Raw genomic sequence first — 61,368 nt, 5'->3', positions numbered from 1 at the left:
ACACATGAGAGCCTCTCAATTCTTCTAGCAGTTCCTCAATAATGGGAATTGGGAACTTATCTTTAATTGTGATCGTGTTCAAAGCTCTATAGTGTACACACATTCTCCAACTTCCGTTCTTATTTCCTACCAACACCACTGGAGAAGCAAAAGGGTTGCAACTAGGTTTCACCACCTTTGATCCAATAATTATTGAGCCATTTTCTCCATGATATCTTTTTGTAAGGGGAAATGTCTATAGGTCTGGTATTGACTGCTTTAGACCCCTATTGCAGTGGAATGTGGTGGTCAAATATGCCTCTGGAAGGAGGCAGCGCCTTTGGTTAATCAAATACCTTGTTATATTCACCAAGAAGTGCCTAGATCTCAGCTGGCTCTTGCCTTTCTAAGTCCTCTATCTGTTAGCTGCTCTTTGCCCTATCCACTGAGCTAATTGCGATCATAAAAAAATGTGCACTCTTTTTACTAGCAATATGTAATGGAGCAACATCTATCACCTTCAGCTTGGGCTCAATTCCCTGTAACATTATCATCTTGTCCTCATACTCAAACTCCATAGTTAATCTTCTAAAGTTGAATTTAATATCTCCAGTATTGCCCCCTAATGTGCACAACCATTGAACCCCTAACACCATGTCACTAGTACCTAAGGGAAGAATTAGAAAATCATCTTTGAAAATTGTTCCTGGTAACAATCAATCTAATCCTTTATAGTATTGGTACACCAACATCGCATTACCATCAACTAATTTCACACTTAATGGTGGATTGGAGGTATCAACCTTCCAGTCCATTTTAGCCACCACATCACAATCAATAAAGTTGTGTGTGGATCCAGTGTCAATGAGAATGTTAAGTGCTCTTTTGTGACAATATCTGGTGTGATAACCTTTAGTGCCATTGAGGGTCTGTAAGGGTATCTCACAATGTTCTACTCCCCCAAAATCCTCCCTTACCATACCACTTCTTGTTCTACTCCCTCATCCCCATCTAGTTCCAGTAGAAACGACTGTATCTTGGCCTTGCGCACATGCCCAGGCAAATATTTGTCATTACACAAATAACACAATCATTTAGCTCTTTTCTCACTTAATTCTGCTGGAGTCAACCTTCTTATTTTATGCTTTTCATCAAATACAATTGTATTGGCTTTTGGCAGATGTATGGTGATAAGTAGGGATTTTGATTACTTATTTGCACTCTTTTACTTTCGTTTTAGCTCAAAATTGCTTAAAGGTATTCCTGAAAACTGATAAAATGTGCTTTCTTGCGGGCGTGTTGGAATATGAGTCAAAGAGATGAAAATTAACTCAAGAAAGAATAATTTTGGACAAGGACCAAAACAAAGCTAAAAGGGCAAAATACGGACAACACAATATTGAGTGCAGCCACAGAACATGAGGAAGCCTCTGACAATATTTCTATGCAAAGTGAGGACCGCAGAATTATTGTGCGGCCGCAGAAGATGAAGTTCAGAGAGATGGATTCTGGGGTCATGAAGAAGTGTGGACTGCACCATTATTGTGCGGTCGTAGAATCAAAAGTGCGGCCGCACTCAAAAATATGCGGTCCGCAGAAGTCTTGCATGTCAAAGTTAAAATTCAAGAGTGCGGCCGCACTCAGAAATGTGCAGATCGCGGAATTTAAAGAAGTGCGGCCACACCCCAGAATTGTGCGGCCGCAGAAGTCCATCTTGTCAAGATAATATCAAAGTGCGGACCACACACATAATTGTACGGCTGCAGGATCTCTGCAGGGGCAAGTTTGTCCGATAATTTCAGATGGGTATAAATAGCTCTTTTTGTCAAATTTAGGTTAAGAAGAGAACACCTGAAAATATATAGCCAATTTTTCTTTATTGTTTTGGGTAACTTTGTAATAGTTTATCATTTTAATATTAGATTTTCTTCCCTTAATCATCTATTATGAGTTTTATCTTAGTTTCTTCTTTAATTTCTTCATTTTCTATGAGTAGCTAAACCCTTAGCTAGGGTTGTGACCCAACCCTAGTATGAGTACTTAATGGGTGACTGATTTAGGACTTATTTATGATTGGGTATATGATGTTTAGCCTAGTTCTTGCTTGAATTTGAGAATTGATGGTTGCAAATATTTATTCATGCCTAGTTGACTTAATCTCTACTTGAGAAAGAGAGACTAAGTCTAAGGAATACTTGTCTAACAAGAAATTGGGGTGAACTTAAGAAAATTAATAGCCCCAGTTAAAGGGTCAAATCTAGAGATAGTAAGACCCGACTTGAGCATCTATCACTTGTTTTGTGAAATATCCATTTGGACTTGAGAAATCCAAATTGGGCAAAATCACTCAAACTAACGAGAGGTATAGAGTGAGTAATCGTGTGTGATTGCTATATTGTATCCCGACCAACCAAACATGCCCTAAAGCTCTCAATCTGTTAGGTAACCAACTACGTGAAAGTTACAACCCTAGATCTTTTATAACCTGAAAAATAACAATACCAAAAAAATATTGTCTCTTAGCTTTACAATTACAGCATTAGCATAAGATTTAAGAGTAGAAAAGAAACAACTGAATATGTGAAAGTACAATCTTGGGCATGTCATAGACTTAGACTAGATATATACCTAATACAACATAAAGCTCTCCGTGGAATCGACCTTGACTCGCGTTGGGTATTTATAATTGCATCGACCGCCTCACAATCCCAATTAGTGGTGTGAGTTTGGGCGACATCAATTTTTGGCACCGTTGTCGGGGAGCTAAAAACGGATTTAGCTATATATTTGGTTTTGTGTGTGATTTGTCTTCTTTTCCTTCCGGTTACTAACCTTTTTGTGAATCAATTGTAGGTACAAAAATATCTCTCAACAATAATCCTCTCGGAAACATGCCTTTGGGGGATGTGGACGTGGAAGATGACCCAGTTGAGGAGGTTCCTATTGAGCCTCAAGCAAATAGACGAGGCCAACTGCCTCAAGATAACATTCCCGTTCCACCCCCAAATCCACCAAGAGCGGCTCCACACCGGGTGTTGCCGAATGAAGGGTACGCAAGTGCCATAGTCCTGCCCCGTATTAGAGCGGGCAACTTTCAAATCACAAATGTTATGCTCACATTGCTTGAGAAACAGGGATTTTTCACCGGGGCTCCGAACCAAAATGCGTACAAACACTTGAAAGGATTTGTGGATACTTTCTGGGGGAGTAAAAACACCAACGTCTCCGAGGATGCTCTAAGGTTGAGGCTATTTCCCTTCTCTCTAAGGGGGAAAGCCTTGGACTGGTTGGAAAGATTGCCAAACCATTCTATCTATGCATGGGATGAATTAACGGAGAAATTTATTCCCAAGTTCTTTTCTCCTGGGCATATGGCTACTCTTAGAGACGAGATTCTAGCATTCAAACAAGAATCCAATGAGCCTTTGCACGAGATATGGGAGAGTTACCGCACTATGGTGAAAGAATGCCCGAATAATGACATGACTGAGGCTATGATTCAACAAACCTTCTACAGGGGGATCAATACTACCAATCAATGCGTGCTCAATTAACTTGCCGGTGGAAATTTCATGACAACACCATATACCGAAGCTTGTGAAATCTTAGATGAAATGGTGGATACTTTATCGGCGTGGCAAAGTAGAGCAAACGTTCCTCAAGGTGATCTAAATGTGATTCACCAACATAAAGAATTGCATGATCATGGGCAAGCAATTGCCGAGTTGACCACTACAATGAATCAATTGGCCAAAGCTCAACTTCAATAGGTTCAAAGTCCTAAGCAAGTAAATGCAATGGAAGGTATCAATATTATGGTGAACAAGCGAAGGCAAAAGGGTCAACAAGTGCAAAATCGTGTGGAACAATTTGTGCAAGATGATAGTGGGTTTGACCAAGACGAATCATACAATGAGCAAGAGGAAGAAGTGCAATATGTGAATAACTACAAAAGACAAAGGAACAACTCTCAAGGCTCGAATCAACAATAATGGCGATCTCAAGGAAATCAAGGAAATTAGAACAATCAGAACCACCAAGGCAATTGGAGTGGTGGTACCAACAATCAAGGTAATTGGAACAATAATAATAATCAAGGCAACCAAGGCAATTGGGGTGGCAACAATCAAGGATATTGGAGAGGCAACAACCAAGGGAATCGGGGGTCGGGCTTTCAAAGGCCCCTGATGTATCAACAACCAAACAACCCGCCTCTTTATCCGTCTCAAGGTTCTAGTTTTTCCAACAATGAGATGGGACGGTTTGAAAATATTTTCAAATAAATAATAGAGAAAAATGCCGACTCTGATGCTCAATTAGCCTCTCACAACACTTCAATCCGCAATTTGGAAGTTCAATTGGGGAAAATATCGCAAGCTTTAAACACTCGTCCTAAGGGGGCACTACCTAGTGATACGATGGTGAACCCGAAGGGTGGGAATAACACGGGACATTCCATGGCTGTAACAACAAGGAGTGGATAAGGTGGAGATGCAGCTACCTCAAATCAAAGATGAATTGTAGATGATGATATAGTGGTTCAAGAAGATGGGATTCCAAGGAATGTGGTTCAAGCTAATGAAGAAGTGAGAATTGATATTGATGAGAGTGTGGAGGAGACCCAAGAAGAACTGAACCCGTCTAGGGAACACGAGATTGACATACCAGAACCGGTAGTACCAAAGGCCAAGGCACCAATGCCAAGGCCTCCTCCTTCATACCCTCAAAGGCTCGCCAAGCAAAATAGTGAGAACTAATTCAATAAGTTTATTGACATGATGAAGAGCTTATCCATTAATGTTCCATTGGTTGAGGCGTTGGAACAAATACCTGGTTATGCAAAGTTCATGAAGGATTTGGTGACAAAGAAAAGATCAATGAATTGTGAGACTATCAAGATGACACATCAAGTGTGTGCTATTGTGCACTCAATGGCTCCGAAATTGGAAGATCCTGGCGCTTTCACAATCTCTTGCACTATTGGAAGCGCCAACTTTGCCAAAGCTCTATGTGATCTAGGGGCGAATATCAACTTGATGCCCTACTCGGTGTTTAAAACTTTAGGAATTGAGCAACCAAGACCCACATCTATGAGGTTACAAATGGCGAATCGTACTATGAAGAGACCATTGGGTATTATTGATGATGTGTTAGTTCATGTTGATAAGTTCATCCTCCCGGCGGACTTTTTGATTCTTGATTGCGAAGTGGACTATGAGGTGCCTATTATCTTGGGTAGACCTTTCCTTGCTACGGGGAAGGCTCTTGTTGATGTGGAAGCCGGTGAGCTCACCTTCCGGGTGGGTGATGAAAATATGGTTTTCCATGTATACAAATCTATGAGGCAACCGAATAGCAATGAAGTTTGTTCGTTTGTGGACTTAGTGACCGAGGTGATTGTTGATGATGCTAGTGCCATGATGAATGTTGATGACACTTTGGAAGCCGTATTGCTTAATCATGATGATGATGATGAGAAGGAAGGCTTTGTGGAATGTGTAAATGCATTACAAGGAATGGGGTCGTATACTTATGAACCCCGAAAATTGTCCTTAGATCTTGAGAACCGGAAGACTCCTCCAACAAAGTCCTCAATCGAGGAGCCTCCCACTTTGGAGTTAAAGCCATTGCCTTCACATCTCATGTATGAGTTTCTTGGCCCATATTCTACTTTACCTGTTATTCTTTCCTCTTGCTTGACTAACGTGCAGGTAGATTCTACTTTGGCGGTGCTTCAAAAGAGGAAGAAAGTTATAGGATGGACACTGGCGGATTCGGGGTATAAGCCCTGCCTTTTGTATGCACAAGATTATTTTGGAGGAGGATGCCAAAACCTCCATTGAACATCAAAGAAGATTAAATGAAGCAATGCAAGAGGTGGTGAAGAAGGAGATCATAAAATGGTTGGATGCCAGGGTTGTTTACCCCATTTCCAATAGCTCGTGGAACTCTCCGGTGCAATGTGTCCCAAAGAAAGGGGGCATGACTGTGGTAACAAATGACAAGAACGAGTATATCCCCACAAGAACGGTCACCGGGTGGAGAGTTTTTATTGACTATAGGAAGCTCAACAAAGTCACTCGTAAAGTTTATTTTCCGCTTCCATTTCTTGATCAAATGCTTGATAGGTTGGTCGGACGAGCTTTTTATTATTTCCTTGATGGATATTCCGGCTACAATCAAATTCTTAATGCTCCTGAGGACCAAGAGAAGACTACTTTCACTTGTACCTATGGTACTTTCGCATTCTTGCGGATGCCATTTGGGTTATGCAATGTACCAGCGACTTTTCAACGGTGTATGATGGCCATCTTCACCGACATTGTGGAGGATTTTCTTGAGGTCTTTATGGATGATTTATCCGTGGTTGGGAATTCCTTCAATTATTGCTTGAACAACTTGGATAAGGTCTTGGCAAGATGTAAGGAGACAAGCTTAGTTTTGAATTGGGAGAAATATCACTTCATGGTCGAAGAAGGCATAGTCCTCGGCCACAAAATTTCAAAGCATGGTATTGAGGTCGGCAAGGCCAAAATTGAGGTGATATCAAAAATCCCTCCCCCGACATCCGTGAAGGGAGTGAGGAGCTTCTTGGGTCATGCGGGATTCTATCGCCGGTTCATCAAGGACTTTTCTAAGGTGGTGAACCCCTTGTGTAAACTTTTGGAGAAGAATGCCAAGTTCTATTTCAACGAGGATTGTATGAAGGCATTCGAATTGCTTAAATTCAAGTTGACTACTACTCCTATTATCACCACACCAAATTGGAGCTTGCCTTTTGAGCTCATGTGTGACGAAAGTGATGTGGCGGTCAGAGCAGTTTTGGGGTAACGTATTAACAAAATCTTCCATCCGGTCTACTATGCTAGTAAGACCATGAATGATGCCTAAGTCAACTACATAGTTACCGAAAAAGAGCTCCTTCCTATTGCCTTTGCTATGGAGAAGTTCTGCCCGTGTTTGATGGGTACAAAGGTGATTGTACATACCGACCATATGGCGCTTTGATAGTTGATGAGCAAGAAAGATTCTAAAGCAAGATTAATGCGGTGGGTGTTTCTATTGCAAGAGTTTGATATAGATATTCAAGACCGCAAGGGTAGTGAAAACCAAGTGGCGGACCACTTGTCTCGTTTGGAGGAGGAGGGGAGGACACATAACGGCCTTGAGATAAATGATTCCTTCTTTGACGAGCAACTTCTAGCCATTTCAATGACTGGGATGCCATGGTTCATCGACTTAGCCAATTATCTTGTGAGTGGTATTGTACCGAATGAGTTCTCTTCAAACCAAAGGAAGAATCTTAAACGGGATTGCCTTGACTATTATTGGGATGAGACGTATCTCTTCCGGATTTGTACCGATGGTGTGATTCGACGATGTGTGTCGGAGGAGGAACAAAGGGAAATTCTTGAGGCTTGCCACTCTTCACCATATGGTGGTCACCATGGTGGAGCTAGAATGACAACAAAAGTGTTGAGTTGTGGATTCTATTGGCCTACTCTTTACAAGGACGCTAGCGATCTCATCAAGCGTTGTGATGAATGTCAAAGGGCCGGTGGGATTTCTAAGAAGAATGAGATGCCCCTCACTACCTTCTTGGAGATTGACATTTTTGATGTGTGGGGCATTGATTTCATGGGTTCGTTCCTGAGATCTTGTGGGAATACTTACATATTGATAGTTGTGGATTATGTGTCAAAGTGGGTTGAAGCCGTGGCTTTACCTAACAATGAAGCTCGAAGTGTGGTAGCATTTTTAAAAAAGAACATCTTCACGAGATTTGGTACTCCAAGGGCCATTATTAGTGATGGGGGATCGCACTTTTATAACAAAGCTTTTGATACCTTACTCACGAAGTATGGTGTCAGTCACAAAGTGTTTACTCCCTATCATCCTCAAGCAAGTGTCCAAGTTGAAGTCTCCAACTGGGAGATCAAGAGTATTTTGTCAAAGACTGTGAATGCCAACCGGATGGATTGGTCAAAGAAACTTGATGGTGCTCTTTGGGCTTATAGGACGGCCTTATAAAACACCGATTGGTATGTCTCCGTATCGGTTAGTGTTCGAGAAAGCTTGTCACCTACTGGTGGAACTTGAGCACAAGGCTATGTGGGCATTGAAGAAGCTTAATCTTGAATGGGATGTCGCCGCCAACTTAAGGATGGCACAATTGAATGAGCTTGATGAATTCTGGTACCATGCATATTCAAGTTCGTCATTATACAAGGACAAGATGAAGTACCTCCATGACAAGTACATCCGAAACAAGGAGTTTAAAGAAGGTGATCTTGTGTTATTGTTCAATACCCGATTATGGATGTTTTTGGGCAAGTTAAAGTCTAAATGGAGTGGCCCATTTGAAGTGGTGAATGTAACCCCCTGTGGTTCTTTGGACTTAAAGAAAAAATGATGAGGTATTTAGAGTTAATGGGCACCGGGTAAAATACTATCTTGGCAAGATTGATGATGGCCACATCGTGGCAGTTCTTCATGTCAAATGATTGGTAATCTGCATCGTGTCGTGACATTAAATCAGGTGCTTCTTGGGAGGCAACCCATGTGTCTTTTTCTTTTTTCTTTTTCTTTTTTATTAGATAGGCTTTATTTTGTGCTAACTAGTTTTAAAATTTATACAGGAATGGATGTGTACTTCAGGGACTGTGTCATAATTGGCTAAGTGTTGAAAAAGTGTGGACCGCACATTAATTGTGCGGACCGCACAATTCTAATGGCAGCAATATAAATCAATATGCGGCCGCACAATTCTGTGTGCGGTCGCACAACTGGAAGACCAAAATTGCAAGTTCTCTGAAGTTGGCCTATCAAAATTCATAGACAATCTGCGGTCGCGCACACAATTGTGCGGTCCGCACAAATTCTGTAGCCACACTCACTTTTGTGCGGACCGCAGAGTTGCATCAAGGTCTAGGTAAAGAGTGCGGTTTGCACTCAAAATTATGCGGCCGCACTCACCTTAGGTTTGGGGTGACTTGGTCAACCTATAAATAGAACCTCAATGCACTATTTACAGTTTACAAACTCTGAGTTCTTGAACCCTAAGCAAACATACTGCACGTTTAATTAGTTTACAATCTTCCTTCATTTCATCATTGTAGATTCTTACATGCATCCTTCATAACTGGTATGTTTATTACTTCTTTAGATTTTTCAATTTCTTTTAGTTTTTGTTCTTTTGTGGTAGAGTTATTTTTATACCTAAAATGTCAATTGTTAGTCATGTGTGCTTAAAATCATGTGGGTAATTTCATATATATTCATTGGGGCCTAGGTAGATCATTAATCATGTTTAATTGTAAAGACCATGTCTAAATTGTACAAAACTTGCAAAACACAGAGTCAGTGCCGCGTAATTTCAAATTGTGCGGCCGTACACAAATTTGTGAGGTCCGCATATCTTAAACTTAGGGCTAAAATGTTGCATGAAAAGTGCGGACCGCACTCAAAATTGTGCGGCCGCAGAAAAATGTGTGCGACCGCACTTTGGAACTTCAGAGAACCAGTGTTCTGCAATTAGGATTGTGTGACCGCACTTGAAATTGTGCGGTCCGCACTTTAGAATGTCCGACCGTACTTCAAAATTGTGCGGTCCGCACATGGCAGTCTGCGGCCGCACTCAAAATTGTGCAGTCCGCACTGCCTCTTCTGCAGTCTGTTTTCCTACAACTGTTATGCATCTGTGTACACTGTTTTGAGCTCTAACTGACTTATGTACCTCATATTGCAGACAATGGTTCGTTCATGAGGTAGAGGAGATACATCTAAAGGGAGAGGTGAACCCTCCCGAGGCCGGGGCAAAGGCACTCAAACTTTAGGGGTGCAAAAGAAAACTTTGACAAAAAAAAACCCCGGGAGAGGCAGGGCTACAGAGCCTTCTGAATCAAGCTCATATGTCCCGTATAGGGAAGCCTCCGAAGGTCACTCAATGGGAGAATAGCCTGAGGCCCAGTCTCAACCATCACACTTCCCAGGGAGATACCAACTCCGGGACGAACCCTCTACCTCAGCAAGTTCTTCTGAGGGTTCCGATGTTGGTAGCCGGGGTTCAGAGCCCTCCTCTACACCTACTGCTCCGATAATAGTGGCAAAAGATTATGATGATGATGATGATGTCTTAGGTGATGGTAGAGGAGGTGACACTCGAGTGGGCGTCCTAGAGAGGTCGAAGAAGAAGGAAGCATGGGAGGATTGGTTTGTGAGTTTGAAGGCCTTCTCAAGGTTCAGAGAGTGGTGGCCCTAGAGATTGCTCACACTTGAGCGACAATTCTTAATTAAGGATTTGGATATTCACAATCCAAATGTCCTTAGACAGTTCCGGGAGCGCCAGGGGTGGATGTGGTTCACCCAGAATGTCAAGGATGCCAAGGAGCACTTGGTACGAGAATTCTATGCCAATGTGGCACACATCAAGAAGGGTACCAAAGTTACCAAAGTGCGGAATTTAAAAGTTAGATTCGATCAGTGCACTCTAAACCAGTACTTGGGATTCGAGGAGTTAGAACCAGTCCAATACTTGGAAAAGCTCTCTAGGGGTGATGCAGTTCGCCCTTGGCTAGCATAGATATTGGCAGCTTCAGGATCACCACCACTGTGTATCACAGCGGGAGTTCCCATTGCTTGGGCCACCCTCAATTTTGAAGCAAAAGGGTGGCAAACCTTTGTGTGCAACCACTTAGACCCGAGCCGGAATGAAAATAATCTTCCCCTCCCCCGAGTAGTTTTGGTGGCATCCATCATGGCCGGGTACCCAATAAATGTGAATGTTATCATGTCGGCCAATATGTCGTTAGTGGTCCAAAGAGATGAAAGTTCCTATCCATATCCCAACACACTCACAACATACCTCACGAATGCAAGGGTGGGGCCGAGGAGTTTTGATCAAAAGGTGCGGGCTAAACAGCCCTTCTCATGGTACTCTTTGCAAGGTCCGGAAAACCCAAAGTTCAAGGGTACACCGGTGGCCAGTCTGATGAGCCAACAATGGTGGTTACAGATTCAGCTGTTGAGCCTTCTACAGCTGCCATGCCTTCTGTGAGCACGTGATTTTTGCCCGACTAAAATATTCCTATAGAAATTCACAAATAGATTTTTTCTTAATTGTTTTTAGTTTTTGTAGAATTCGTAGGATTTTTGGTTAATTGTTGCTTGCATTTAGTTACATATTTAACATTCTAAAATCATAAGAAAAATATCAAAATGGCTAAAGTATTTCGTGCATAATATTTTAGGTCTAGTTGCATTTAGGATTTAATTGCATGAGTTAATTGCATTATTAAACGAAAATCAAAAAATATATATACATATGAGTCATTTTTACATTTTTAGCTTTAAATTGCAAATTAGTAATTCTTCCTTCATTAGTCTAAATTAATTAATTATGGTAAAATAGATAACTAGGTTTATTTCTATAAATTAGATTGATTTAAGACTTAATTTAGGTTTTAATTAATTTTATTAGGATTTAAAATCAAGAAAAAAGAAAAGAAAGAAAGAAAACCCGTTTTGGTCTCAAATTTGGGCCAAAACAATTTTGGCCCAACAATTACCCGAAATCCGCCCAACCCAACACCTACAAACCCCCTCACCCGGCCCAGCCTCGTCACTTAACCGAAACGACGTCGTTTCGTTAACAGCGATCTCAGCCGTTGATCTCCTTCGATCGAACGGCCCATAACTCCCCCTCTAACCCTTATATCTGTCAGATTCCCCCCCTCCCCCCAAACCCTAGATACCCCTCTCATTTTCCTCTCCCTCTCTTTCACTCACCAAACCCTAGCCTCCCCCCAAACCCCTCGTCTCTCTCCCTCAAACTCACTCAAACCCTAGCCGCCCAGAATCCCCACGCCGGCGGCGCCACTCCAAATCCTCTCAAACTCTCACCCTATAACCCTCATACCCTCCTAATCCCTAATCCCCCATCAATTTCATCAAAAACCCCACCAAAATTAGCGAGTCTTAGATCTAAAATTCCAGAAAAACCCTAGTCTGGTTTATTTCTAAATTACTTTGGTGTTTCTGTTTATTTTAGTTCAAGACTCACATGCATCGAGTAATCTTGTTGAGAGCATTTATTTTAGGCTAGTCTCGACCCGTTTCGAAGTTACTGGAATTCGGTCCTTTCATCGATTCGCGGTTAGAGTTCATCATTTTCACTGCTCATCGGGTTGTTTCGTTTACTCATTTCTTTAGCGTTTAAATTAGTATTCTTTTTCCTCATTTGTTCCGGCTCTGTGTTTTTCTTGTTTGTTTTTGTTTTGTTGTTTTTCCTTCTTTCTTCTTTTCTGTCAGTCGGTTAATTAAACTCCGCCGTTAATCGCATGCTCAATTAGTTCAACTGATAAACTGATTTAGATTAATCAAAAGTTAAGTATTTAGTAAAATCTCTGATTTTATTTGAAATTTCAATATGGCATGTGTTATTTCATTTGTAGGCTATTTTTCTTTAAGGTCGAATCTGGGCTTGGTTTTGGGCCATTTAGGTCACAACATTTGGAACAAGCCTAAGCAGATAGTCTGTTTCTAGAAGGGACAGTTGGCATTTTTCAGTTGAAAAAAGATTCCCTCCCCTCGTCTATTCTTCCCTGAATTCACGCTGACATATTCCTTCCTCCCAACAGACCTTCTCTGATTTTAGATAGCCTATATATACACCCTTTACACAGAGACGAAGGGTGAATTTTTTTTAGACTGAGTTTTATTCCTCTCAAATACAATCGGGACTAGACATATTTTAGGGAGAATTCTTTGAAATTGAATCTTCTTCTCATTTTCTGAGATGGATTTCTTCTAGAGAACACTGGAAATTCCCAGATTTAAGGCTGTTTTTCTCTGGTTTGCTGCTGTTGTTGACTAGCTGTGTTTGAGGCTCAGCTTTAAGGCTAGGATTTTTGCTTGGTTTTCTTGGTTGCTACTCAGTTCTGCTGGTTGTTTATTTCTCTCTTGGCCTTTATTTGGCTCTTCAGCTGGTCTATCTGTTGTTAGGTATTTATCACAATTCTATACATTGGTTATGCTTCAAAAGGGATTGCTAATTTTCTCTTTGTTGACTTATCACTGTGTTTTCGATATATTGACTTAAATCCTAATGTATTTAAATAGTTTCTTATTGCTGATATTTTTTAAGGGCAGATTTAGTTCGTTCATAGTGACATGTTGCGTGTTTCAGCCTTGTATGTCTGGTTTGTTAGTTCTAAATGTTGTTTAAGTTGTTTTGCTTGGATTGACTATTTGTATTGCTTTTTCTTTTCTTCCTATTGCTGTTAATATACATTCTCAAGAAAAAATGACTTTGTTTGGATGAGACTGCCAGCAGTACCTTAGTCAAACCTGAACATGTGGGCCATTTGATTCGCCAAACAGTTTATGAAGAATAGCCCAATGGCTATATCTTCATAAGTTTGGGAGAGTAATTGGAAGCAGAAGTCCTCAGGTAGGAAGCTCAGGGTCACGTTAGGCATTATGTTGTGTAATAAAGGGCTTCATAAGCAAAGTGCCCTTGATAGCAATAGTTAAGTCTTCTGTAACATTAAGTTTGAGGGTTGCCTGCTGATGAATGATTTGTACAAGATTTGTTTTGAAAAGGTTTGTAATAATTCATGAATTCAGCTACTGTAATCAGTAGCTATGGAGTAGGTTATCTTTGTAAATTTAACCTATAATTTAGCTTTACACATGGTTTCGAAATTTGGGTGAATGATGTTCTTCTCCAGATTTCGTCTTAACAGGGACTTCATAAATGGGCCAGACTTGTAACTTGGGCCAGTTGGGAGTCCTTTGAACGAGTCTGGACCTTAGGCCGTTGGGCCTGGGGTATGGAGCCCAGTAATAGGGCCTGATCGTGTATTTGTTCAGAGCTGGTGTAGGCGAAGTGTTATTATACTAGTGTTGCAAATTCAAAATGTACTTGTGCTGTAAATTTGAATCAAGTTCGATCATTCTCTTGGTTGGCTGTCGATTATCTCATAAATTAAATTGAGTTGATAACATGTTAGTTTATAATTCCATATAATGTTTGCTTCTGGAAATTAAATGTCATCTTGAATAGTCTAAAACCCTCAGGAAAGAATGATCTGGCTCCTACAGTATATCTCCATAACGTTTGTACCTCACATGCAATCTCGAACTTTAGGATAATCAAACCATGAATATGCATAGTTTTGCTTTAGGCGCGATTAATAATAAATCATCGTGACTATGGGTACGGTTCCCGTGGCATAGTTATGATACGTAACCCCAATTCGAGTGTGCGTTTCACGTGACTCGACCACAACTTCAAACAATAATAAAAACAAGCATGTCGTAAATCGCGGGTACATTTCATGTGGCGCGGTTTGCAATGTGTGCCAAAATGACAAGTGTACGACATCGCGACTTGTTCCAAAAATAATTTCATAAATAATTAAAAGCGGTTAGAAGATAAACAATGTACCGTAAGTTTTAAATATGTAATAAATCAGATAATTAGGCCAAATTATTAATAGTTGAGTGACCGTGCTAAAACCACGGAACTCGGGAGTGCCTCACACCTTCTCCCGGGTTAACAGAATTCCTTACCCGATTTTCTGTGCTCGCGGACCATAAATAGAGTTAAATTTCCTTGATTTGGGATTTAAAATAAACCGGTGACTTGGGACACCATAAATTATTCCAAGTGGCGACTCTGATAAATAAATAATCCCATTTCGATTAATGTCACTTAAATTGGAAAAACTCCCCTATCCCCCCCTTCGGGAAAAAGGAGGTGTGACACCTTCCACAGCAGCCGGTCCTTCCACCGAGACTGCTAACATGCCACCACCTCCACCTTCTAGACCATCTACATCAATGTCAGTGCCTGCCTCTTCCACATATCCACTCACTGCGCTGCGAGTCTCCCAGACATTGGCGAGTCTCAACAACTGGATGTAAACAACTACTTCAAAGCTGTTTGACATATCCAGTGTTGTTGCATCACAGTCCTCTACCCTAGCAGCACCTCAGGTACTACCGATAGTGGAGGAAACTTTGAAGAAGATCCTGGAAAATCATAAGACTATCATGGATGCAGTGGTGGCACACGGGAGAGCTATTGAGGAGTTGGGCAAAACAGGTGAAGAAAATGTGGAAATCTCAGGAATCAAAGAAATCAGTGGAAAGATTGAGCACCGAGGTGGCCAAGCTTGTATTAGCTGGGGATATTCCCCTTGACCTTCTGATAGAGACAACACCAGTAGCACCAGCAGTTCCACCAGTACCTGAGGCATCAGTGATAGCAGCTGGCCAGTCTGAGGAGCCGGACCCCACTGCCCACACCGGTGCGGAGATGCTCTAGATGTTCAGCCACCCCATTATTCCCCGACCGGAGGACGATGAAATCCAGTTGGAGGATCCAGAGGGTGCTGATGATGCCATGCACAGTGAGACCATATAGGGAGTTCTCTTCACTCTCTATCCTTATTTTTGTTAAGCATTGAGGACAATGCTTTTTTAGGGGGTGGTCTATTTTGGATAGTTTATTATGACATTGACATTGGCCTGTAATAACTTTAATACTCTTTTTCTTTTATATTTATTCTCTCTTTCGTTATGTATATATTTCTCCCTTTCTCTTGATGTATATATTCATTTCCCTCGGTTTGTATATTCATTTGTCTTACTTTTATTAGTTTATTTTATAGTTTCTGTAGTTTGTTTTTCTTAGTAGTATAACTTTTATTTACTTTAATAGCTTCTTTTTGATTTGGTAGCTTCTTGTTATGTTTAAGTGAGCAATAAGACTTTGGTTTTCTTAAGGGATTGAGTCCGGTTTTTTTTATGTTTAGGTGAAAACAATAGTAATGAATAAAAGGGTCTCAAGCATGCTTCACTTGGTACCAACACATTTACCTACAGCCTTATGGTTAAAAACAAGTTTTTGGCAGAAAATAGCTCTAGTTATGACATTTTGACTCTTGTGTTAACTTAAGCATTCATCGAGTGGTTCAGTCAAGCCATTTGTGATTTTCAATCTTAAATAGGGTTATTGTGGGCCCTTGATTCCGTTCTCTTTAGCAATCCAGCAGCGTGAGAGATGAGATATTTAGTTGCAAGTCCAAAGTACCCGTGCTAATAGTCTAGACCTTGCCCCGAATGTTTTTCTAGGCAAAATTCTAAGTTTGGCTTGGCTTGAGAAATAATTGTAGGCTCTCCTTGATCCAAATTGAAATCTTTCATAGCTTACCAATGTGATATCCCTAGTCAACCCATTTGAGCCTAATCCTTTTTTCATTTAATAACTATGTTATAAGCATGTACTCATTTGTAATGAACCTCTCTTGGCACCCGATCTTTCCTTGGCATTCTTGAGAAACAATTGGCTAAAACATAACTTTGGGGGAGAGACGAGGAGTTTGAAAGTGATATAAAGGTACAAAGAAGAGGAAAGAAATGAAGAAAAGGGAAGGCAAAGAAAAAAGGAAAGAACAAAATGAAGAATGCCAAAAACAAAGTGAATAAAGTAAAGAGTTGAAGGGATTCAAAGAAAACAAAACAAGGATGAAAGACATGGAGTAAACAAAGAAGGAGAAAATGAATATCATGACCAAGAAAGAGTGACGTTAAGTCCCTCTAGTTCCCCCGAGAAAAAAGAAAACGACTCAAAGAGTCGACAAAGTATGAGCCAAAAAGAGAAAATGGAGTGCTTAAGGAAAGATGATATTCCAACAAATCCTACCTTAGTCCAAAAGCCTTCATTACATCCCGAAAAATCCCTACATGATTTCAAGTCGAGTGAGCTTACATTAGTGGTGATTTACATGAGGGGCAAGCATATGGTACTTAGAGCCGTACTTGTGACATTCTTTTGAGAGAGATGAACGAACTTTTCACAATCCTTGAATTGAGTGTTACATTCTAAAGTAAGATATGCTAATGGAGAGTAGAGGAGGAGGAGTTTGGGATCCACAATGACCTACATGAAAGAGCGAGCTTCTTTGATAAATAAAGTCAACTCTTGATGCTCTAGTGTCACATTAGAACTATTGTACTTAAAAAGTCAAATCATTGCATTGTTGATAATTCATAAGTGTTGTGGGTAATTGTTGGTCCCAATTGATGTGTGTTTGATTCACCTTAGGCCATATGAAATAGATCTTTTCTTGTGGAGGTGGTAATTACCTTATTTGCTTGAGGACAAGCAAAAGCTTAAGTTTGGGGGAGTTGATAAGTAGGGATTTTGGCTACTTATTTGTACTCTTTTACTTTCGTTTTAGCTCAAAACTGCTTAAAGGTATTCTCGAAAACTGATGAAATGTGCTTTCTTGCAGGAGTGTTGGAATATGAGTTAAAGAGATAAAAATCAACTCAAGAAGGAGTAATTTTGGACAAGAACCAAAACAAAGCTAAAAGGGCAAAATGTGGATCGCACAATATTGAGTGCGGCAGCAGAACATGAGGAAGCCTCTGACAAAATTTCTATGCAAAGTGCGGACCACACAATTATTGTGAGGCTGCAGAAGATGAGGTTCAGAGAGATGGATTCTAGGGTCATGAAGAAGTGTGGACCGCACCATTATTGTGCGGCCACAGAATCAAAAGTGCGGTCGCACTCAAAAATGTGCGGTCCACAGAAGTCTTGCATGTCAAAGCTAAAATTCGAGAGTGCGGCCGCACTCAGAAATGTGCGGACCGCAGAATTTGAAGAAGTGCGGCCGCACCCCAGAATTGTGCGGACGCAAAAGTCCATCTTGTCAAGCTAATATCAAAGTGCGGACCACACACATAATTGTGCGGCCGCAGAATCTCTGCAGGGGCAATTTTGTCCTATAATTTTAGCTAGGTATAAATAGTTTTTTTGTCAAATTTAGGTTAAGAAGAGCACCTGAAAATAGATAGCCGATTTTTCTTTACTGTTTTGGATAACTTTGTAATAGTTTATCATTTTAACATTAGATTTGCTTCCCTTAATCATCTATTATGAGTTTTATCTTAGTTTCTTCTTTAATTTCTTCATTTTCTATGAGTATCTAAACCCTTAGCTAGGGTTGTGACCCAACCCTAGTATGGGTACTTAATGGGTGGTTGATTTAGTGCCTATTTATGATTGGGTATATGATATTTAGCCTAGTTCTTGCTTGAATTTAAAAATTGATGGTTGCAAATATTGATTCATGCCTAATTGACTTAGTCTCTACTTGAGAAAGAGAGACTAAGTCTAAAAAAACTTGGCTAACAGGAAATTGGGGTAAACTCAAGAAAATTGATAACCCCAATTAAAGGGTCGAATCTAGAGATAGTAAGATCCAACTTGAGCATCTATCACTTGTTTTGTTAAATACCCATTTGGACTTAAGAAAGCCAAATTAGAAAAAATCACTCAAACTACCGAGAGGTATAGAGTGAGTAATCGTGTGTGATTGCTATATTGTATCCTGACCAACCAAACATTCCCTAAAGCTCTCAATCCGTAAGATAACTAATTAGGTGGAAGTTACAACCCTAGATCTTTTATAACCTGAAAAACAACAATACCAAAAAAACATTATCTCTTAGCTTTACAATTACAACATTAGCATAATATTTAGGAGTAGAAAAGAAACAACCGAATATGTGGAAGTACAATCTTGGGCACGTCATATACTTAGACTAGATATATACCTAATCCAATATAAAGCTCTCTGTGGAATCGACCCTGACTCGGTTGGGTATTTATAATTGCATCGACCGCCTCACAATCCCAATTAGTGGTATAAGTTTGGGTGACATCATATGGCAGGTGTGATATTGGTTTTGGGAATGGTATAAGGTGGTGAATTTAGGTGTGTTTTCTGGTAAGAGTATAAAAAACTAGTGGAAGAACTCTTCATGGCCTTGGATTGTTTTTTAAAAATGGACTCATATAGCCTAGCTAAGTGGTAAGCTTGGGATAGTGAGTAAGGTTTATGAATCCTAACTGCATCCCCGAGTTCTAGTTTCAACTTGGCAAGAAATACACTGATAGCATTGTCCACTAATAAGTTCAATTGAGTCATAATCCTGTTAAAATCCTCTTGAAATTCAATCACAGATCCTGTTTGCTTTAAGTTCACCAGTTCACCCATGGGATCCTCATACATAGCCCCAAAACTATCAGATAGTGAATAAATATACTCTTTCCAAGTAGGGAAGGGAATGTGTTGCCAACTTCTTATATAATCATGCTGCCATTGAATGGCTATATCATCTAAATGAAGGGCAGTTATGACCACCTTCTGATAAGTATCTACTCCATCTGCTAAAAAATATTGGTCTGCCTTATACCACCAATATTTAAACCCTGACCTACTGAACCGAGGGAACTCGAGTTTAGAATAACGAGTAAATAAACGGTGGCCCAAGTGTTGCGATCAACCACCATAAGGAGTTGAATTTGGCATAATCATTACTTGAGGAGCTGAATTTTAGGACATCCGATTATATGGTGTTTGGTACTGAGGCAAGGGATTATATTGTAGATAACTATGATATGAGAAATTATATGGGTTATGATATTGCGCGACAGGATTATAAGTGGTATGAGTTTGGTTATGGTATTAAGGAGCTGAGTTATATGGCGTTTGGTTTTGAGGGGCTGAGCTCATGTTAGCTAAATTTTGCATTGCTGACTAGCTAGGGTTTTGAATTAGGGACGGGGAATTCTGTGTATTAACTGGGTTGAGCCGGTGGTTTAGGGGATTTAGGAATATGGGTAATGATTTCTGGGGTAGTGAATTCAAGCTTGGATTACCTGCTAAGTTTGTCGGCCCCTCTGTGGGAGAGTAGATTTCGCCAACTGTGTCATCGATGACTGTTACGCCCTTGAGTTTCTCTATTCGCCGGTCAGCCACTAACAGTTCTTTAATTTCGTTAAACGATTTCTCATGGGTCGATTCCAATTGATTCTGTCGTATGGTGTTGTTGGCCAAATCAATGGCTATGCGGTCCAACCTCGTCAGTACTTCCTGCATTTCTGATGCCATTACCCATTCCCACTGTGCGAGAATCGAGCTCTGTTACCACTGATACGAGTTGTAATTGAGTGAATTAGCTAAGAAGGAAAAGAAGAAGAAACAAGCTAACTAAAGAAGAAAAATAAGATATTGTTGTATTCGATAACATTCTCACTCCTCTCTACATGCTATGTAGGTGTTGGACTCAGGTGTAAAACTCTAGACTTCAAGGGCTTACTTATAACTATACAACTTATTTAGTAACATAGACCAAACTGTAAAAAAAAAAAAAAAAAAAAATATATATATATATATATATATATATATATATATATATGGTGAATAAGGGTATTCTTCTATCCCATTCAGCTTGACCGTAACAGTCGCCTTGAATGAGCAATTCTGCACTATTAAATAAATCAGCATTGGTTTTGGCTACTTAGCAAGCTGTTTTATTTCCAGTTCTTTTTTATTAATGAGTTCTAGTTCAACTCTTTTTACCCAAAAGGAGGACAAAAGTAGAGCAGGTGGTACGACCCTACTTTACATATACATATTTTTATTTAATTTTCTTTATGCTTGTCGTAGCTTCATCCCTTGAACCAAAAGCAATATAGTATGGTTGACCAAATCAACTTATATTTTCATGCTTTGTTTAATGCTTTAATTAAAAGACCAAGTTATATAGTACTCCATATACTCATAGTGCAAAGTTTATTTGCTTCACTAGTGGTAATATTGATAATCCTAACTAAAAAGCTATCAACTCCATCTATTTGTCATTGAACACTATATATACTCATGAATACTATCTCAAATATTTCATCAAAAAAATCCATTCTTCTTACATATTAAAATTTCTTCTATAATTTTGGCAAGAAATGGCCAAATCCGTGAGCTTCTTTATGGTCATATCTCTTCTTGCTTTTGCACCAATATGTTTCTGTAGCAAGAGCAATTATTATGGTTACTTATATCCACAATTTTACGACTGGTCATGCCCACAAGCTAAAGAAATAGTCAAGTCTGTTGTTGCTAAAGCCGTAGCCAGAGAAGCCCGAATGGCTGCCTCTTTGCTCAGGCTCCATTTCCACGATTGTTTTGTTAAGGTACGTATATTCATATATTCCTGAGACTAAAGATTAATGACTTTTGGTGCTTATTGTAAGCATGTGAATCCATGAAGCTAACATTTGAACCGGATTTAAGCTATGTTGCGCGGACTCTCCAAAATGTTGTTAGTATCCATGTCAATCCTCCAAAAATACACTACTTTTGAAGGATCTGACACGCACCCGATGACATTTTCGGAGAAAAGTAAAATTGAGTTCATGTAGAATATTATTAAGTAGCAAACACGTAAGAGTTCTTTTTTTTAATAACGGTGATATCCATGTCAACTTGCGCGCACCTCGTCTATTCAATTGGTAAACTTGATGAATTCAATCTTTAAAGTTCTTAGTATTGAACTTGCTATACTTGCTATAGTACTTTCGAAATAATTAGTTCTAAATTTAATATTTATTGATATTTTAGTGATTGTACACATTTACATCTATGTTCTATGTCGAAAATATTGGACTCGATTGAAGCACATAGTGTAACTCTACTACTCACCAAGACTTAGACATACGAGAAGATATCAATTAACTTTTTTAGTCTCTATTGGTATTTGAATCCTGATTTATGATGGTTTAATTTTCACCTAACTCATTGACCACTAGGCCAAAACCTTTGGGCGCGGGAATAGTTAAGACAATATTCTGTACGTTGGCGCGGTGTATCTAAAATAAAGCTAATTTATTTTGCTATTTCATACTATGATCATGTAGGGGTGTGATGCATCACTATTACTGGACAGCAGTGGAACCCTAATAAGTGAAAAAATATCAAACACCAACAGGAATTCAGCTCGTGGATTTGAAGTAATTGATGAGATTAAATCTGCACTTGAAAAAGAGTGCCCTCAAACTGTCTCTTGTGCTGATATCTTGGCACTTGCTGCAAGGGATTCTACAGTTTTAGTAAGTATAATCACAAACCTAACAAGTAAAGTCTGATCAAAGTAGCCTACTAGGAATATTAATACATTTTGACGTTATATATCTTATACTCCACTATTGTTTAATTAGGGTTTAAGTTATATATATCGACATAGCAAATTTTTTACACTATCAGTGTTGTTAAACCTTGATAGTAGTTTAGCTATCGCTTTACAAGATTAACAATTAGTAACATTTATCATGGGGATTTATCGATAATTACCTTACAAATAACATGATGCATAATTTATTTATTTTTTTATATTGTTGAGCGTAAAACCTAAATTTATTTGTTTATTATACAGGCTGGTGGACCAAATTGGGAGGTTCCATTGGGAAGAAGAGACTCAAGAGATGCTAGTTTAAGTGGCTCCAACAATAACATTCCTGCTCCAAATAACACTTTTAATACCATTCTTACAAAATTCAAGCTAAAAGGACTTGATCTTGTTGACCTTGTCGCTTTATCCGGTAAAAACCATTGCTCAACTTTTACCTAGACTTTTATTACACAAAAGAGTAGAGGTGACAAATTCACGACCCCACTTGCCAAAATTTGCTTGAGTCAAAATCGTTGAATTAAAATAGGTAACTTATAATCGAACCTGTCCAATATGATACAACCTCTCATTCTTCTTCTTCTTCTTTTTTACCTTTTTTGTGGGGAAAAAAAGTTAATGTATTTTAAAATTATTACTTTAAATTCTTCCCAATCTACAAAATTCCCCGTCTTCAACTTTGATTTTGTATGTTTGAGTTTGAATCGCATTTTGACTTGTCGAGTTACACTAATTTGAATCTTTCGAACCAATAATTAGATGACTCATGTCTGATTCAACCATTGTTAAGTCAAGTTAACAAACATGTTATTATCCAACTCGTTAAGTTAGACAAGTTGGACAAATAACTAAAAAATGGGTTAATTTTGCCACCTCTCGATAAGACTGTGGTTAATATACGAGAAGAAATTTTTCTACAGGGAGCCACACAATTGGAAATGCAAGATGTACTAGCTTCAAGCAAAGGCTCTACAATCAATCAGGCAACAATTTACCAGACTATACATTGGATCAATCATATGCTGCTCAATTGAGGACTAGGTGCCCAAAATCTGGTGGTGACCAAAACTTATTTGTAATGGACTTTGTCTCCCCTACAAAATTTGATAACAACTATTTCAAGAATTTGTTGGCTTCAAGAGGCTTGTTTAATTCAGATCAAGTTCTTGTGACAAAAAATCAGGCAACATTAAAATTGGTGAAATTATATGCAGAAAACAATGAGATTTTCTTCGAGCAGTTCGCGAAGTCTATAGTTAAGATGGGAAATATCTCACCTTTAACTGGATACACTACAACAAATATGATTTTTATCCACGAAATTATTAGCTACGACGAAAAATTCGTCACTAATTATTTATTTTCTGTGACAAAAGTTACATTTCGTATACAAATACACGAGCCACATAGTTTTAGTGACGAAACGTGAATTTTGTAGCAAAGTTTTGTCTACAAAAGTTTCCCTCCAAAAATATGGTGGCGCCATTTTTTTAGGCAATCTTTAGCTACGAAGTAAAATTATTAGTGACGAATTATATTTGTCACTGATCCACCAAATTATTAGTGACAAAAAATTATTCGTCTTGAACAATAGTTACATTTAGATACGAAAATGTTTCGCCACCAAAAATAGATGATTAAATAACGACAAATTGAATTTGTAGTAAAATAAAGTGAACTTTGGCTACGAATTTTTGTACTTAACTGTGACCATTATTTTTGTCACTAATAATCTAAAACATCAGTGACAATCTTTAAATTATCTCTATGTAATCTGCAATTTAACTACCGCAAAGTTTTTGTCTTAAAATAATACAATGTTTAAAAAGGCTACGAAATATATTCGTCACAAATTATTCAATTTTCAGTGGCAAATCACATTATATATTTAAAAATGCACTAGTCACATGTAATTCAGTAATTAAGTATAATTTTTGTAGGGACAATAAATGTATCATGGATATTCATTAATTTCACTGCGAATGCTTTTCCTTTTGCATCATAAGTTCAATTATTGTTTATAATTGGATTAGTTAATCAGGTCTAATTTATAAATTTAACTAGTTACTATGTATGTACATTCTTAGTTTCGTATATTTAAAAAAAAAAGTGCAATCGTTCTAAAATATTGATATTCAAGTAAGATGGGATTATATTTAATTTGAAATTTAGAGGCAATTTCATGGAAGAAAGTTTTTATGCTAGTTAATTTCCTATATGAAATTAAATGAACTTGACACTTTTCAATAAAGATTAAAATGTGTTCAAAGTTATAAAAAAAAGTCCTGAAATTCCTAACATAGATAAAAATATATATAATAAGTTATTAATATTCCTAGCACAAACTAAAAGAGGAAAATACCTATTCTAGAAGGAATCAAATTGTCTTTAATTCCTAAATCTAACATACATTAAAAAGGAAAATACATTTTCTACCATATAATTATAGATAAGAGAACAAGATATATAGAACAAGAATTATAGGATATTATTCTCAAGAATGTAATACAATTGAGGTTAAGGAGTCTCTTATCTCTCTCTCTCTCTCTCTCTCTCTCTCTCTCTCTCTCTCTCTCTCTCTCTATATATATATATATATATATATATATATATATATATATATATATAAAAGCACGAACGTCTTTAATGAAATATCGTTCGCCTTTTTTACCCTTTAAAAATCTATTTTATATTGGATAAAATTATAATTTATATTACTCTCCTATATTTAGGGCTTCAAAATCAAGTCAAATTTTGTTTATTAAATCGTTCATTGTTTGAATAGGTAAAAAGTCCTAAACCTTTCCTAAATTTTATGACCTTTTCAATTAACAAAAAAATAATGTTACTATATCAATTTATGGTACATGTTGGGAATAGAGTGATGATAATTTCTTTTCAAATTTTCTCCATATGTGCACGTTAGGTTTGTATATTTCTTTTATTTTTTCCTTAAATATAATTTATCATTTAAATTAGATTTGAATAAATTTATTACTGGTAAATATTTATAAAATTATGAGAAACAAATATATCAGCAACATTCTATGTTAGATATAAACTGCCATCAATAATTTATATGTTGTTATGAAAATAATTATATTATGGATGTCTATTTATTGCTCCGCTATAGATAATCTTCCTGAAGAAGACTATCCATTTGGTACTCTATTGAAGTTTATCTACAAACAGCCAATGCAGCCAGATTGCAAGTAAATCAATGAAATGATTTGCAGCAGCTTCTTATTAAACAGGCAAGTTGCAAGCAGCTCATGCAGGCAACTTACAAGCAACTCAAGAAAAGCCTCGCAGCTGCTTCCTTTCTTCTCTAAATAGAGGAGTTTTCAGTTCATTATGTACATCAGTTTGAAGTTGAATAATATATCAATCTCTCTCTATACTTGTCTTCATTTTATTTACTTTATAGTATTTATTTTATAACGTATGCTAGATATTACAATTGATTTTCTAAATTTTCAATGAGCTAATATTTTAATTCCTATAATTTAGTATCTTAGTAAAAATAAAAATAAAAATATAGAGAAAGAATAAGTACGAAATTATAACTAAAATCGATAATATTGACCAACACTTCCTTCATTCTCCTTATTCTAAAATGTAGATTTATAACCGGCCATAAAACTAAAAGCAATTAATTCTAGATGATTTAATTATTTTAGCAAAAAAAAATAGAGATTTTTTTTGTGAAAAAATATTTCGATCCTCTGGTATATATAATAGTATGTACATTACCCTTTAGTCAATCACTACTTTTACTAAATTTATATACCAAAATTTAAATAATTGTGATATGTGATCATTAACAAATTGTGATTCCAAATTATTACGCAATACTAAATACCTAATTAAAGAATTGATTAACTCTAATAATAAGTCGTGATAAACTTATTCAAGTAATTTTCTGTTTAATATTATCTATTTAAAATTTATTATTTATCAATAATAACAATAACCTAGTAGAATCCACTAGTGGGGTATGAGGAGGATAAAGTATACACAGACCTTACCCCTACAAAGGCTGTTTCCGGGAGACCCTCGGCTCAGAGACAATAGATCTGTAACAACAACAGAAACCCAAAAAATAGTATCAGCATCGTAAAATACAGCAAATAAATAAAAAGGCCAAAATGTGAAAGACAGAAAAAAAATATGAAACACAATAAAAACCGCTAACAGTCCTAGACAAAACACTATGAGACTAGCCGGCGCAGCGAGGAGAAACGCTCGACTACCCCTAACCTACAACCCTAATGCTCGACCTCCACACCTTCCTATCAAAGGTCATGTCCTCAGAAATCTGAAGCCCCGCCATGTCCTGCCTTATCACCTCTCCCCAATACTTCTTAGGACGCCCTCTACCTCTTCTCGTACCTGCCAAAGCCAACCGCTCATACCTCATAACCGGAGCATCTAGGCTCCTCTTACGCACGTGCCCGAACAATCTAAGCCTCGCTTCCTGCATCTTGTCATCCATGGGAGTCACGCCCACCCTCTCCCGAATATCCTCATTCCTAATCTTATCCATCCTAGTATGCCCGCACTTCTATCTCAACATCCTCATTTCTGCTACTTTTATCTTCTGGTATGTGAAATCTTGACTGGCCAACACTCAGCCCCATACAATATTGACGGTCTAACCACCGCATATAGAACCTACCTTTAAGTTTCGATGGCACATTCTTATCACACAGGACTCCAGACGCTAACCTTCATTTTATCCACCCCACCCCAATACGGTGTGTGACATCTCCGTCGATCTCCCCATCTCCCTGGATAATAGACCCTAGGTACTTGAAACTCTCTCTCTTAGGGATAACTTGTAAGTCAAGCCTCACTTCCACATCCGCTTCCCCCGACACGTCGATGGACTTACACTCCAAATATTCCATTTTGGTTATACTCAACTTGAAACCTTTAGACTCCAGGGCCTGCCTCAAAACCTCCAGTCTCTCGTTAACATCGACTTGCGTCTCATAAATCAAAACTATATCATCCGCGAACAGCATACACTAAGGCACCTCCCTTTGAATATGGTGTGTCAGCGCGTCTATCGCCAGGGGCAAATAAGAATGGGCTGAGCGCAGATCCTTAGTGTAACCCCATAACCACCGAAAAAGGCTCGGAGTCACCTCCCACAGTCCTAACCCGAGTCTTAGCTCCATCATACATATCTTTAATCACCGTAATATAAGCTACTGGTATACCTTTCACTTTCAGGCATCTCCAAAGAACGTCCCGAGGGACCTTGTCATACGTCTTCTCTAGGTCAATAAACACCATGTGCAAGTCCCTCTTCCTATATCTATACTGTTCTACCAACCTCCTAATTAGGTGGATAGCTTCCGTAGTAGAACGACCCGGCATGAACCCGAACTGATTCTCTGATATAGACATCGCCCTCCTTACCCTCCATTCCACCAACCTCTCCCAAACTTTCATGGTATGACTCAGTAACTTGATACCCCTATAGTTGTTACAATTATGGATATCACCTTTGTTCTTGTACAGCGGAATCATGTACTCCACCTCCACTCATCTGGCATCCTCTTCGTCCCAAAAATAATATTAAACAACCCAGTCAGCCACTCCAAGCTAAGCTTGCTCTATCCACATACCTCCAAAATTCTACTGGGATCTCGTCTAGTCCGGTCGCTTTGCCCCGACTCATCTTACGCATCGCTCCCACGATCTCCTCAACCTTAATACGCCTACAGTACCTAAAGTCTCGGTGACTCTCAAAGTACCCCAATCCCCCTAACACGATGTTTATGTCCCCCTCTTTGTTCAACAGTTTATGAAAGTACGCCTGCCATCTTTGCTTAATCTAGGCCTCTTCCATCAATACATGACCTTCTTCGTCTTTGATGCACCTAACTTGTTCCAGGTCACGAGCCTTCCTCTCTCTCGCTCTGGCTAGCCGAAATAGCTTTTTGTCCCCACCTTTGGCCCCAATTCCTCATACAATCGATCAAACGCAGCAGTCTTAGCCTCCGTCACCGCTAATTTTGCCTCCCTCCTAGCTTCCTTATATCTCTCTCTGTTCGCTCTCCTCTACTCCTCGTCGGTGCTCTCCACTAACTTATGGTATGCTGCTTTCTTTGCTTCCACTTTACCTTGGACCACGTCATTCCACCACCAGTTGCCTCGGTGCCCGCCAGAGTAGCCCTTCGAGATCTCTAACACCTCCCTTATACAGTCCGTCATCGCCGTCCATATAACGCTAGCATCCTCACCACTCTTCCAGGGCCCCCAAAGCCGTTAACCGCCTCTCTAACTCCTGCGCATTGTCCTTAGTCAAAACTCCCCATCTAATCCTCGGTTGACCCCGTACAGACCTCTATTTCCTCTTTATCAAGATACCGACGTCCATCACCAGGAGTCTACGTTGTGTCGCGAGGTTCTCCCTCGGGATTACCTTACAATCCTCGCACAAACCCTTATCACACCTTCTGAGGAGGAGATAATCAATCTGAGTCTTAGCCACCATACTCCGGGAAGTAATAAAATGCTCCTCCCTCTTCAGAAAAATAGAGTTCACAATCACCAACTCAAAAGCTCTTAAAATTTATTATTTATTAGCAATATTAATTATCCTTGATTATGAATGCAATTTAATTTGTAATTTTCTCCTTCAAAGATTTTTTTTATAACTTGAGAAATTAACTAATTAGCAAAAGAATACAATTCAGTTTTTCAAATTTATCATATAATTAAAATTACTTAATATTTAAAACTTGGGATGAGATAATACTAAAAATTTGAATCAACAAAAATAATGTTGAGAACAAATAATTAAGTCTTTGAAATAACTTATTAGGTAAAAAATTCAATTGGATTCTTTTCTAAATTCATCATATAAATAGGATTATTTTTAACTTAACGAACTCTTAATATAATATTACGACACATATTGATAATGGTGCTAATATGAAGCAATATTGATGAAATAGTAGAAAATAAAACGTATCGTAAATCAGTTTTCTTTTTACTTCTTTTTGCCTTCGTTTAAATTATTTCAACATGAGTCATTTTAGAACTTTATGTTGTTACTTATCATTTTTATTCTAGGAGCTACAAGACCAACTTCTCATTCCCAATTTTAAAAGACCAAAAAAATCACTTTATCAATTTGAAGTAAATTAGTTCTATTTCTCAAATAGTAAAAAATAAATAAAAATAAAAGAAAGTTAAATGACAATATTGGACACATCATCCCCAACTTTACTTCACACACCAGGGAGTAATTAGGTAATTCGATTAAATTTTTCAGATCCCCGTTTATTTACCCACGTTCAGAAGTTATGAATATCAATTAGGGCTCAATTCCCGTGCCTCTTAACTCACGAAATCTTTCAGTAGAGCAAGTTGCGGACGCCCTTTCTTCATCATCTTCTCTACAGGGCAAGTCGCCACAATCCGAACAACAAAGGTATGTTCTTCATCATACATTCCCCTTTCCTTTTTTATGATGCTTGGTTTTGTTTGGGTACAAAGAGATTTTCATACACTAATTCGTCATCTTAATCTGGTTCTAAATCCTGAAACAGTTCTGTTTTGTTTCCAATTTGTCAACGAACAGATGGATTATGGTTTCGATTATACAATAATTGAACAGTCCCGAGGTCTGAGGCTGAGAACCTTTTTACTTATTAGAAAAAGTTTATAGGGGTTTCACTTCATTTACATACAATTTCATAATTCCTAATTCTTAATTTTAAAATATCGTTGAATCTCTTGTATCTTATCACTTGCACAGGTCAAGATGGTGGCAAACAGATAGGTCTTATATTTGTCTAGGTGAAGCAAATTTCCAACACTTGTTTACTTTGATGATATAATTTCTATAGATGAGTTCAATTTATAATTTTGGGTTTATTTCGAGATCTTTTTGAATGGCATTTTTTTCCTGTATAAAGTAAAATCTGGATGTAGTTTCTCCAACGGGTGGTTATACTTGTATTCTAGATTTTCTCCCGAAATTTCATCTTTATTTCTCTGTTAGAATGCACAGAATTATTTTAATTTTTTTCCTCTTTGTTTTCCTTTTCTTTGCTATAATCTCATTACCACTACACTAGAATCTTTTCTTATATCAAGCGAATTCAGCAATTCATATATACCTAAACTTTTTTTACCCTATTCACGTATTATAATTTTTCGGCAAAGGGGATTAATTTGAATGCCCTTGGCTCCCTTTAGCTCCACTACTGCTCACCACTATAAGATAATAAAATATCATTTACTTTTCTTGTGCTAGACTCTTTAATTTAGCTTTTTGGTGCTTTACGGAGCTCCGACCCTGCTTTGGCATGTAAGGTAACATGACTCTCATTCTTCACATATAATGATTCATGGAATATCTTTAACAAGAAAAATTCTAAAGGATTTCCTAGAACTAGATCATGCTCTCTGTTATAGTACATTTGTTGAAGATAGTTAATGTCAATTTGAAATCTACTTTTCAATAATTGAGTTTCCAGCAACCAAGTATGACTAAAATTTTCTGACATTTCTTAACTAGATGGAATGACGGCTTGTTCAGAAGTTAGTATGACTTTGAATATCCAAATTTAGGCTTATGATTTTGAGCCACAATGTGGAAAAAGTCATCTTTTTAATATGGCTTGTAATTTAGATATGGTCTTATATATCTTTCTGGAGAGCGAAGTTGTGAAATCTGTTGTTAAAGTTGTGTGTAGGAACAAGCAAATGGAGAACATTAAGCTATAATCCTAAATCTAAATCTAGGGATAAATAACTTGAGGTGGACTTGTTGTTCCATCTAGCATGTTGGGTAACTCCTTTTCCCTTTTCAATATTCGCTTATACACTTTCCTCTATTACAATACTCCTCTTTGCTAGTTCTTTCTATAGCTTCTCCTTCTATTTGACTCAATTGATCTTTTTAGCAGTTTTATTAAAATTTCTCACCTATACTACTGTTAATCATACGTACTCTATTTGGAGAAAAATTTGAGTGATCTTTTGCTTGTTGGTTTGGCTGATGAAGTTAGAGTGCGAATAATGTAGAACATTAAAATGACATGGTAGTTAGTTGGAACATCATTCCATAATCTCAACTGTAAAGGAGATATTCTATGCAGATGATTCTATGGACCAACAAGGTCTAGGAAGTTTATCCTTGGGTTGTAGGCCATATTTCTCATACTAGAGTAGGCTACAAGTTATAGCTTTGTTAAATTCAGAGGTGGTCTTACTGCTAATCTTGCCATTGCAAGTCTTTCCATTCCAAGATAAAGAGGGTGCTTGGAGGATTTTATATAATGAAATCAAGATAGATAGGATTTTACAAGTTTGTTAAAAGAAAAATATTCAACTAGTATGACAGGCCCATATTCCCGCTTTGTTCCACCTCTGGTTTATGCCTTCATAGTTCATGGGCAGTTAAAAAAAAATAGCCAGTGATTCACCTATATTGTAAGTCAATTATTCCTTATATTCTTTTCTGTGAAAAGATAGACTAATAGAATTTGTCTTCAATACAACTAAACTCTTTTTCTATTTGATTCATTCATCTTTCTTTTTTTTTAAAACAAAGTTCATATCATGTTGATATTCAATTTTATTGTCATTTCAGGTCATATGCTATGATGTTCAGAAATTTGACATTGTGAAAGACTTCACTATGATAAAGAGTTAGAGAAACTATTATGCGTAATGTATCGTCTAGTATCGTAGTAGCTATTATTAGTTGTTGGACACAAAGTGACACTAGTAACTATTAGATCAGAATAGTTTAATTTTTTTGTTGTTGATACATTTAATGAAATGTATTAGTATTATTTTTGAATGTAAATAGGCATAACTGCTTTAGAAATATTGGGAAAGTCCCTTATTCATTTTTATTGCCAATAAAAAAGTTGTTAAATATAATATTTGTCGTAGAACAGCCTTCTTTTAATAATATATTTCATTATTTGAATACGAATTAACATTGTATTTTATGACAATTGTAAGTGTCACTAATTATGACACTTTATGGTGACAATTTTGTTTTATCGGTAAAAGCAATACTTTTAGCGACGACATGATAGTTTTTAACTACAAAAATTGTAAATCATTTTTGTAAAAGCAAAGTCGTCACTAATTTAATCATTTAGGGACGTAACATTTTTTTGTATATAAAATGTCATCTTTAGTGACGAAATCACGTTTTTTCAGCTACTAAATACATGTAACTTTAGAGACAATTAACATTGTCAGTAATTGAACTAAATAATTAGTGACAAGGTAGTTTCGTTGGTATTAATAATTTTTTAGTGACGAAAACACAATATCACCTACAAATTTTCAATACTTTTTCTGACAAACAAATTCGTCGTAAATACTATGCATTTGGGGACGAAAAAAGAGTTTCGTAGTTAATCTATCTTTATTTAGCGACAAAACACTAAGTTGTCTTTGTATACTTTTAGTGACCCACTTTTAAGGACGAGTGATTGACAATTTATTTTTCGTCACAAAAGGTTTGTTGTGACGAAATATGATTTTTAAGCGACGAAATAATTTGTAACCGATAACCAAATTTGTTGTAGTGATACAGGGGTGAGATTCGGAAGAATTGCAGGATGATGAATGCTTAAGAATTACAACATTTAATATCTCAGCAAGAGAAATTGATATATTATTGTGCCTCTACGTTATGTATTTAAATGCTTTTTAAGTGTAAAAACACTCGGCTCAAAATTGTTAAAACTACAGGCTATCTCAGTAACATTTAACTTCAAACTCTAGAGTCTATTACTCAGTAAACTATCTCAAATTATGGAGTAAAATCACTTTTCTTTCATTTATAACAAGAAAGACACTCAACTATCCCTATTGCACTCCGATAATCACTCAACGAGATTTTTTAAATTTTTTCAGCTGACGTGGCAATCCACATCGACATTTTATATTCTTGGACCACATAAAATAAATAAGACCCAAATAAAACATAGAAAACCTACTCTAATTGGTCAACATGAACCTCCTAAAGCTTGTTCTTCATAGTTCTTTCTCGATTTGATTAGAAATGGACGGGTGTCTAACTCAATTCAAGCTCACAAAGTAAGTATTATTCAAAACTATATAAGAAGATAACTTCTTCAATCAAGTTTATTGGAGCGTGGATATTCATAACATGAGAGTTTAACACTGGGTTAGAGATGGGTTTAACTGTAATACAATGAAAAGAAAAAGACATTGTCCAAAATCATATAACGAAAAAAAATAACTTATTCTCTCAACCGATATAAGACAATCTAACAAATATTTTGCTTCATAAACTTTATCACAACATATTAAGTTCATGTTCATCTTTCAAGTATGAAGTACCTATCATTATTTTGTAAAAACTAACTATAGCCCACCATATACCTAACAAATGATGGCAATATCAGCATTCTGCTAAGCTTTACCTTCTCTTTCTTATTAACAACATATTTTCAAACAACGACATTGCACACACATTCATTGTTAATGTAAATTTTTTCGCTTCATCTAATTTACTGGTATAAAATAATAGATATGAATTTTTTGTCAAAAAAAAAGACAGGAATATATATTGGCAGACTATATTACTACCACCCAAGTGATTCTTGAATTGCTCGAGAGAAGTTTTTCTACCGATAGGAACGAGGCCCTTCTTATTTGCAAAAAAAAAAGACATCTGAATTATCATAATATCATCACATCATCAAGTGCATAAAGCAAATCTTGGTGTGAGGCTGTTGTTTCCCTCATTTCTTACCTTATTTTTTGGGCTTAAAATTTTATGACTCATTAGCCCTTCGTATCTAAAGATAGATGGCTAAAGGGCAGATTACACAGTTAACTAAGAAGGTGATCGATAATTTTGAAATTTTGTTTAAAAATATCCTCAACCATTATCGAAAGAATTATCGGTGCAGTGCTGCTTCACAACTACTGATTTAAAATCTTGAATTTGCCTCTAAATAACAACAACAACAAACTCAGTATAATCCCACATAGCGGGGTCTGGGGAGGGTAGTGTGTACCCTTACCCCTACCTTGTTGAGATAGAGAGGGTGTTTCCAATAGACTCTCGGCTCAGGGAAGCATAAGCATCACATTAATGAAGAGAAAAAAGAAGCACAACAACGAGAAGCCATGTAAAGCAACATAAATATAACAACCAGATAGTAAGATGACCAAAATGAGAGAAACAACAGTCAGTCTCTCTCTAAATAGAGAGACAAAATAAGTTATGACTTTTAGTGGCTGAAGAAGAAGAGAAGAGTCTAACATGAAAGATACGAACCCATTAGACTAGCCAAGGAGACTGCCTGGTGATCAAACAAGAATGCTGATAATTGGCACATAATACAATATTAGCATGTAAGAATGAAGCAGGCAAGTCATCCTTGGCTATCAAAGGGATTCTTACCTTCATGTAAGACCTCTCTTCTTTTCTCAATATTTCTGCATGTTATACTAATGCTAATTTGCTCAAACTAATGAGCTGTGAGAGCTCCATTTCCAAGATACTATTTATAGCCAAAGTGAGAATGGAAATCTGATTCTTTAATTCTACTTTTCTCTAATCTCCTCAGGTAACTTTGCCCTTCTATTTATTTATTTGAAACCTAATTATCAGACTACAGCATGCATGCATGAACTGTCAATTATTTTATGCCATAAAGGGGAATATGTTCCCAGGATCTTGAGAACATGAAGACACAGCCTTATTTGCTTTATGATATTTGAAGGAGACAGAATTTCAACGACGACAACAATTTTAGAATTTGTCTATCAATTTGTACTATATGTTTCTTGGGGTCAAAGACTAAAAAGAATTGGCACAAATTCTCTGAATGATCAAATCAATTACTACATGCTTTCTCAAATCTTTTCACTGGATAGTGCAAGGATTGTGATAAGATGGCTTACTCATTTTTGGGCCATGTTTAAAATATATCCTAAAATTCGAAAATTATGTCCTAAAGTTTGAATTTTATGTCCAGAATATTAAATTAGTAATTCAGAAATTCAAGACACTTAGTCCTGAATTTTAAATTAACAGCTCAAAAATTCAAGAGTTTGGATGAATTAGCTAATCTTTAAATACATTGTAAATATATTTTAAATAGTGGACTTAAAAGCCGACACCTGGCCCTAATGATAGGGAATGCTTGTGATATTCCCAGAGTTTTTAAATCGTACCTTTCGGCTTTGACCTCGATCTCATAAAAGGCAGAATAAAATCCATGGCAGATATATTTGACTTGTGAAAAAAGGCTTGGCGTTATTTCTGGAACAAAACTTAGCTGAAAGAATCCAACAATAGCAAGTTGTCCCCATTGCTAATACAACACTCTCATTATTATTGACAACCCGCGTCTGGAACTAAATGAAGCATCCTCTATTTTTTCTGATAACAAGGAAATTGGCTATTACAGATTCGAAACTCTAGATAATAAGCTTGTCCCTCTATACATGCGTCCCTCTACCTTTTTCCACTTAAATACCATACCCGACTCCGAAAATGGCATCATCTTCCCTCCACAACCAGATTTTCACGACTCTTCCACTAATACATATTATTTGCTTGGAACTTCAGTATTATGATCCACGTCCTGCTATTACTCACTGAATTATGCTAGTCATAGATGAAAGAATTTCAGGCACCAATAAGTTAAATAAGATCATTCCCCTGCGAACTGCCCTCAATACACCTTCAGCTGGCTGATTTTTCTACTAGACAGATAGATAGATAGGATAGATAGATAGACAGACAAGCCAGAATTCCAACTATAAACAAATCTAAGCTATCCATATACCAACCAAGAAACTTGCTTTAAAGTCGACATTGTTGCTTTGTCCTTAATTCTTCTGCGGAAGCTGATTTGGGAAAATTATGAGGACGTGGATCCACGAGAGAACGATAGGCCCTCTTGTCCTTTGCTAAGTATTTCCCCATATAGCTTTCGACAAAACAGAACATACTATGAAATATTTTTAAACAATGTGAAAGTATGTAATTTAAAAATCGAAAATTATTACTTCATGTAAACCAAGGGAGTATCTATTAATTATTCAATCACAATACACAAATTGGTACAATTTGGTGAGGGGTTGTCAAAACTTACAGCTTACCAGTAAGGCTAGGGTGTTAACATGCTCAATTAGTGAGATCACTGTTTCAGGCCAATGCTTGTAATGCCGGAACATGCACTTTACATACGAAGAGTGTTGTTCCTCCTCGATTACAAGGAATGTCGAGTGAAATTGAAACGACTTGCCGTTTATCTCTTCAAGGATGACATATAGAAACCCTGCAACAGCATATGTGACGGTGGCCACATTTTATTTGCCATCTCCAAGTTTGTAATTAGTTCTGTCACTTGAGATGGCAACATATAAACTTCATCTGTTTGATTCTTGGTCACCCATTCTTCTACTTTCCTGCAAAAAGTTTTATCTCAGCCAAGGAGCTTTGAAATGGATGGGAACAGGAGTCATTGGTAAGGAGTGTGTGAACTGAAAGAAGAGAAAATAGCCACAGGAACATGTGCAATAGGATAATGTTGAAACAGATGAAGTAATAACAAATCTTGTCGATGATTGTCTTATTTCCAGTAAATCCTACAAGATTTATCTAGATAACCTTTAGTTGGATTTCTAATATAAGATGCAGTGCCTAGCTTCTTAAGGATCCACTTTGCCTTTTATATGCAACACGACAACATCTTGGAGAGTGTTCAAAAACAATTTCTTTTCAAATCGGTAGCAACATCTAATGCTATCTAAAACTTTCGACAATAGTATATCTTTTCCAAAATCATCAGGAAGTCAATAATTTAGTATTTCATGCCAACTTATCTTTAAATATGGCAACTAATCATATAGTTCTTGAAACCCAGTTGATGCACATGACAGTATATAACTTGTAAGGTCCAAAAGCTTGAACACCAACCTCCTCCCCACCCCAACAACTTCCCCTTTTCTTCCCCTGCCCAGCATAAAGGCAGAGATAGAGGGAAGATAACATATAAATATATGCAAGAAGGCATGAAAAGGCAGAAGAAAAGACCAGCTAGAGTAGAGAAGCAATCACCTGGGTTCAAGTTCCATGCCCTTAATGTTCGCAGAGAATAATAGCTTGACAATCGGGTACATATTGATCTTAGCAGCTGGTTCCATGTCATGCATGCAACATCCACTATAGCACCATGCATTTGGGTTTAGGAGAACAATTTGTGAAAGTGGACTTTTGGTGTGCATATCTCTGACAACAGTCCGAAATGATAGTTCATCTTGTGCAGCTTCAAGCAGTTGACGTGTAAACATCCTTTCCAACGTATAGTTCCTGTCTCCCAGAGCAAGTGTATTAATACATCACGAAATCAAAGTCGATCAATCAATTGTCCCTCAATTCCAAACTAGTTGGAGTTGACTATACGAAAATTTTCTATATCCACTCCATTTGGGCATAATCCATTCCAATACAAATAATACTTATTCTAAGGTAAATCAGGGGTTGAGTAAAACTAAGAGTTGTCTTAACGTAAGGTCTCTAACTAAACTAAAAAACACTCATGATAAACACCATGCATAGTATGTAACACAACGAAGTCTCGATCCCAACTAATTACATCACCTATATGGATTTTTGCATTCATTGTATTCTGTCCTTAGCTAAGTTCATCTTGCTTCTCAGAAATAGTCTCCCTGTAATTTTAAGTCTGACTAGTCCTCTATAACAACTTCAATCATCAATGTCATGCCTTTAGACTGATGCATTTGGAGGTCAAAGTAGGACCTGACCTGACCAGACCATCTCAAGACTCCTTTTACCTACTTCCACCTATGTCGGATGTGATCATTTTTAATCTTGTCAATTTTAAACTACATGCATTGCTCTAAACATCAACAATTCTACACACTCGTCTTGTGAATATTTTGAGCCTTAAAGGCCCAACATTCAATCTATAGATCTTATCTTTCACTTGTTAGGTATCCTCCTTACACATAGCACATCAGTAGTGGATATAAATGAAAGAGAGAGGAAATAAGCTCTATCCTAAGTACGTCTCTCTATCAGGGTATAGCCTATGTCGTCTCTCACACAAACCAACATCTTACTTATAGCACAACTAGAAAACTATTTAGCATTTACTACATTATTGACAAAGTTACTGTTCTCATGTCTTTTTCAGCTCTCCAAAGAAAGAGAAAAAGACATGTATGGTTTTACAGGATCCATACGGTTTCAGGGAAATATAATGGGAGAAAATGTTAAGAAACATATAGCCTAAAGGACACATCACTTTTACAGGATCCACATGGTTTCAGGAACCACTAGTTGGTAAAGAACTTTGAGTTCAGATGAAAACAAGAGTGCCCCAATTACAAGATAAACAAAATATAGAGGGACAAGGAAGATGGCTTACCTAAACAGATCATTCACCCCACAAATAGGCAAACAAGTAGATATGTTATATTTGTATAGCCGAATTCCATCATCCAATGGTGCAATATCACTGGAGAAAGGATATGATCCTATAATAGATGAACATTTAGGACAGAGAAATTCAATCCACTTGACATCATTGGAAAGATTGGAAGGTCTCAACATAAAAGCATCCCCAAGGCAGCCTTTAAGAAATATCTTCTGCTTATCTAGGAGTTCAATATTCAATTCATATTCTTTCTCCATTTCACACATATTGCTTGTACAACAGCCATCGTTCTGGTTTCTAGTGTGGCAGTTTGCTTCTGAAGAAATTCCAGCCAATGACTTCATATTGTCTTCGTCCTTCAACTTTAAAGGCATGCATGTTGAACTATCACCATTTAACACCATTTCAGCAACTTCATTGTTTTGTTTCACCCCAATATTTTCTTCTATAGGGCGACCGCTGCTAATCTCATCAACTACCTCTCCTGCGCCTGGATAGTTGAAGCAGACCTTTCTTGATTGTTCACTTTTGCAGGGTACATCTCTGGTTAAACAAGTCGTCTCGGCTGAATTGACCTGAGAATCATAAGTTTGGTCCCTATTCGGCTCAGGAAATTCACATCCAACAATGTCCTCTTTGCATATAATAACAGATGCGCCAGTTATAAGGCAAACACCTGTTGTACAAGAATATGACTTTGCAAATTCCTTGACCAGCTTTTCACTTATACCACCAAACGAGCAACAACATGTCCCAAACCAATTGTCTGCAACATCTTGCCAGTCGACTGATGGCATCTCATTAAATAATCTGCTTAAAGAAATAAATATTAGAGACATGCAACGGCATTCAAGTAAAATAAGTAACGAAATTGTCTGCCCGGCTGAGAGATAGAAGAGTCCTACCTGATAGCCCTGGTTAACTTAGTCGAGCAACTTCTGCAGTAAAAGTGGACTTCCTCCATCGCAGATAATTCCTTCATTTCTAAGCCAACAAAGAAGAATTATTAAGAGGGAAGATAAATAAATGAAAAGAAGCTCAATAGGTGCCAGAATGCAAATAGTGGTAGTCATAGGGTAATCATAGGGTATGTCAAGCAGTGATCACATTTATATGCCTAAAACATCCAATCAACAGCAAGTTGATATGGCAGTTTCAGCATGACAATTCAGCAAGTTCATCAACGAAGGTATACATAAACACAGTAAAAGAGAATATATATAAACCATAATAAAACTACTCTAATATCACTGTCTATTCATTTTTCTTTTTGTCTTGGTATCCCAAGAGAATTAACTAATTAAGTCATTCACATTATTTTAACTAGTGGTTAGCACATGTTTTAGAACTTTGAAGCTGTATTTTCTACTCCATAAAGTGATTTAATAGACTAACACATTACATTGATCAAATTTTGAAATTTTAGTCTTGCAAATTATTAAAATCCCTGACAAACATAAAAAAGTAAATTCTTGATAAGCTCTAAAATATACTATTTAATCCAAAGGCGCAACGCAGACTCCTGCTCCCTCTTCTACAAATAGACTGGATTTTCATGAAGGTAAGAAAATCTATAAATTGTTAGTATTATCTCGAGTATGTTGGAAATAAATCAAAGCGGTAGCTAAGAGATGTAAAAGAGTGTAAAATATCATATAAATGGTGAGAGTACAAAAATATAACTAATTGTTTTTTGTGGGGGCAGCTTCCATGCAACTGGATTGTCCCACTAAGCACTTCTATCCTTCCACCAAGGAATGGGTGTACAAGAAGAAATCACCCAATGCTTCGATCTCCTAGTAGTTATTCCAACTATACCACTAGGCCACATCCTTGGTACATCGTAAAAACATTATATTAATTATAAAGAGTACTCCCACTCTCCCAATGTTTTTAGAGAAATGGTACATATACTCCCCTCGCTTCCAACTTATGTGGCATATTTGCCTATTAGTCTATTCTAAAGGAATTGCACTTTTTATGTTTAGAAATAATTTAACTTAAAAAATGATATTTTACCTTAATGAGATAATTTTCTTTTTTAAAATTCGTGTCTAATCAAACACCATCACATAAATTGGGACCGAGAGAGTAATCTATAAAGAGAATACAATATCATAAATATGACAAAATATGCTGTTTTTGACTTTTAAATATCGACGAAATTTTCATTTAAGATAAAAGCCTCTACCTTTAGCTGCGTCACAATGTATCAGCCAATCACCACTAAGCATCCAAATTCGCACATATAAAACCAAAATTAAACTAAACAAATCAAATTTAAATAAAAATTAAAGGAAAAAGAAAACTGGCTAACCATAATTCACGGAGAACGGAAACAACGTATCTGAGGCCGGTTTTCCTTCTGGTTCAGATAAATCCAAGCCCGACATGAGCGGATGATCAACAGGAATAAGAAGAGAAAGTTTAACTTCAATATGATCATCAAACGCTCTAGAATGAACCGGAGATTCCGGGTCAATTAAGACCCGAGGAAGCGGAACCCTAATTAAAGTCGCGGGTTTTTGTTCCGGTTCGAAAAAGCTGATAGTGAGCAGAGATTGCTCCACATATAAGTTGATACTGATATTGTTGCATTGAGAAGAGGGCTTGAATTTGGTATTGAAAAGGATTAATCGAAGAGTTGAAACGTGTGATTGAGCTTCCCATGTGAATCGCCATTTGCTGCTAGGGTTTTGAGAGGCGGGAAAGTTGAGTTCAGATGAAGACATGCTTTGAACATTGATTTGATTCGGCGGAAAATTGAAATTTTGTTGTGCGTCTTTTTGGGCCGTCTTGTATGGATTTCATTTAGCCCAATGGATAAATAACGTAAAAATTGGGGATTTTTTCCCATCTTAGACTACATTATAAACTTATGGAAATTTTACTTCTTATAGTAAGGTATACACCATATTTATTATAAATCAAAATTATTTTAAAATATTATTTTCCATAGCTACTTTTTATATTTTATACCAAAATAGATATTTATGGTATATACTACAATTGAGACGTGAAATACGCAATTTATATTTTTTCTCTCTCTTTCTTTCACTAACACACAATTCTCTCTCAAAATCCCAACAGAAATTTTCTTCTTTCTCTCTCTCTTCGACTACGCCAGATATTGTAATGGATTTGCACTGCTTAGTTTCTATGCCGGATATTTACAATGGGTTTGTACTGCTGCTATATTAGAAAGAAAGAGACTGCGGCTTTCTTCTATGTTGGATATTATAATGGATTCCTCTACACGGATACTGCAATACTTTTTGAATTGCATAAAGTCAAACAAGAATAGAGAAAGAATCAATGTGTTGAGTCACACCCAATTTGTGATTTGACTAGTCGAAGATGTCAATCAGGCGTTTTGAGTTAACAACCAATTTGTTTCGATCAAGCACGGAGTGGACCACATCTGAACTGAGCTTTTGAGGGTTTTCCGATGACTCCAAGAGAAAATTCCGGTTTTTATGTTTCAGAAGCGCCAAATTTTACCAGTTTTAGTCACATACAATGATACAAATACATTGTATTATGTACAAATTCGCTCAGATACATTGTATTTTTATATAAACATATTATTTTTTGTCTGTATTTATATATTTCGAAGGTTTGTATTTTTTTTAATACAGCTAAATACACCTATATTCAAGCATGAATACAGGATATAAACATTGAAATACATTAAATACAAATATTAAAATAGAACATAATATAAACAATGAATATATTTAATTTTAAAATACAATAAAATACAGTAAAAATACACTAGATACAAATAGAAATACAGTGAATACAACCAATGAAATATACTGAATATATCAGTAATAATATGTATTAGGAATAACCAAAATATTGTTAATACAAATACATTTTAATACACTGAATATAAAATAACGGATACGGTAAATACAAATATTGAATCTAATGAATGCAACAGTAAAAAAAATATTGAAACACATTAAATAAAAAAGTTAAATACAACAATTATATACAACTAAAAAATCATTCTAATTAATTGAGTTGATAATGAGACATGTTAGAATTGATTTTGTTGAGTTATATTATGAGTGTATCATGCTAATTGATATTATTTCCGTTATTAGACAGCCGGACATACCAATTTTTAAGGTGATTGTCGTTATTGTATCATGAATACATGGCACGAATACATTTGAATACATGCGCGTACAGTTAGACTGCCCTGATTTTAGGCATTTTTTGCTGCTGCATTTATGAATACAGCAACACGAATACAGTACCGTAACAACTTAATAGTAGCTATATGAAGTAATTATATATATGGTAGCTATATAAAGTTAATAGCCACTAAATAATATTGGTTTATGAAAATTCCTCTAAACTTATTTATCCTTCATAAAGAGGTTATTACTTAATTATACTAGCATATATAATTTTGCCATTTATATACAAAATAATATATTAAACTCCAATCTTACCCATTGTAGGCATCGTTCTTCTCTATTTTTCTTCTCCGTATAGATATTTCTCTCTGTGTTCCTTTTCTCTTCGGATTTTGCAGATGACACATGCTCGAAGCTTTGAAGAATGGTGAAGAAAAATGATTTAACTGGTTAAAAGCCATAGAATACACACATGGAGCACCAATACAAATGGGTTACCATAACTTTTTTAGATAAATAAACAAGTAATTGTCAACAAAATTAGTGTTAGGAACTAAACTGAAACTAATTGACGATGTAATTGAAACTAAACTAAAGTTTTTTGTGTATACATGAGCTTAAACTCCATTGATAGTCGTTAGAAATCGTAGAAACTTTAAATTCGAAAATTGAATTTTGTAAATTATTTTTTGTTTGAATTGGGTGTTGGTCCAACTGATTGGGAATATCCTTTGAAGTTTATATTTTAATTTTGAGAAAATTTGGTGAAGATTCGAGGTTTTGTTTGGATTTCATATTGAAACTCGAAAAAGAAGACATAAACAAATTGTATATATTTTGTATATCGAATGTAAAAAACGGTATACAAAATATTTACGACTTACATAATTGTATACAAGTTGTATATAAATTGTATTTAAATTATGATTTTTGACCGAATTTTGTATAAAATATTTGTATTTAAGTTATATATAAATTGTAGATTATGACCAGATTTGTATATATTTTTGTAAAAAATTTTAGTTACTTTCTGTAAATATGAAAACTTATACAAATCAGGTAAGTAGTTTAAAATCTCGTATATATACGAAAAAGTCCCTAAAATTAGGGATAAATACACAACTACCTATAGAAATTAAAAAAAAATAAAGAAAACTACATTGTATGCCTACAAAAGATAATGGGAAAAAACATAAATAGCCGCCCATATGCTATTGATTAACCCGATGAACTCCCGTAAGTGGAGTTTGTATGCAGCCTTACACTTACATAGTCTTAAACGTTTATTCAATATAAATAGACCTAAAAATTCTAGCCGGCTTCAGTAAACCCGTCAAAGAAGAAGTCCATCTCCTTCAAAGATCCAGAATTGATTGTTAAAAATTAGTGCATCTTACATGTTTTATTTGCTGTTTTACTTATGTTTACTGAATCAAAATAATTCAGTTTCTATTTTATACGAATAGTATCAGCTTAGTTGTTAATTTTGGATAGGATTCTTTGTTAGTTGTTAGAGCTTTTTTTAGGAGTTGAACGTTAGTGGTTTAGTCTTATTTATATGCTTTGCATATCCTGCTGTAAACTAGAGTTCCAGAGAAAGCAATAACATTTTTTAGTGTTTTTATTTCTCCCTACAATTTCTTTGACTGCAATTTCTTCCTTCCTCTGTTGTTTTTTGTTTTATGGTACCAGAACCAAGTTATTGAACTCTGGTTGTTCTTTCTTTCTTCTTTTCTATCAAGTTCGTTTTGTCTTGTTGGAGGAGAAATTCTTTGTGCAGTATGGAATTGGCAAATGGGGGAAGTAGTTCAAATGCACAGTTTGGTGTTGAAAAGATTGTAGGGACAAACTACAAGTACTAGAGAATGTGTATGGAGGCTTATCTTCAAGGTCAAGACCTGTGGGATCTTATCGTTGGTGCCGAAGAAGATATTCCCACAAATACTCCAGAAAATGCGGAACCACGAAGGAAATGGAAGATCAAATGTGGTAAAGCTCTCTTTGCTTTAAGAACTTCAATTGGAAAAGAATTCATCGATCATGTACGTGATGTTAGTTCAACAAAAGAAGTTTAGGAGACAGTCGAGAGATTGTTTTCTCAAAAGAATACAGTTAGATTACAACTGTTGAAAAATGAATTGGCAGTGCTAACACAGGGAGGTATGTCTATTTCTGAATATTTCTTATGAGTTAAAAGCATTTGTGCTGAAATTTCAGAATTAGATCCGGATGAGAAGATCGGCGAAGCAAGATTGCGACGATTTCTTATTCGAGGATTGAAGGAGTACAATCCTTTCGTCACCTCCATTCAAGGTTGGTCAAAGCAACCTTCAGTTGAAGAATTAGAAAATTTGCTTTCCAACTAAGAGGCTTTAGCAAAGCAAATGGCAAAAAGTTTTGAATCTGATGTCGTTCTCTTCTCAAAGGACAAAAATAAAAAGAAAAACACATCAACAGGAAACAAGAACAAAGAGAAAGGCTCAAATAGTGGAAAAGCTACTGATGACAACTTAGAAAATAGAAAGTGCCATAGATGTGGTAAAATCGGGCACATCAAGAAAACATGTAGAGTGAAGATCTGAAAGGCAAATGTTGCCAGTGAAAATGAAGGAAATGAGAAACTCAAATGGAAGCAATGCTTCACTGTTGAAGTAGTTGAAGGGAGGAACGATGGTGCTGTACCAACCCAAGTTCTTTACAACCACGATAGCTGCAGACAAGAGTGGATCATTGATTCTGGTTGCTCTCATTATGTAATCGACAATGATTCGCTACTTTCAGAGCTGCGTCAACATAACAGAGAATGAGTTATTATTACAGCCGATAACTCGGTATATCCAGTAGCAAAAGAAGAAGTTTTAAAGATTGATGTTGGAGATACAAGTGATGTCAAGTTGAACGATGTCTTTCATGTTCTAGGTTTGAAGAGAAATTTAGTTTCAGTCTCTCAAATTACTAATTCTGGAAAATATGTTTTGTTCGGTCCAAATGATGCAAAGGTTCTTAATAAAGTAAAGAATATAACTGCTAATGTTATTCTTGCTGGTGAAAAGAAAGGTTCCTTATTTGTCATGGCAGTAGGGGAAGCCTATATGAAGAAGACAAGTCAAACAGATAGTCCAGCAATTTGGCATGCTCGATTGGTACAGTTAGGCTACCAATTGTTGCTGCAAATTTCTTCAAAGAAATTGGTGGATGACATACCAGCTCTACAAAATATTCATGAAGATGTAGTTTGTCAAGGCTGCCAATTTGGCAAATCACATCATCTTCCATTTCAAAGATCATTGAATCGGAGATCTTCTATATTTGAGATGGTTCATACCGACTTGATGGGACCAACAAAAACAGCAAGTTATAGTGATTTTCGCTACGCCATAGTGTTCGTAGATGACTTTTCAAGATATACATGGGTGAAGCTCTTGAAAGAGAAGAGTGAAGATTTGTCAAAATTTGTTGAGCTTAAAACTGCTGTGAAAAAGGAATTTGGGATGAGGATTAAATGTTTACGTAGCGACAACAGAGGCGAGTATATGTCAAATGATTTCTTTAAGTACTGTGATGATAACGGTATTTCAAGACAAATGACATGTCCAAGTACCCTCCAACAGAACAGTGTCTCGGAAAGGAAATTATCTCATCTTGTTTCCATGAGCCTTTCCTAGTTGCACGATAAGAATCTTTCTCGAGAGCTTTAGGCTGAAGCTATTCAATGTGCATGCCATGTAATAAATCGTTTACCTCCATGGCCAGGTAAAGAAAAATCTCCTTTTGAGACTTTATAGGATGAAAAGCCAAATGTAAATTACTTTCGGGTATTTGGTTCAATTTGCTATGTTCATATTCCAACATCTAACCAAACTAAACTTGACCCGAAACCAAAAAAATGTGTCTTTGTCGGCAATGATTCATATAGGAAAGGATGGAGGTGTATGGATCCTGAAACAAAAAAGTTTGTCACTTCCAGAGATGTTTTGTTTGATGAAGTATCATCATACTATTCTGCCGAGAAAACAAGCAATCAAGAAAAAGGAAAAAGTAGGGCATCTGCTGCAAGTGTGTACGGAGGACCTGAAGGGATAGTTCCTGGAGGATGCAGTGAAGTTGGTGCTGGAAATCAAAGCATGGAGATTCAAAACCTGACAAAGGAGCAATATAATCGGTTACTGCATCTGCTGGAGAACTTCCATGGTGGAAATGCAATTGAAGTCTCAAATAACATCACTAGTGGGGCAGCAAACTTTGCAGGTATATTGGCTTGCTCTACTCATAAAGAAATTATTGGTAATCTTTCATGTAAATGCTTCAAATCATCTGTTGAATATTGGATTTTAGATTCCGGAGCTTCTAATCATATGTCCTATAACAAAGCCCTATTAACCGACATTAGAATTCTACCTTATCCTTTCTTAATAACCTTACCAAATGGATACAAAGTTAGAGTGACAGAAATTGGTGATGCAGTCCTTAGCCCTAAGCTGACTTTACACAAAGTGTTGTTTGTCCCTAGTTTTAAGTTCAATTTGATCTCAGTTCATTGTTTAACATCATACCTTAAGTCAACTGTCCAATTTTCTGATACTTCATGCATTTTATAGGCCTCTTCAATGAAGAGGCCTCTGGAGATTGGTAGAGCAAGGAATGGTCTGTACTTCCTCTGCTCAAAATGCCAGTTCCTTGGTTTAGCTACTGTCCCCACTTCTCTCATTTCAAATTCATGTTCTGCTTCTACTAGCAATTCAAATAATGCACAACCACATAAATCACTCACTGTAAATAATGACAACTTAGAAACTTGTCCTGTTAATTGTCTTTTATCATCATCTGTAAATGTTCCACTTTCAAGAAATAAGAAAGGTTCTTGTACATCTTCTTGTTCTACTAATGTGTGTGCATCCTTTTCTAATTCTTCATCTTATGAAAATTGTGTTGACTATTTATGGCACAACAGATTGGGCCATGTACCTTTTGTAAAAATGAGGGGAATATCATTCATACCTGTAAATTTTGCACCCAAACAACCATTCTTATGTTCAATTTTCCCTATGGCCAGACAAACAAGACTACCATTTCCACAGAAAAACACATCATCTACCAATGTTTTTGAACTATTACACATAGACCTCTGGGGGCCATACCACACAGTCACACATGACAATTACAAATATTTTTTTACCATAGTTGATGACTTTAGTAGGTCAATCTGGACATATTTTATGAGTTGTAAAAGTAATACACTTCAAGTTCTAAGAACCTTTGTGTGTATGATAGAAAACCAGTTTAATTCTTCCATTAAGTCCATGAGGTCTGACAATGGACTGGAGTTTGTCAACAATGAAACTTTATTATTTTTTCATTCCAAAGGAATTATACACCAGAAAACCTGTCCATACACACCTCAACAAAATGGTGTGGTGGAAAGAAAACACAGATATTTATTGGAAACTACAAGAGCCTTACTGTATCAGTCCAAGTTACCTATCAAATATTGGGGAGAATGCATCCTCATAGCCACATACTTGATTAACAGACTACCCTCTACAATCCTGAATAACAAATCACCTTTTGAAATGCTTTATAAGAAGAAACCCAATTATTCACACCTTAAAAGTTTTGGATGCCTATGTTATCCTACCACTCTTAAAACTCATAAAGACAAATTTGAACCCAGAACTGAGCCTCATGTTTTTGTAGGTTACCCCTTTGGAATAAAAGGTTACAGGGTACTAAACTTAGCCACTAAAAAAATACACATTTCCAGAGATGTACAATTCCATGAACATGTTTTCCCTTTTGTAGTGTCTTCTGATCACACTTCTCTTCCTTGTGTTTTGCCATCTTTTCATTATAATCTTGCGTGTAAAGGTCATAGAAATGATGCTTTGAGTAATAGTCAGTCACTAACTAGGACTTCACCAAATTCTGTCACCAACACTTCTTTACCAGGTGATCAAGATATTTCCTCACTAGTTGATCAAAGCAATCATTCACCTGTTGATGCAGGTGTTTCTGAAAATTCACCTATCCTTTCAAATACTTCAGACCAACATACCACTGACACTTCCTCATTCCCAAGTCCTACAAGACCATCCAGAATAGTCAAAACACCAAGCTACCTAAGTGAATATGTGTATTCCCTTCCAAATCTAAAGAACAATACCTCACACACTGTCTTGCTCAATTTTCCCCTTTCAGACCATCAACATACTTGTTTTACTGCTTTAAACAAGGATAGTCAGCATATGATGAGAAACATTACTCATGAATCTAAGCCATGTTCTTATGAGGAAGCAGCCTTAAACCCTGCATGGCAACCAGCCATGACACACGAATTTGAGGCTTTGTATGCTAACCATACACGGGATTTAGTGACATTGCATGCAGGTAAGAAAGCCATAGGATGCAGATGGTGTATAAAATCAAACACAAAGCAAATGGGACTGTTGAGAGATTCAAGGCAAGACTTGTGGTGAAAGGATACACACAACAAGCATGAATAGACTATACTGAAACATTTTCTCCAGTTATCAAGATGACAACTGTTAGGACCCTGATTAGCATAGCAGTTAAAAGGGGCTGGAACCTATTCCAACTAGATGTGAACAACGTATTCTTACATGGAGATCTACATGAAGAGGTGTATATGGAGGTACCACAGGGACTGCAGATTGAGGTTCCTGGTCTAGTTTGCAAGTTAAACAAGTCCTTGTATGGACTAAAACAAGCAAGAAGATAGTGGTATGCTAAGCTGACTGAAGCATTGTGCACCAGGGGTTTTAGACATTCAGAAAATGATCACTCATTGTTCTGTAAAAAGAATGGTTTTTCAATTGTATTTGTGGCTGTCTATATTGATGATGTGATTCTTACAGGTACAGATGTAGAAGAAATTAAGGCACTAAAGTTTTTCCTCCATGATCAGTTCAAAATCAAGGATTTAGGGAAGTTACACTATTTCCTGGGACTGGAAGTGTTCTACAAAGATGATGGGGTCCTCATTTCACAGAGGAAGTTCACTGCAGATCTGTTGAGAGAGTATGACAATCAGTATACTACAGTCTCTTCTCCTCTTGACTGTACTGTCAAGTTGAAGGCAGAAGAGGGAACCCTGCTGGCAGATCCTACTCACTATAGAAAGTTAGTTGGGAAACTTAACTTCCTCATCAATACAAGGTTAGACATTGCCTATAGTGTTCAACACTTAAGTCAATTCATGCAAACACCAAGAGAACCTCATCTTAAAGCTGCCCTCCATGTCTTAAAGTATCTTAAGAATGATCCAACCTTGGGCATTTTCTTTTCCAACAATCCAGATTGCACTATGAAGGCTTTCTGTAACTCAGACTGGGCTACATGCCCTGATTCTCGATGATCAGTGAGTGGACACATTGTCTTGTTAGGTGATAGTCCTATTAGTTGGAAATCCAAGAAGCAGGAAATAGTCTCCCTCTCCTCTGCAGAGGCAGAATACAGATCAGTAAGAAAAGTGGTTGGAGAACTAGTGTGGCTTAAAAGATTGCTAGAAGAACTGACAGTTCCTTGCTTACATCTATCTCAATTTTTTTGTGACAGCCAAGCTGCAGTACACATGGCAAGAAACCCAGTGTTTCATGAGCGTACCAAGCACATAGAGGTTGATTGTCATTTTGTACGAGACAAGTTACATGATGGCCTCATCACCTTGCATCACATTCCCACAGATGCTCAGCTAGCAGACATATTTACGAAGGCCTTAACAGGGATCAAACATACTTCTATTCTTGGCAAGTTGGCAGTGAGTTCCTCACCTCCAACTTGGAGGGGGGAGGGTATTGCGAGTATTGCATGGCAGTGAGTTGTAGCTGTATTTATGTGTATAGCTATATGCATAGTTGAGGGTACTTTTATAATTAGCTAACATAGTTGGTGAAGTATTCTTTCCATACGTGTATATGTATAACACAATATAGAAATACAAATCATATTTCTTTTTACCAAATTCATTCTCTCCAGAAGCTTCCACTGGTCTCTCTTCTTCTCTCTCATCTGTTCCTTGTAAGCTCAATCGCTACATCAATGGCAGCTTCTGCTTACATCTAAACTCTTAATTTTGACACTTATGATAGTTAAATAATTAAACAACCAACAAGCTGCTGAAAACTTCTAGCATCTTTTAATAGTGTTCTTTCATCTTTAATCAATTTGAGATGTGGCTCTATTGGAGTGGATTTCTCTTTTTGACTCTCTCATGCCAAAGCGCTGTAGCAACTTTCTTGCATATGCTTTTTGAGAAATAAAATATCCTTGATCTGTTTTTTCAATTTCAAGACCAAGAAAACAGCTAACTTCTCCCAAATTCTTCATCTCAAATCGACCAGAGAGTTTATTTTTCAACTTAGAGATCCCAACTTCATTATTTCCAGTAATGATCATGTCATCCACATATAATAAGACTGTCAAGTCCATATTTAATTCTATTTTAATAAACAAACTAGAATCTACCTCATAAACTTTAAAGCCACAAAAGATAAAGTATTGAGCAACTTTACCATACCAAGCACGTGGTTCTTGTTTAAGACCATACAACATCTTCTTTAACCGGCAAACATGATGAGGATATTGCGTAGATACATAACCTTAAGGTTGTTCCATAAAAATACCACGATCTAATTCTCCGCAAAGAAAACGTTCTTTACATTAAGTTGCCACAACTTCCAATTCTTAGATGCTGCAACAGAGAAAATGGTTCTTATTGTTACCATTTTTGTAACTGGGTTGGAAGTCTCCTCATAATCCAGCCCATAACTTTGAGAAAATTCATTTAATGTGTTTAACTCTTCCCAAAGCTTCTTCATTTTTGTATAATATCCTGTAATGTCTAGTGTTCCCTGACTTAGGTCGTTAATTTCCCTTTCAAGCTGGTACAATTTCGCTCCATTCGTCTGATCGTACCTATCCTCCAGTTCCTGTCACAATTCTTTTGCATCGACCATATACTGTAAGTTATCTACCAAATCTTTTGAAAGTGAGTTGAAAATCCACGATGTCACCATGTCGTCGCATCTCTTCCACTGCTCAAATGTCGGATGGCCGGAATCTGGCTTCTTACATTTTCCGGTGATGAAACCGACCTTATTCTTCACTGAGAGAGCTCTGAGGACGCCTCTTCTCCAGGATCTATAACCAGTTCCGTCAAATACTACTGGCACTAGTGTCAACCCGGCACTCTCTGAAGGATGCATGTACAAAGGATTGGTCGAATCCAATGTATCTTTGTTTACATTTGGTGAATTAGTTGAATCCGAAGTATCGCCATCTACCGCCATGATATAAGATGAGTTAATCGACAAATCTGAAAAATTGTGGGTGAAAATTAGGGTTTCCCAATTTTGACTTGCAACTTCAAAACAAACAGAGATTAGTGATGAAATAGATGAGCCTGAACGAGAATTGAGTTAACACTGAGCCTTAGCTCTGATACCATGTCAAAATTAAGAGTTTAGATGCAAGCAGAAGCTGCCATTGATGTAGCGATTGAGCTTACAAGGAACAGACGAGAGAGAAGAAGAGAGACCAGTGGAAGCTTCTGGACAGAGAATGAATTTGGTAAAGAGAAATCTGATCTATATTTCTATATTGTGTTATACATATACACGCATGGAAAGAATATTTCACCAACTATGTTAGCTAATTACAAAAGTACCCTCAACTATGCATATAGCTATACACATAAATACAGCTACAACTCACAGTCATGCAATACTCTCAATAATAAGACATGAGATTGCTTATTCTGTTGGAATTGTTTCTCAGTTCATGCAATGTCCAAGAAGTTCACACCTAGATGCAGCAAGAAGAATTCTTCGTTATGTGAAGAGTTCACTTGATCATGGTCTGATGTATGGAAGACATGAAGAATTTGTATTAAGTGGCTTTACCGACGCGGACTGGGCTGAAGATGTGAATGATAGACATTCAACTTGAGATATTGTTTCAGCATTGGGTCAGCCATGGTATCTTGGTGCAGTAAAAAGCAAGCAGTGGTGGCATTATCTAGCACCAAAGTTGAGTATGTCGCAGCAACTATGGCTGCGCACGAATGTATATGGTTGAAAATATTAATAGGAGAGATGCTGCACAAAGTTGATTATGCTGTTCAACTTAGATGTGATAATGAAAGTGTTGTCAAGCTTGTGTCGAATCCCATTTTCCATGGTCGGACGAAGCATATTGATGTTCGTCATCACTACATTCGATAAAAAGTGCTAGATCAAGAAGTTGTTTTGAAAGGAATTTCAACAAATGAGCAAGTAGCAGATATACTTACAAAGTCCTTGGTAAAGCCTAAGTTTGAATATTTCAGAACTGCTTTTGGAGTTATTGATCGTAAGCTTGCACTAAGGGGGAGTGTTAAAAATTAGTGCATCTTACATGTTTTATTTATTGTTTTACTTATGTTTACTAAGTCAAATAAATTAGTTTCTATTTTATAGGAATAATATCAGCTTAGTTGTTAATTTTGGATAGGATTCTGTGTTAGTTGTTAGAGATTTTTTAGGAGTTGAACGTTAATGGTTTAGTCTTATTTATATGCTTTGCATATCATGCTGTAAGCCAGAGTTCCAGAGAAAGCAATAACATTCTTCAGTGTTTTTATTTCTCCCTAAATTTCTTTGACTGTAATTTCTTCTTTCCTATGTTGTTTTTGTTTTATTGATATCTTCGTATCACTATGTCAGACTAGTTTTAGCTTCATTGCCTAAGATCTTGTCTAGATTTGAGGTTTAACACATGATTTGGGCGGATTGTTGCAGAACATCGAAAACCCATTTTGGCTTTCAAAGTTCGGAGTGGATTTTTTTAGGTTTATTACTAGTTCGTTATACTTGTGATCTGATTTGGTTTTCTGAAAATTTTATTGTGCAGTGTAAGTCGAAATTTTTGTTGGTTTTTTAACTGAAAATCTAATTTGAAATTAACTCCTAGTTCCAAAAATCGAATCGTTCAGATGTTTGGTGGCTTGAAGAATAGTGAAGAAGTTGAACACTCTTATTAACTGTGAGTTTCGATTTCTACATTTGGGTTATTGATTCTCTAAATTAGGAAAATTGATTTAGATTCGAACAAAGGAGAAGAAAATCTTGATGTGGATGGCTGATGGGTTTAGATCATTTTGATAAGAACTGCAATGATTGATGTGGAAGAATTAGACATTCACATCAGGATAGGGATTTGAGTTTGTTAGGGATTGGGAAATATGAGTTTGTAATCTATTTTATTTTCATATAATCCCATAGCTTTTCTGTCAAATCTTATGTTTGTTCAGATTTTTCACTTTCTTTCTCGTTTGTTAAAACTAAAATTTTAAAGATTTTTTGTTTAAAGAGTTTTAAAAAAAAATTAAGATATGAAATTTTGTGTGTTTAAAATTACAAAATATTTCTTATAGTTCCTTCATGAAATTCATATTGAAAGTTGGCCGCATTTGGAGCAGACTTGAGGTGATTGAAACCAAAATTTTCAACTGAAAATTATAGAAGAAACATAGTTATCCTACCGTATATCGCTACAATATATAATATACTATAAAAGTATACTATTATATTATATAATTTACTACAATATAATTCAATGATATACTATAGTAGATACAATATAATGTAATAATATATAATTTACTATAATAATATATTGTGATATTATACAATATACTGCAATAGTATATTATAATATTATATAACATACTGCAACAATATATTATTATAATTGGATAATTTTTTAGTTTTTTGAAATTTTCAAATCCTTTTTCAATTTTTAGACGAAGTTCTCATATGTTTTTCTCAAATATTTTCTTAAATAAAGTGTTTAATGGAGTTCTATGGAGATATTATTCACTATATAAGAAGCAAGTATAAGGATAGACATAAAATAATAATATACAGATTTAATATAATATTTATATGCCGTTCTAGTATACTATTGTGTAAATTTTATATAATAATATTAAATACTAATATGTCATTTTATTATACTGATATATCTTTTTTGTTATACTAATATACTATTTTGATATGCTGTATACCGAAAGTACTTGCAGTAATACACATATTAAAAATATAAAAAAAAAAGAGAAAAAGGTATAATGTATAAGTTATTTTCTAATAGCTAATATAGAGGGAAAAAAATAAGGTATACCCTATCAGTTATATAGAAAAAATAAAGAAAGAGTAATTTTTTACTATATCAGTTATCTTTTTTAATTATACAAAAGAAGAAAAATAAAAATAAAAGTAAAAAAGTGAATAAATCATATTATGAAGAAAAAAGAAATAAATAAAAACATATTTGAATAAAATTAAAAAGTGAGAAAAAAGAAGGAAAAAAATAGAAAGAAGAAAAATAGAAAAGGGAGTGAAAAGAAAAGAAATAAAAATAAAAATAAAAATAAATGAAAAGGAAAAGGAAGAGGGAAAAACAAGGATCAAGTGACATATTATCATTGAGGATTAAAATAGTTATAAAGGGTAATTATTTTGATGGGCACAATTGTAAATGAGAAGAAATGGGTATTGGTAGGTAAATAATTTGGATTTCATAGGTATTCCTAAATTTTTTCCCTAAAAATTATCCTTGCTCTGCCCATTAGGAATCCTACCCATAAATCTATATCTAAATCTCTCTCTCTCTCTGTCTCTCTCTCTATATATATATATTACTATATTAAAATCACGAAAGCCCTTAGCGAAATGTTGTTCGCTTTTTTATCCTTTAAAAGTAGAGTTCATACTAGAAAAAAAAGTCATTTAATTATTTTCCTAATATTATAACTTTTAAATTAACTAAAATTTTGCTTTAAATCTTTCTTTATTTGAATTATTAGGTAGGAAGTCCTAATATTTAGGACTTTAAAGTTAATCAAATTTTACCTTTTATATCCTTTGCTTATTTGAACAAATAGCTAATTCGAAAAGATTAAAAATCTTCCTAGCAATAATACACTGGTTTTAATAAGAAAATAATGACTTATATTTCAACTAGAATTAATCATAAAACTCTAAAATTGTAAAAGTGACAACCTAATTGAGTGAAGCTTACATTTTTCTTTAACATTTAAGACATTTTCAATTGTTTCTAATCTTTTTGCTCATTTACAAACGAAACGCCTTAATTCTAAACTTGCAAGTTGCAACATAAATTAATATAACAGTTATTCATAAATGCGATTAGATTTCACATTTTAAATTCATGAATTAATAACAAAGTGTATAAAAATAATTAAATGGGATTCAACCAATAGCATTTATGTACCTAATAAAATATTAATAGAAGAAATATAATCACAAATTTTATTTTGTACACTACGAGTTTTGTTTTAACCTCAAAACATTTTAGAATTTGTATGCAAGCTACGAAATGAGTGAAAAAGGGAAACAAGTGCAAAATATGTTTTCAAAAATTTATCTATCTACGCTATTATAAAAACATGAAACTCTAACACATTATGATTTTTAGAGAAGTTTTTGTTGTCAAACTCTAAACATGATTTAAGAGGAACAACGTGTGGCACCTGGTTCCTCGACCCTCAAATAGAATAATTATTGAAACTAGGTGGATGTTCAGAAACAAGATTGATGAGTTTGGCAATACAACAAAAAATAAAGGTAGGCTGGTGGTCCAAGGCTATAATCAAGAAGAAGGAATTGATTATGATGAAACTTTTGCTCCAGTTGCAAGAACAGAAGCCATCAGAATTCTCATTGCTTTTGCATCTCATATGGAATTCAAATTGTTTCAAATGGATGTTAAGAGTGCATTTCTAAATGAATATTTAAAGGAAGAATTTTTTGTCAAATAACTACCCGATTTAGAATGCCATGAACATCGTGAATATGTCTTCAAGCTTGACAAGGTTTTATATGGATTGAAGCAGTAGGCCCCTCGTGCATGGTATGAAAGGTTGTACAGGTTCCTCCTGGAGAATGGCTTCACTAGAGAGAAAATTGACAACACTCTTTTTCTAAAGAAAAGAGGGAGAACCTACTGATTGTGCAAACTTATGTCGATGACATCATTTTTAGTGCAACAAATGACTCTCTGTGTGAGGAGTTTGCAAAGCTTATGGGAAGCAAGTTTGATATAAGTGTGATGGGGGAACGGAACTTCTTCCTAGGACTATAAGTTAAGCAAACCTCTAAGGTAACGATGATAAGTTGTGATGACCCAAAATATAATCTTTAAATTTAATAATTAATTTTGTGTTCTAAAACCTCAAAAAATACTATTTATTATTCCTCAACTTGAGTGCGCAGTCCGTAAAATTTTCCGGAAAGTTTTCAGGTAAAAAATGGATTAAAATGTGAATTAGAGCTTTAAAACTCAACTGAGTTGATTTTGGTCAATATTTTGAGCAAACAGACTCGGATCAGTATTTTGACAGTTCCGGTAGGTCCATATCGTGATTTGAGACTTAGGCATATACCCAAAATCAAATTCCGAGGTCCCTAACCCGAGATATGGAATTTTGATAAAAAAAATAAAAGCTTAAGTTCAAATAGTGATCGGATATCAAATTATGTACAAATGACCCCGGATTAGAATTTTGATGATTCCAACAGCTCCGTATGGTGATTTTAGACTTAGGAGCGTGATCGAAATTTATTTGAAAATATATAGTGAAATTAGGCTTGAAATGCCAAAAGTTGATTTTTTGGGAAGTTTGACCGGGAGATTGACTTTTTGATATCGAGGTCGGAATCCCATTCTGGAAATTGGAATAGGTCTGTTATGTCATTTATGACTTGTGTGCAAAATTTAAAGTCATTCCGAATTGATTTGATGTGTTTCGTCACAAGATATAGAATTTAAAAGTTCAAAGTTCATAGATTTTGATTTGAGGTGCGATTCGTCGTTTTGATGTTGTTTGATGTGGTTTGAAGCCTCGACTAAGTTCGTATGGTATTTTGGAATATGTTGGAATAATTGATTAAGGTCCCGGGGGTCTCGGGTGGATTTCGGAAGGTAAACGGAATGGATTTCGGACAAAGAGTGCTGGAAATTTCTGTTGCAGAAATTTCGCCAGAAATTTCTGGTGCATAGAGCCAACATTAGAAGCTTATATCTCACATTTCATAAGAAATCAAAAAATTTGCAAAACATGAAAGTTGTAGTTGTTTGATTCTAGTTTCCAGAAAGTTAAACCATTCATTATTTGGACATTTGTACAGAAAGTTATGACAGATTGAATAAAGGCTGGTAGAACAGTTTCGCCAGAAATTTCTGATGCGTGGAGCCGATTTTGGAAGCTTATATCTCGTAATTCATAAGGATTTGGAAAATTTTCAAAACATGAAAATTATAGTTGTTTGATTCTAGTTTCCAGAAAATTAAACCATTCATTATTTGGATAATTGTACATAAAGTTATATTTGATTGAAGGAAGGCTGATAGAGCAGTTTCTGGTGGACTTCTAGTGACGGAAAATGAACTTTTAGTGACGGAAAATGGACTTTTAGTGACGGATGGGCAGAAAGTTAAGGACCAAAAATGGTCATTTCCTTCATTTCGTTTTGGATTTTTGGACCACGATTCTTGGGCGATTTTGGGCGATTTTCACGGGAAAACATTGTGGTAAGTGTTCCTTATCCTATATTGTTTATATTTCATGATTCCATACTCATTTACATCATGAATCCGTGAATTTATGGAAGAAAAATCAAGATTCTAGCAAAATCTTCTAAAAATGAAAATTTAAGATTTAGAGGTCGAGTTGTTATCAGAATTTGATAAAATTGGTATGGGTGGACTCATAATTGAATGGGTTATCGGATTTTGTAAGTTTCGCCGGATTCCGAGATGTGGGCCCCACGAGCAAATTTTGAGCTAATTTCAGATTTTATTGAAAAATATAATATTTTCTTATGAAATTGATTACTATAATTTTTGTTGACTATATCGAATTAATTATGACTAGATACGAGTCAATCGGAGTCGGAAAAATCGAGAAAAAAGCATAATACTTGGTTAAATTAGAGCAAGTCGAGGTAAGTGACTTGTCTAGCATTGTGTGGGGGAAATTCCCCTAGGATTGATAATTGTAATGTGTGAAAAGTCGTGTACACGAGGTGACAAGTGTGTACACGGGCTCAATGTGAAAGATTATGTTTTAAATTGTTTAGATCACTGTTGCGCATTAATTAAATTAATTTATTTTGTTATATTCTTCATTATTGATTTAATGTTTATATTTTTAAATTTTCTTGACCTTTTTCTGCTAATTGTCTTATCTGTTTAGTTGGAACTTGGTTTCTTTTATTCTGTGCATTATTTGAAGGATGGTTTTTTTTAAATTAAATATTATTAATATGTAGTATTTGATATTTTTAAACTTGATATTGAAGCAACGTATTAAAGATTTTAAAATATTATTTTCCTGAATTATTTACTCCTGAATATTTTTATAAGATTTTCGTACTCATTGTGATGGAGCAGTGAGCTCTTTATTTTGGAAAAATATTATTGTTGAATTATTTTGACATGAGCCGTGAGCTCTTTATTGTGAAAAAATATTATTGTTGAATTATTTTGACATGAGCCGTGAGCTCTTTATTGTGAAAAAATATTATTGATGATTTATTTTGGCATGAGCCGTGAGCTCTTTATTGGGAAAAAATATTGTTGTTGAATTATTTTGGCAAGTTAAATTATTTGAGCACTTGAGGTGCAAATTGTGATATATTGTGATATTAATACGCATGCGGTGGTATAAGGTCTAGGTATTGAAACGCATGCGGTGAGATAAGGGTGGCTTGATACGCATAGCTTGTAGGGGGAACTACTAGAAGTCATGCGGTGTGATAAGGATGGCTAAAATGCGGGATGCTATTTGGGAAAAAATATTTTCTTTCAAATAAATTGTGAAGGCTCCCGTGGTGAGATAAGAAAATGAGATATTGTGAATTTGTTTATGATTTGGGACTACGATGCGGTACCTCGGGAGTGCCCTTATTGATATTAATCTATGGCCGCAGTTGCCTTTGATTATTGTTGTGATTTTCTTAAAGTTGAAAAGAATTATGTTTTATTTTCATGAGGTATTTATTTGCCATTATTTGATGTAATTAAATGTGACATACTACTTGATTCATTTCCATTGTCATTTTATCTTATAATATTATTTAAACATTTTACCATGCCATTATTTATTCTCCAGTATGGCCTGACCTGACCTCGTCACTACTCTACCGAGGTTAGGCTTGACACTTACTGGGTACCACTGTAGTGTACTCATACTACGCTTTTGCACATCTTTTTGTACAGATCCAGGTACATCTTATCAGACCACGCATCGGTAAACTAGCTGTACGAGGAGACTTCGAGGTATATCTGCCAGCATCCGCAGACTTCGGAGTCCCCTTCTATCTTACTATGTTGTCTTCCTTATTTGCTTTAGACTCTGATGTATAGAGACAGAGAATAAATTCTTAGAAGCTTGTGACTTATTTCTATCGGGAGTTGGGAGTTGAAATTGTTTGAATTGTAGTTTATTTATTTCAGATATTTATTATTATTCTGCATTGATAAGCTTACCTAGTCTTAGAGACTAGGTGCCATCACGACATTCTACGGAGGAAATTTGGGATCGTGACATAAGTCATCATAAATAAATTAAGGAGCTTCTGAAGAAGTTTGAGATGGAAAGCTCAAAAACCATTGATACTCCCATTGTTACTGCCACTCGTCTAGACATGGACGAACATGGTTCCCCTATAAATGAAACTATGTATCTAGGGTATCATTGAATATTTCTTGTACCTAATAGCTAGCAGACGTGACATTGTGTTTAGTATTGGGTTGTGTGCTAGATTCTAATCAAGTCCTAAAGAATCTCATTTGAAAGCTGCCAAAAGAATTATGAGGTATCTCAAAGGAACGCAGGACTTGGTACTCTATTATCCCTTAGGAGATAATTTTGACTTAATTAGGTATGCTGATGTTGATTATGCTAGTTATCTGGTGGATAAAAAGAGCATATCTGGCATGTCATATTTTCTTGGGTCATGCTTGATTTCATGGGGCATAAAGAAACATAATTCTATGGATCTCTCTACTGCATAAGCTGAATATGTTGCAACATAATATACTGAAGATTGGTGTACCTGTGTATGAACTTTCAGCATATTATGCTGGAACTCCAGCACATTATGCTAGAACTCCAGCACACGAAAAGTTCCAACATAATATATTGGAGATTGGAGATTGGAGCACCTGTGTATGAATTTTCATCATATTATGTTGGACCAGTATATTATGCAGTATATTATGTTGGAACTCTAGTATATTATGTTGAAAGTTCACATGTAAACAATTCGAACTCTAGTATATTATGCTGAAATATTTTTTGGATTTTAAACAGTATTTTCGTTCACATTTATCTTTACATGAAAATTGGCTAAATTACGATTACTTTTGAAACTATGACTATTTTTCAATTACCACCTGTAAATCTGACTATATTTGAATTTCACCCGAAATAAAGAGGATGGAAAGGGCCCATGACAATAAAATTTGAACCTGTTGTTATCAACGATAGTGAGAACTTTCATACATACCATTAGGATGCATATACATGCATACTTATGTTGGGTTTCTCGTTCGGTATTCGTCTTGGGGCCTCGACTAATTTGGATTTGCATCACATAAGGCCCATTAAAGAAAAAGTACTAGCTATCAAGATTTTTTTTTTTAGAGCTCGAACTTGAAATCTCTAATTA

The 61,368-nt window shown here is 36.0% G+C and overlaps 4 protein-coding genes across 4 annotated transcripts; 2 read left to right on the top strand and 2 right to left on the bottom strand.

Moving 5' to 3' along the window:
• The first annotated feature begins 20,781 nt into the window (after positions 1-20,781).
• LOC104101220 (peroxidase 72-like) lies at positions 20,782-23,456 on the top strand. The gene is made up of 4 exons (XM_009608664.4): positions 20,782-21,031; positions 21,755-21,946; positions 22,270-22,435; positions 22,944-23,456. The coding sequence occupies exons 1-4, from the start codon at positions 20,804-20,806 to the stop codon at positions 23,450-23,452; spliced, it is 1,095 nt and encodes a 364-aa protein (XP_009606959.1). The 5' UTR covers positions 20,782-20,803; the 3' UTR covers positions 23,453-23,456.
• A 12,588-nt stretch (positions 23,457-36,044) lies between these two features.
• Positions 36,045-41,346, bottom strand: LOC104101217 (uncharacterized). Its single transcript, XM_009608661.4, has 5 exons — positions 40,786-41,346; positions 39,374-39,452; positions 38,460-39,278; positions 37,124-37,375; positions 36,045-36,471 (listed from the first exon to the last, which is right to left on the bottom strand). The coding sequence occupies exons 1-5, from the start codon at positions 41,198-41,200 to the stop codon at positions 36,312-36,314; spliced, it is 1,725 nt and encodes a 574-aa protein (XP_009606956.1). The 5' UTR covers positions 41,201-41,346; the 3' UTR covers positions 36,045-36,311.
• A 5,205-nt stretch (positions 41,347-46,551) lies between these two features.
• LOC138899189 (uncharacterized) lies at positions 46,552-47,217 on the top strand. The gene is made up of 2 exons (XM_070185326.1): positions 46,552-46,867; positions 46,955-47,217. The coding sequence occupies exons 1-2, from the start codon at positions 46,552-46,554 to the stop codon at positions 47,215-47,217; spliced, it is 579 nt and encodes a 192-aa protein (XP_070041427.1).
• A 4,047-nt stretch (positions 47,218-51,264) lies between these two features.
• On the bottom strand, positions 51,265-51,924 carry LOC117277959 (uncharacterized). The gene is made up of 2 exons (XM_033657403.1): positions 51,649-51,924; positions 51,265-51,564 (listed from the first exon to the last, which is right to left on the bottom strand). Exons 1-2 carry the CDS (start codon positions 51,922-51,924, stop codon positions 51,265-51,267), a joined length of 576 nt encoding a protein of 191 aa, XP_033513294.1.
• Between the last annotated feature and the right edge of the window lie 9,444 nt (positions 51,925-61,368).

This window comes from Nicotiana tomentosiformis, chromosome 9 (genome assembly GCF_000390325.3).
Source record: "Nicotiana tomentosiformis chromosome 9, ASM39032v3, whole genome shotgun sequence".
Lineage (NCBI taxonomy): Eukaryota > Viridiplantae > Streptophyta > Magnoliopsida > Solanales > Solanaceae > Nicotiana > Nicotiana tomentosiformis.
The sequence above is the reverse complement of the archived record's forward strand: the minus strand, read 5'-3'. Positions and strand labels throughout refer to the sequence as shown.

What these genes read in the sequence shown, in the direction of transcription:
- LOC104101220 (XM_009608664.4), top strand. Translation starts at nt 20,804, where the DNA reads ATGGCCAAATCCGTGAGCTTCTTTATGGTCATATCTCTTCTTGCTTTT. An exon ending in TCCACGATTGTTTTGTTAAG is followed by an intron (nt 21,032 to 21,754) that starts GTACGTATATTC and finishes ATGATCATGTAG; the next exon opens with GGGTGTGATGCATCACTATT. An exon ending in CAAGGGATTCTACAGTTTTA is followed by an intron (nt 21,947 to 22,269) that starts GTAAGTATAATC and finishes TTTATTATACAG; the next exon opens with GCTGGTGGACCAAATTGGGA.
- LOC104101217 (XM_009608661.4), bottom strand. Translation starts at nt 41,200, where the DNA reads ATGTCTTCATCTGAACTCAACTTTCCCGCCTCTCAAAACCCTAGCAGC. An exon ending in TCCGTTCTCCGTGAATTATG is followed by an intron (nt 39,453 to 40,785) that starts GTTAGCCAGTTT and finishes TTGTTGGCTTAG; the next exon opens with AAATGAAGGAATTATCTGCG. An exon ending in GGGGTGAATGATCTGTTTAG is followed by an intron (nt 37,376 to 38,459) that starts GTAAGCCATCTT and finishes TCTGGGAGACAG; the next exon opens with GAACTATACGTTGGAAAGGA.
- LOC138899189 (XM_070185326.1), top strand. Translation starts at nt 46,552, where the DNA reads ATGGATCCTGAAACAAAAAAGTTTGTCACTTCCAGAGATGTTTTGTTT. An exon ending in TGGGGCAGCAAACTTTGCAG is followed by an intron (nt 46,868 to 46,954) that starts GTATATTGGCTT and finishes ATTGGATTTTAG; the next exon opens with ATTCCGGAGCTTCTAATCAT.
- LOC117277959 (XM_033657403.1), bottom strand. Translation starts at nt 51,924, where the DNA reads ATGGCGGTAGATGGCGATACTTCGGATTCAACTAATTCACCAAATGTA. An exon ending in GGAAGAGATGCGACGACATG is followed by an intron (nt 51,565 to 51,648) that starts GTGACATCGTGG and finishes GAATTGTGACAG; the next exon opens with GAACTGGAGGATAGGTACGA.